The 68500-nt window shown below is 43.4% G+C and overlaps 2 protein-coding genes across 4 annotated transcripts; one reads left to right on the plus strand and one right to left on the minus strand.

Annotated features, from left to right (window-relative positions):
• Window positions 1-912: 912 nt before the first annotated feature.
• Window positions 913-42822, plus strand: NEDD9 (neural precursor cell expressed, developmentally down-regulated 9). Of its 3 annotated transcripts, none has more exons than XM_074575953.1 (7): window positions 913-1039; window positions 17628-18068; window positions 33603-33704; window positions 34909-35010; window positions 35457-36680; window positions 37020-37109; window positions 38502-42822. In XM_074575953.1, exons 1-7 carry the CDS (start codon window positions 1028-1030, stop codon window positions 39009-39011), a joined length of 2481 nt encoding a protein of 826 aa, XP_074432054.1. In that variant the 5' UTR covers window positions 913-1027; the 3' UTR covers window positions 39012-42822. The 3 variants fall into 3 exon arrangements, with proteins under 3 accessions (XP_074432054.1, XP_074432057.1, XP_074432055.1); XM_074575956.1 differs by lacking the exon at window positions 38502-42822 and adding an exon at window positions 37711-38075; XM_074575954.1 differs by lacking the exon at window positions 33603-33704.
• Window positions 42823-53709: 10887 nt separating this feature from the next.
• SMIM13 (small integral membrane protein 13) lies at window positions 53710-66488 on the minus strand. The gene is made up of 2 exons (XM_074575957.1): window positions 66265-66488; window positions 53710-57388 (listed from the first exon to the last, which is right to left on the minus strand). Exons 1-2 carry the CDS (start codon window positions 66338-66340, stop codon window positions 57195-57197), a joined length of 270 nt encoding a protein of 89 aa, XP_074432058.1. The 5' UTR covers window positions 66341-66488; the 3' UTR covers window positions 53710-57194.
• Window positions 66489-68500: the final 2012 nt, after the last annotated feature.

Genomic DNA, 68500 nt, shown 5'->3' on the forward strand with positions numbered 1-68500 from the left:
AAACGGCCTCAGGTTGCAGCAGGGGAGGTTTAGACTGGATAATAGGAAAAATTTTTATACTGAAAGGGTTATTAAGCATTGGAACAGACTGCCCAGGGAAGTGATTGAGGCACCACCCCTGAAGGTATTTAAAAGACGGGTAGGCATAGTGCTTAGAGAGATGTTTTAGTGATGGTTTTTGTCAAGAGTTAGGTTGATGGTTGGACTAGATGATCTGACAGGTCCCTTCCAACGAAGACAATTCTACAATTCCATGATTCTATGATTTTAGCAGCAGCAGGCTGTTTGGCAGCACGCAGGAACCTCTGTGCAGCCCGGCTGGCAGGGCAGGCTCTGGCCCTGCCGGCGCCAGACCAGGCTAGGCTCCGAGGGGCGCTTTTGGTGCCTCTCCACTTTTGTCACTTCAGAGCCACTCTTCCTAGGGCTGCCTCCACCGATAGCCAGGGCGCTTTGAACCTCGACAAGCCCAGAGGAGGAGACAGCAAGCCGGGGCGGGGGCGGACACAAGGCCTTTTGTTCCGGGGGTCCCGTTTCACGTGGGGAGAATTCGAGGTGAGCGCCTTTGAAAAGGTACGGGCGGAGTCGCCGGCTCACAAGGAAGCAGGGCCGTCAGCTCCTCGCTCTATGTGTGTGGAGCTTACCTTCCCTCTTCCGCGATGGACGAGGAGGGAGGGGGGAAACAGATCCCCCCGAAGAGCCCTCACCTCAGCCCTGCCCAGCCCAGCCCAGCCCAGCCCAGCCCAGCCCTCCCCTCTCCCCAGCCCCTCAGCGCTGCCGCGATAACCGCCCCCGCGCGCGGCGCTAACGGCCGGTCGCGCGCGGCAGAAGGGGGGGGGGGGGGTGTGGGCCGCCGAGGCTCCACCTTCTCTCTCCCCGAGCGTGGCCAATGGGGAGGGCGCTATGCAAATGAGCGGGGTAGCCTGGCGGCGGGACGGGCGGCCGAGCGGGGAGAGGCGGCGGCGATGCGATGCGGTGCGTAGCGGCGGTGTGAGTGTCCCGCGCGTTCCCTCATCAGCGCTCCGCAGCCATGAAGTACAAGGTGAGCCGCCGGGGCCGGGGCAGGCACCGTCTCTTGGGGCTGGGGTATGGGCGGGCGTTTAGAGTCTCACGGGCTTGTCAGCGGCTCCCCCCGGGGCGACCCTCGCTGACAGAAGCGGGGGGCGGTGGCCGGCTCGGGAGTCCCCTGGGCACCCCCCGCCTCAGGGCAAGGGGCTACAACCGTTGGCCCGGGGGAACGGCCAAGCCTCCCCTCGCCCGTTGGGCCCCAGGGAGGTGTCGGGGGGAAATGAGAGCGGCGGCAAACCGGAGGAGACCCCCCGCCCCGGGTGCTCTGGTGGCGGGGGAAAGGGGCTTCCCCCCACACACGACGAGCGCCGGGGGTCCCCGGACGGTGTCTCGGCTCCTCTCCGGTTAACGGTATCTCGGGAAAGGCGGGTTCGTACGCGATGCCCGGCATCGGTTTGGGACAGGTATCTATCGGCGCTTCTCCCTGCCAGGTAATTGTAATTCACCCGGTTTTCCAGCCCTTTGGGAATGTCTCGGTCTCGCAGTGCCGTTTTTCAGGGCGGTTTGTTTGGTAGGTGACAAGCAAAGAAAAAAAAAATAATACAACTGTATATTTAAAAAAAAAATAGATAGCCTATCCCCCCCTTTCCCATGCTAAATAAAATAAGTAAGTTAGCTTAACCTTTTAGCAGAGGGTTTTTTTCAGAAGACACAAATGTGGAGACTTTCATTGTAATACTACTCTACTTAAAAAACGTCTGGGCAAGGTACTGAATTGCCCACGAGGCATTAGATTACTGTACAGACATACCGTAATCTTATGTGATTGGAAAAAAGGGGGGAGGGAAGGAAAAAACTTCCCTTCCTCTGCCAAAAATAACTTCAATAAAAGGGTGACTTGGAAATATCACACGTTATATACTTACTTGGAGACTAACTTGCTTTGGAAGTGAAGTCCATCTTCTTACTGAATTTAGGCAGCATAATGTAAAAGAGCCCTGATGCTGTAACATTGTATAAGGCTTATAAACCTGGTCAGAATGAGATATGCGAGTCATACCTAGGTAAATATACACAGATTTTGATGCTTTTCCATATATCTCTGAGCTCAGCCCAAGCTTTCAGGATCTCCCATACCCAAACTTTGGGAAACATCAGAGTTAAGCTTTCAAAGCTGCTGCTGATTTCTCCATCTCATGGTAGTTAATAATAACAAGGAAAAAGAAATGATATAAATATAGATGGACAAAGATATTCCATGCCTTTGAAAATTTTGATCTGGATATGATAGGACTTTTTTTGAGCGTTTGTTTGTTTGGTTGGTTTTTTTAATTCTGTCGCAGGCAACTGACTGATTTGAAGCCTGAGATTAAATTCATCTCCTGTCGCTTTCTACTCTGCTTCATGCTTTATGCCTGCTTAGAAAAGCTGTGACTCTTAGCATAAAATGTCAGATACTTGGGGGTAGAAGAGCAGTGTCACTGTTAGTCGACATCTCATGAACTGCTTTCCAACTGCGCATGGCTAAGCGACACTTGTATCCCAGTGGGAAAATAACGGTCCTGCGTAGTTATACAGCTTCCTGACTTCTGTTGTCACCATCCATCCGTACTCTGCTGCAAGGAGACCATGCTTCATGTGTAGCCCAGTGGCACTGCAAGAACAGGGACTGATAAGGTGGCTCAAAAGGGGGAATTCTTTCCTTCTCTGTAATGTTTCTTTTGCCCTGTCTGGTTGGAATGAGCATTTTGGTTTGTGATTACATAATTCTAGACAAAGAAAGAACAAGATGTTTAAAAAAAAAAAAAAAGACTGAGGGTTTTGGCCTCAAAAACTTTCTTGTCAGACTAGGGTGTTTACTTTCCCTGGGAAATGTGAAGTAGTTACTTACACTGTTTAACTAGGACAAACATCCTTAGATTTATTTCTTATAGGTGGAGTAACATATAAAGAAAATACCTGCTCATTCAGTCTGTTTTATTTGGTTTTTTGTATTTTCTTTCTTTCTTTTATTTTGGTATAGAAAAACAAAATTCCTGTAGTTTTTATTGTATACACAAAATAAAGGAACAGAGCATGTTCATGGCCTACATGGGGACATATGAATGACACACCAATGACACTACATTCAGAGGTGGCTTAACTTCCAGGTGCAGAGTTGGGTCTTTAAATGGAGACACCTGCTCCAGGTGTTATGTTGGGGCCTGCCATTTTTACTTTCATTGTGATAGTCCATAAGATAACACCTCATTTAATGAAATTATTGAGATGCCTGTTATGGTTTAATTGGAGTATTAACAGTTGGACAGAACAGGAACTGACTCATGTGTGAGACCTGGAGTATGTGTCTCTGTCACTCCTGGCTTCACTTTCAGTGTGACTAATCCCAAGGTCACTTCTGATCTAGAAATCCTTTCTGGTACTTGGTCTGCCCCTTTTTTGGGGCTTATAAAGGTTTTGAAAACTTGTTCCCTCTCTTCTTTCACCTGGATTTCTTTTATTGTCTATCCCACTCTTTAAACATTCTTCCAACATAATACTCAAGTCTGAGTCCTCTGAAAGCCATTGGGAAAATCAGTCTGCATTTCAGCAAGTTCAGAATTTTACCTTATATATGTCTCCACATTTCTGCGTATCTTTTGTGTACTGTATATGATTCAGTGAAGATGTGACTGTTTAAAGCAAAGACAAACTTGATCCCAGGTTAGGTCCTGTTCTACTGTTCATGTACTAGTTAAATATTGGAGAATACAAAAGTTACTCTGAGCCATGGTAGTTGTTAAGCATAACAAATACTTGTATGTTGGTTGTGAGCATTTCTTACCCCTACTTGTCTAAAAAGCAACTTTCAGAAACTAATTCCTGTAGGGTGCAGTTGTATTATGGCAATACCCCAGTTCTTCATGTGATGACAACAGCAGCATCCTTTTGCACTAAATCTCCATATACTGCAAAACTGCGTCCCATCAAGTTCTCACAGGATGCCATTTCAGTATTCTGTAATCCGGAAGGTAGGATCAACCCTCTCTGAAAGCAAACCCAGACTGTGATTCCAAGGATGAAGCAGTTACAGCTAAAATGTAGTATGTAGGAACAGAAATACCAGTGGGTTATCATGATCAGAGAAGAACATGGATGGGAGAGGATGTATCTGGCCAGCAATTCCAACACCCTTATCTCAGGCCATAGAAGTGTGACAGAAGCAAAAGGGAGATCACATCATCATAACAAGGCTTTTGTAGCTTGTTGGCTGTTCACAAGCAAGACAAAAAAGAAGGGGGAAAGGAGAAAGGGGGACTTATCTTTTTACTAAAAGATCCAAACTGTTAGTGAAAGAGGAGAGGAAAAGAAAACTACATTCCTTACCTCATTTAAGCCGAAAGGAATGACGTAGATGTAAAGTATGAGGTCTTGATTATCTATTTTTAGACAATTTGTTGGGCAAGGAAGAAACCTAAGTAAATAAGAGTTTGAAATGCCTGCCATTTGTGCTAAGGCACAGTCCTATAATATATAGACTTGATTACAATGCCTGCACGCCAAGATAAACAAAATAGTGTCACTAGGAAGAAATACTATATTCCCAACCAGAAATGCTTGTGAAAAGCTGCTTGTAACCCTGGCAATGAAAGACTTTTAAGTGTCGGGCCATGTCAAGGGAAAAGAACTGCCTGTACTAACCAGATCCTCTCTGTTTCATTTGTTTCTCACACTCCTCTTTGTTTTCCTTTTTTTTTTTTTTCTGGTATCTCAGCAATCACAGGGTGACAGTCAAACTTAGAAGTACATAGGAACTGTAAAACCTTGTCAAAGGTAATACTAGAGGAGCAAACCAACAAAGGGAAAAACTGTCCAAGTTTGTGGTGTCTCTATTACTGTGAATTTGCAGTGGAAGTTCTGTGATTTTTATCTTCTTTGTGTGTGTACGGAGAGAGGTTGCAGAAGTCTATCAGGGTCAGGCCTAAATCAGCAGCAGCACTAGTGAGATGTAGCAGTAGGACTGGCTCCTGGCTGTTACAGCTAACAGCATGTAGGTAATTTGCATGATTTCTAAAACTTTGTGGTTTTATTCTAACAGCTGCTCATGAGTAATGTAGCTGTAAGTCTATTTCATCAAGAAACTGGTAGCGTAATCTGTCTCTGTCAAGTAATTCCTAGTATATGATGGGGAAGCAGAACTGCCACATGAACACTCTTCTTTATATTTTTGGTAGTTCCAATTCAGTTTGACCCTAGATAGTACAAGGGGCATTGAATACTAATCTGCGGCTTTTGCTTGTGCTTTTAAGATCCTACTAGAGGTTGCAGTCACATTAAACTATAACTTTGCCTTAAGGTATCTTGACCCAGCATTAGTTGTTCCAAACAGTGCCATACTATCAAAAGACCCAATTAGTCTTTGGGTCCTACCAGATCAGAGAGCAGAACTGCCGGATAGTAAGACTTCATGGAAACATCTTCTGCAAAGAAAAATCAAAAGACATTACAGGAGAGTTTGGTACCCCCTTCTAAGCGGCTAACCATTTTGCAGAATGCAGGCTAGACTTTAGAGAAGTCTCATGAAGCGTTATTGTAAACTCATTAAGTGTTAGTCTACAGTTAGTGAGACCACGCACAAACTCACCTTTGGAATCTTACAATCTCAAGCAGTGCAATAAGCAGGGTTAGAAAAGATTATGCTTGCACTGATATCTTATCACTGAACATTGAACTCCTGCGTGTGGTGGCACGGGAGAAGTTTTTATTACTGAACTGCTTGTATTCCCTTACAAATACCAGTCATTGCAACAAGGCCAGGTGCATCTAGTGACCTGAGTAAAACTTTGAATGAGGCAATTCTCTTGAGTCACACACACCTCCACGCACCACTATTGGAATGGGTGCACCCAATTGCTGCTTTGGCCAGCTTTAGAAATGGTAGGAGACAAGAAACCTATTTGTCTTCTTGCAAAGAGCCCGCACTCATATTAGTCCTCAGGCAAGCATGGGGCCCTGCTCTTGCACAGCAGTGTGGGAAAAGAGGATGTACCCTCAGTATCTGCAAATAGCAAACAGTCTTGTGTCTCTGTGCATACAAAAAGTACAAAAGCATGACTGGAGCTTAGGGCTTCCTCCTTGTCACATTGCTGTTATCAAAGGTGTTGGGGGCATGGGAATGACATCTGCATTCAGTAGATGGGCCTAGGTCACTTAAAGGCCTAGCTAAAGTCACTTTTGTTTTGTTTATTTTCTTTGGACCAGCTTATCACAGACATTTAAGTACTTAAATCCTATTCGTACCAACAGGAGTTAGGAACCTGCCTGTCTCCAAGATCGAGTTTAATTTCATTTTCAAAGCGACATGAGCACTTAAGAGGAGCATGCACAGGTATCTGCCTGAGCAGCAGTGATTGTTGAGAACCCTTATCTTCTACTGTTCCCATTTCTAGCTGCCCTTGATGGAGACAAGTAGCTGGACTTCTTGAGACACTAAAGTCTGCACACCTCTGTAGGAGCCCACATTCAGTGACACTTGGAATTGTAAATATGCCGGTCACTTCTGAAGATGCTTCTTTATGTAATAAGTGCTCTCTGAGCATCCATGAAAGCAATGGACCTGTTACAACAGTACTCTGACACATGAAAGATGCTTTATGCTAAGTCTTCAGTAGGGTTGATCAGACAGTCCTCTGGGACTGTACCACCAAAGAATATTTATGGCATGCATTTGGCAGTATTTGTTAACTCAGGTTACCATTGAGTAAAGTGGCATTTAGAGGTACTCCTTGCTGCCTGGAAATGGCTGCAGCTCTCAGTATCGGTGAAACTGGGTCACTTTATAGCAGCTAAGAGTACAGCCCTTGAATATTGCTGCCTGTCTATCACAGGCTGCTCTTGGCAAGTGACCTTTTTCTTTTGCCTGTTGGTCTAGACATTACAGTAGTGGAAACTGTCTTAATTTTAAGGAGTTCATTTTTCCACAGCAGATTTGCACGTAGCTTGCATTTGACAAGAAACAGGACTGCTAAAGCTATCGTTTGCAGTCCTAGAAACACAAGTGCATAGCATGACAAAAAATGTGTATTTTTTTTCTCTATAGGGATGAGGCCTGTTCTCGCCTTTCTGTTTTGGTGTTTGTTTTAAAAACACTTCATTCACAGTCAGAGTGGATTAGCCTGCTTGGAAAAGCGTAATAAGAATGGATTTACTCTACAGCAATGCAGTCAGCACATCAGAAGCCCTTTCTTAAGCAGGCCTCAGTCACAGCAAAGTTGAAAATTTTAGCAGGAGCAATACTGTGAATCATTTGGTGGCAACAAATCTTAGAAAATGCTGAAGGATCCTTGGATTAGATCTCAATTCCTTCAACGATTCACTTTCAAAGGAATTTTTTGATCCAAAGGGTTAAGTACAAAACAACTGGAAGCGTGCACTCTGTTTAACGTACAGCCTGCAGTAGGTAGGGTCATGAACACCCTTGTCCTATGGACTTTACATCCAGTTAAAATGCTTAGGATAATAAACGAATTTTTAGTGTTACAGAAGGGCGTAGTTTACAAGCAGATGTCCTCTCTTTTTTTCTCTCTCTGCCTGCTTATATTGCTTTATCTTGTTTGCAGCCCAGAAGCTGCACAAACCAATCTCTCACGCGATCAAGAATACAGTTAAAGTTGTATTTCAATCTGAGACTAAGCACAGTAACTATAAACGGTTAAAACGTGCCCCCACACTCTCCCTCTCCCTTCTCCAGGGCTATGCTTCCCTAGAAAATGTCAGCTTGGCAGAATTGAGCTCTTCTGGGAGGCTTGTTGACTTTTGGCCAGTGCCCTGTGGTATGGAGAAGACCCTGACCGAACGTGGCAAGTGTCATCTGCCAGCCAGGCCCCGCTCCCCTGGAAGCATGTCTGATTCACAGGCAGCTTGCTGCAATCCCCTGCCCCCCAGCCTGCTGAGGACTGGTAGGAGCCTGGAAACATTCATTCCCAAGCTTGTTTTTCATCAGTAAGCTGGACTCTCAGAGCATCCCAAGTTGTGGCTGCTGTGTGGTATCCCAGATAGTAACACTAAACTGACAGAAAAGGGTGACTTTCTCTTCTATGGAGAATTTTTGGAGAGACTTAGGGGAAGAAGACCATGCCCCAGTTTAGCTAAGTTCTAGATTTAAAAAAAAAAAAAATAAAACCCCCATAGTTTCCAAAGCTGAAGATACCAGACAGAAATAAATTGGTGACAATACTGAGGTCCTGTGTCTACACAGCTATGGTTTCTTGACAATTGAGTTGTGATTGTTTCCCCAGAGCTGCACAGAGAAGGGTTAAATTTGGGAGGAGGGGTGGCTTTTTTTTTTTTTTTAAGGAAACTTTGTCTGGGAGAAGTCTGCTCGCAAATGCCAGAAAATGGAAAACTGAGAACTCAAAACACACGTTTCAGGATTCTTTCCTTCCATCCTTTTTTTTTTTTTCCTTCCCCTCCTGCTCTGCTCCTTCAATTCTTAAGCATTCAACATCCGATCTCCTTTCATTAAGTTTTTAATTGCTTGCCTGAGGGAAAGAGGTTAGGTTTTCCATCTGCTTTTTGATTTTGATGTACTGCAGTTTAATCACAGTGAGATCATATTTACTCTAAGGCTATTGTTTGCATGCTTTATTTTTCCCCCCCGTTGATGTCACAGAAGGCACACAGCCCTCAGATTTGAAAAGGCCTTTTAAAGTCATGGAACTAGATCACACCCTTCCTTGGGTGGGGGGAAAGGAAACTGGTTACGAGGGTAAAACATACACAGAAAGCTTTGCGAGTTAGGTGTGGTGGAATTTCCCAAAATATTAATAGGTCTTGAAGGTAAGTCAGGGGACGTGGTTTGTATTCCCAGAAAGACCAAAGAAAATGGTATTTTGGCACTCCTGTAAAACCCCAGAAACTCAGAGGGCAGGAGAATAAGATCAGGATATGTCATCAGTGAATCCCTGCTCTGCTTCACTGTAACTATTACTGTCGCTAACCGCATCTGCCTTCTATGATAGCTCCAAAACAGGGTGGGTGGTCTCACAAGACAGAAGCAGTGTGCATTATTCTCAGGGGTGTTCCCCAGGGCTGAGCGAAAGAGCATTACCTCAGATATGCCCTTTTCTAGCATAGCTATGACCTGTTGTGTCTCACTGCGCAGGCTCCAAACAGAAGGTTGCTATGTAGTAAAAGGGAGTTGCCACTTCCGTTAAACTCCCCCTACAAGTTCACTGAGCACCTCAGAGGTTTTGTGTGATGTAAATAGTGTTTGTGATACAATACATCCATCCTTCACTGCATCAGAAACAGAAGGGGTAAAAAGGGGTAAAAAAACTCCTTATTTAACATCTGACCTCAAATTATATTTCTATAATTACCTTTGTAATGTCCAGGAAATCAGAGCAGCACCTCCATACCTCACATTCCCTCTAACTAAAATAAAATAAAACAAGCCAAGCCAAACACAAAAACTCAAGAGACAAAAGAATATCATCCAAACGAACAAATCGAAGCCTAGATTATTGTCATTCTAGCCAATGTAGAGTTACCATTTTGTTGCTCTTAGAGATAGATCGAGAGACAGAAAGCTTTCTTTTCATCTCGCTTGTCCAGTTTGAAGTGTCAGGCACAGTAACAAGCCGGTGCACTCATTGCAGAGCAGTGAAGTGTTTCATTCACACAGGCCAAAGCTTCAGTTAGGATCTCTTGCTCTAACCTTCACTTTTGCACTTCTCCCTTTTTTTACTTCCCCACCACCTTTTCTACCCTCCTAATTCTTTTGGGTTCCTGCATTTGGATTCCTTCCCAAGAAGGAAGAAAGCAAGAGAGTACTTAAAAAGTGGAATTGTGGACTTTGCCTGTAATAGTCAACTGAAACATTACTATGCTGAGCTTTTGCCACCAGGCTCCCTCTTTTACCATTAGCTGTGAGCCAAGGAAGCTTACAGTCCCCAGGGCCAGCAGGCAGACCCACACTCTGAGCTAGATGCTGACAGCCTTTCAGGGTCCTCTTGCTGAAGTTGTAGTAACTGCAACACCCTGGTAGTGCAGCAAGCACTTTCATATATATTGTGGTGGCACTTCCTGCCTCCTCTATGTAGTTACCGACTTAAGATAAAAAGTACCTGCACACAGCTTGTTGCTGGTGGTTAGCTGTTACAGGTCTGCACACGTGGGGGGGGGCGTTGCAGCCAAGCAGCAAGGTGCCATTTTGCAGTCCATTCCCCATGGCAGTGCCCCCAGGGATATGTCTAAGAACATGCCAGTGCAGCTTCATGTGTACTAAATACTAGCTTTGCTGTTTGCCCTGTCTTCTTCCAGGTTTGAAGAGACCAGCAACAGACATTTTTTCAAGGCTGAATGTCTTACATAGTAACCTCTGTCAACTTGTATTAAGTAGCCTTAATGAAAAGTTGCTTATTATAAATAGACCTGTTACCTGCTCTGCCTCAATAGTTTCTTTCCTTGCCAAGACAGCACAATAAATTCTTTATTTAAGGGGCAGCAACAGTGAGAAACAGAAAAGGAGATGGGAGCTAAAAAGCACCAATGTTAAACTGTCCAATGACTCTCGCACCAAAGCCCTTCTGTCAGAAAGCACAACAGAGCCCGAATTTCTCTCTCTTCTACCAGTACTGCTTGTAGTCAAACTATTTCTCTCAAAATAAAACTCAAATCTTTACTGGATTTTCAGGTCGGTTCTTCAGTCTCATAGGCAAATCATTACTATTAGGCCTGTTACAACCACAAGGGTACATAAATGCTTAAGCTTACTTTGGAACAGCAGCAATTCGTTTTAAAGAAATCTAAAGCAGAAAAAAGCATAGTGAAAATGAAAAGGAGAGAGGGGAATCTTTATTAAAAATATTGTGTGATGGATAATTAAAAGAAATCCAAAGTGAAGCTACTGGTTTGTGCATAGACTCTCCTTTGGGGTGACTCTCCCCACCTTTCCTTTCTTTGTTCCTCTCTTCCTTCCTTCTCCTAAGCTAGCTAAAGATAGAAGAGAAGCCATTTTGCATTTTAAGAAACCCTTTGTCCAGTAATAGAAAGAAGGGATCCCACCCTTTTTCAGTTTAAGGGCAGAGGCGGTTTCCCTGGTTCTATTTTCACATAAACTTTATGCATAGGAAGCGATATTTAAAAACAAGGCAACACAGAACAAAACAACATGCCCCACCAGCCAAGCACAGAGCAAGGATCAGTATCCACAAGCCTGCATGCTCTGGAACATCCTCATATTGCACCTCTGAGGGAAGCGACTGAAATTCTTCAAGCTTATGGTTGGTTGAACCTTTTCCTCGAGTGTTCATTCATTGCAGAGCTGGCTGAGGAGTCCAGTCGGCAGCACTGCCCAGGAGCTTGGCACCGCGACGCTCAGCCCTTAAAGAGTCCATTGTATTTAATCTCATAGCGTGTCATTTATTATTCCTGTGTTTGCTTCCATGGCTGTGGGCACCTCACACGCTCTTGTTACCCACGTCACTGGATGTGTTTACTCTAACAGAAGGAGTAGATGTTTCCACCGCTCTCTTTAACTCTTGCCTCTTCCACCATTCAGCCTCATCAACAAACAGCCTTTTCATCTCCTCCAAGCCACGAATTACAGAATTCAAGTTTCAAATTACAGAAATCAGTTCCCTTAGCTGTGTTAAGGGAGAAGCTGCTGCCCAAGCATTCACACACCATTCAAAGATTCGCACACACACGTACCACCTGGGTCTTTAACCGCTCGGACCAGGGCCCCTTCGCAGTAGGCGACCCCAGTGGGCTGACGGGTGCCCCTTTCGAATCCTCACACACGTGCTTATTCTCAGGTGTGTTCCCTCCTTCTTCAGACCTGACCCTAGGTTTCCTACAGCAGAGTCTCAGGCATCAGATTTTATAAAAATAAGTAATTTAATTGAAAGGTACGGCAGCAAGGTCAGCCTGGGCTGGGTGCCTCCGCAAAGGGAGAGACCTTGAACAAAGAAATGCCTGGATAACTGTACCCTTGCAATCTATACAGCCGCCCCTCATGCGTCTTTTAATCCAGTGGCAATTTTTGGTTTGGGGTCTTCTAACACCTTGTTGGATTCTTTTTTCTGTGTGCAGGCAGGCCATTGACTGCTCTTATCTTGTTGATTTGCAGTCTCTGCTGATGGATGTGGCCTCCTTATCTTCTGGTTTATGCTTCTCGTGCACCTGCACTTACTAGCAGAACATGGGGAACTGAAAAGTCCCAGACTTAGGGAAAACACTACCAAAACATTAGTGTATTATTAACATTTTTCTTATACTAAAAGACTAATCACAGCACTGTACCAGCTGCTAAGGAATGCACTAAGAAAATTAGGTCTATTGCAGCCTAAAGGCTTCAGCAAATCTAGCTACTTATGCTAAGTAAAGCTAAGCAAACAGCATAAATCACACCATATTATAACCCTAAGTAATGTATTCTAACTAAAAATTACTTATTTAAGCTGAACAACTAATACCTCTCAACAGCTGCAGGGAAGGTCAACCAAAACAGATCATATTTTTCAAAGTACTTTCATGCATCTTTATTCAGCTGCAGGCATGTTAACTGTCATTTGCAGTCAGTTAAGGAGAGAGGAGACACTTTTGCCTGTTCTGCAGTAGACCTCATTTATAGCCTGTAATCCCTTCAGCATCTGAGAAGACAAATAGTTTACAGAGTCTTATTTTTTTGCTTCAGGTTCTCCAAGTGGAACAGCTGACAGCTTTCAGGGCAGCTTCTTTTGCTCTTAGTCAGCATTTACTAGGACATGCATCCTGGACACAAAAGAGAGAAAAATCTAAGGTGTGCAGAGAATATGAATTACGCCTTTCCAGGGTTTATCTAATGGACTTGCAGCTGGCATTAAAGGAAAATTCAGGGAGAATTTTTAAATCCCAGGTTCACTTTACCTAGAGAGAGCTTGAAAGTTTTACTTTTGTCTCAACCAATGTAGAAAGTTTGGACCATGGGCACTGTAATCTGCATTCAATCGAGAGAGTATCCATTTCAATTTTAGTTCTTTTAGACAGAGTTTCTGACACAAGGCATCAATGAAGTCTGCTGAGCCCTTTCCTGCAGCACGTTCCAGCTGAAATCCCCAGGCAGCAGTCATTAAGGTCTGGCTCCCTTTCTCTTTAACCTGCCGATGACTGGGGTAGCACTTTATTTAACAGAAGACAGAAAAACTTCCTTTTTTAAAAGGTGATTTTACAGAAGATGCTTTCTACTGCACTGAAGAGTCCAAGGTTAAGAGGAATTTAAGCTTCTTGAGAACAAATGGGTTTTTTTGTTTTGCCTGTACAGAGTGTTAACACTATGGGGACCTGACCCTGGCTTCAACTTCCAAACATACCAGTGTTACTAGCAAGGCTTGAGGATACAAAAGCTGAACTGAATCTTTCCAGTCAACAGGTTATAGAGAAGCACTCATTAATTGAAATATGGCTGCTGTAACACAGGGCTCAGGAGAATGGAGCTGTATATAGATCACGCATACTTTCAGATTTTGAGGAGAGCACCACTGCACCTGTCATGCAGCTAATTTAATTGGACCAAAGGAGAGCAACAGACTCCCATCCTTAATCTTACTGAAAGAACATAGTAGCTGCCAGTAAATTCATTTTATGAAGCACAGCTGATTTCTATGGCAAATGAAATTTTTTTCCCCGTCTAGGATCAGATCATTTCTCCCCTGCCATTACAGAACTTGAATTTGTAGTTCTGAATCTGTTGTCCTCCTTTTTTTCCTCTTTGTATTAGAAATATAAAGGGACTTCTGTGCAACTTGACAGTTGCCAAAACAAGATCCAAGACAAGTTTCACATTAGCCCTTTCTCTGTTGCCAGTTTGTTTAGGAAGTAGACAAGGGGTTTTTATCACTCAGTCATACAAAAAGGTCATTGATGTGTGTCTGCCTTCTCATATGTAATGTTAGTGTTGCTTTCGTGCCTGTTTCACAGACGGATGGGTGACAGAGCCATGCCTCCAAGAGCAAGTCCAATTAATTACAGATAACCCTCCCCAGCTGATGAGACCAATGAGAGGGAGTGTTGCAAGATGCAAGCTATGATGCCCACAGTATTCAAAAGCTATTAGAATTTGACAAATCAATCCAGATAAATCCCACAAGTGTTGGTCTTTGATCGGGAATTCTTTCTATGTGTGGAAAAGTAGAGACTACCATTTTGATCATCACAGCAGGTTAGAGGTACCTCTGTGGCTTTCAAAAAGTTTTCCTGATGACAGTCTGCAGTGACAGTTTCATTTTTCTCAAGACTGACTCAGCTGGCTAATGAAAGCAATGTGACACTGTTCCTGAAACTCATAGTAAGAAATCCTGTGAAGGAAGACTGAAGTCAGGGAAATACTCAAGACACAGAAGGCTTGCTTAGCAAGAACAGTGCTGATGTTGCTGGCAACAAGCAACAGGCTTAGTGTTTCTGGTCCCAGTGCTTATTTGGAGGAATATTTTGCCTGCTTCACTGTGTCATCGGTGACTGATGCTGGTGGCATGGCTGTGGGCTATTTAAAAGGCCTTGGGGGAAATTGCTGTGAAACAAGCAGCAACCAATTAGTGTAATTCACATGCTGGTGCCTGAGTTAACACTGACAATGAGAATCTGAAGCTATTTGCAGCAAAGAAGTTCTTGAAGCGCATCCAGAAAGTATTAACATGCTGCACGCCAGGTGGTGAGAAGGTCACTGGGACAGAGATAATGAGCAACTGGAAAAAAAAAATTCACATGGGAACTTTTATCTGCTCTAATTCTACCACCATTCCAGCTTTGTTGTGAGAATCGCTTTGCTGTAGAAGCCGATCAGGCTTTTCAAATACCTTTAATCACCCAGTATAGAAGAATAAGCATTTATCATTGATTTAACCTGCTTGTTTTGTGATCCCTCCCCGACATCTTCCCCCTTCTTTAAACAACATTCTCTGTAAATGTCTCCTTTAAATAGTCAGTTGCACAGGCTGAGCTACTTATGTTCATAGATTTTGCCTGTGAAAGACACATTACAAAGAATGTAGATAGATAGGAGATTAACTTGAACTTTTATATTGACTAGACAGGAGCTTTTCTTGTCGGAGCTCCTTGGGCTCAGCTGAGCAGCCAGGTCAACGTAGCAAGAGCACAGATGTAGCGTACAAGAAGAGACCACTGGCTTTGACCATGCTAAAGAATAATTTTACAGTTCTGCCATGGCATTGACAAAATTGCTCTCTGCTTTATCTCTATTCGCATTTCTTAGTGTTGTTGACTGATGAGCTGAGTAGACATACAGAGACAATCGTGGGCCCTTGTGCTGCTGTTTACATGGGAGTTCAAGATGGCAGTCCTACTTTTCCAAGCCAAAACTTAATTTATACTGACCTCACTAATGATGCTGATGAAAGTCAAAGCCAGTGTTTCTCATACATTTGAAAGCTGATCCCCTATTCAGAGAAGAGAAAACTGATCTCATACACCCTGTTTCACCACCACATCTTGAGAAAAGAATATTCATCTACCTTTTATGTGACATCTGAGCTTCCCCTTTCTCCATCCACCAGTCAGCGCTTCATACAACCTCCTGTCCAAATGCTAAACTTAAGAAAAGTTGAACTGAGCAAGTTCAAATGGAAGTCTGCTGTCTTGATGAAACACGGAGATGATGGAAAAACGTCAGTGTGTGTCAATGGGAAAAGATATAATAAGTGGGGGATAAAAAAAAAAGATTGATATGTTGAGAAGGAGGATAAATACGGCAGATAAAACTACTAAACTGTACTCGACATTGTCCCTTTAACAGAGGGAAGATAAATCTTCAAGGCAGCTGCATATCCTATCTTATGTTGGATTAGCAACATTTCAGTTTGTGTGCTGCATCCAAATACTTTAGCTGGGTCGCTTCAGATCCAGGGCTCCCTATATTTTTTTCAAGTGTTTATAATTACTTTATAGCCATCTCTGCTGACTGCCTTCACCAAAAAGCAGGCAGGCATGGAACAGTTGTTGCCAACACATTTGGAAACATCACCAGAGCCAAGAAATTAAGCATTCACAGCCTTTGTGTGGGGTCCAAGAATGTCAGTACAGACAGCCTGCCTACTTTCCATCAAATACCTAAGCTCGGCTGATTATTCAGAACTGAATGTGCCATGCAGGCCTGCAAAGAAAGAGGAAAGGGAGCTGGTTCGGTCTGTGAGAGATGGCGGCACTTGTTAGTAACACATCTGTACCTCACAGACCACAATCTTACATTGGCTCAAAGTTGGCCTAAAACTTCTTAGCAGAGGTACTGCTGGTAGCATAGCCACAACAAATGGAGGTCACGGCAAGCTGCAAAGAATGCGTGAAACACTAGGCAAATCCTTGGGAGTAGACCTGTATGAAGTTCCCTGTGTTAGTTTTACTGCTCCGCTTGACATGATCAAGCAAAACACATGTACAAATGCTTAAGCTATGTTGATACAGGTCAAAGACACTTTTTGGCTGCCCTTAGACTCCTCCCAGGTTACACATAGACATATTCTATGGTAATGTTTGGTACCTAAAGTCTTACGCTTTTTGACATAAGGACAGGCCCACATAGATTGGCACAGCTTTCCCAAAGGCAGAGGCATGACTCCATCTGGGGTCACTGAGCACCTTATTTTTTAAATAATGTTCTCTTCAAGATCTTTATACGGAGAGTGGGACGCTGAGGAACCTTGTCCTTTGTGGTTGGTTTGTTGTTGGTGGCGGTGGTTTTGAGGCAATGGGGGAGGAAGCTTTTTACCTATTAAGCTAGTGCTGTGTTGCAGTGTCACCAAGGAAGTTTACAGATAGAATGAGAAGGCACAGAGCTACATACCAACATGAGGATCATAGTTCAAAAACTGTGACATTTTGTCAATTTGTATTTTAGGCTGGTTTTTCTCACCAGGTGGTGAGAAATTTTAATTTAAATAACATTATTTAAATAAAACATTTAAATAACATTATTTAAAAAATAAGGTGCTCAGTGACCCCAGATGGAGTCATGCCTCTGCCTTTGGGAAAGCTGTGCCAATCTATGTGGGCCTGTCCTTATGTCAAATCCCTGCCTTTAAGGAGCCTGCAGGTGGCAACTAAGAAAAGCCAGCCCACTGTCTTTACACTAAAGGGATCTGCACCTCTACTGGAAAGTCTTTTGGGACTCAGCAAACGTAAAAGTGTTTGGAAACAATTGCTCTGGAACACGTCCCTGAGAGTCTGTTTCAAGTTTTACTTTAAATATCAGCTAGCTAGCTGCAGCAGTACACAGAGCACATTGATTTCCCTATTATAATGTCAATAGATCAAGGTACAAGCCCCCAGTCACAGGAACAGCATCTTAGTGCCAAGAGCAGAACTCTCCTGACTCCCGTCCAGGTGAACAGACCATATAAAGAGCTTCTATCTGACCTAGTGTTACCAGAAAAGTTCTCACTAGCAGTGCTGCTAACACATGAGCCTCTCATTTCTCCAAACTGTGACAGAGGAATCCTGTGCTACATTATTTTCTGTGTTATTTTGATTTTCTGCACGCTTCTTTTTCAAATTCAGTTCTTACTTCTCTCCACCTAGAATGTGCTTGAAGTTTTAGAAAATTCTAGTTTGTTTGTTCATTTGTTTTTCTTGCCCTTCTTTCTCCGCAGAATCTTATGGCAAGAGCCCTGTACGATAATGTCCCTGAATGCGCAGAAGAGTTGGCCTTCCGCAAAGGAGACATTTTGACAGTGATAGAACAGAACACCGAAGGTCTTGAAGGATGGTGGCTCTGCTCCTTACATGGCCGGCAAGGCATCGTTCCAGGCAACCGTGTGAAACTCCTGATAGGTCCAGTGGTACAGGACAGTCCTCCTGGCCAAGATATGTCCAATTCAGGATTGATGCATCAGTCCTTCAACCAGCAAAAGATCTACCAAGTGCCAAGTTCACATGCTTCAGCACGGGACCCTGTCTACCAAGTGCCACCTTCCCATCTGAATCAGGGAATTTACCAAATACCCACTGGTCATGGACTAGTGGGACAAGATATTTACCAGGTGCCACCCTCCATGCAGAGATCTATTGATGGTCCAGCTTTGACTAACAAGGTGTGTGCATTTGCTTTCATGTCGTAGCTCCAAAGTAGGACACTTTGCATTGACCACCAATTAAGTGGTTAATGTCTAGTGGTAGCCTGTGGGATATATATATATTTTTATACTTCCTGTATCTTAACTATATAAAGTTACAGCAGTAACTTTACTGCTGGAGGAGGAAAAGAAATGTCTGGTTCGCAAGAGCTTGCTTAATTTTCGATTGATAGACACAGTAGAGCATTTTGGATCTGTGCTACCGCAGCTGCTAAAGGTGTGGGGAAGTATGTGATCTTGTGTCCTCACAGGCTCCCCAGGGAGGCTGAAGCATATCTGGCCTATGGCAGTCTTGCATTATATACTCAAAAGAGAGCTGCTGTGGTAAGATTAACTCTCCCACAAATTAATGAACAGTTACATCATCTGCCCAAGTAATTTTTGTTTAATTAAAAATGATGTACTGCCTTGCGGCAGAAGTCCCAGTGGATCTGAACTACAAAGGGAAAGCAATGATTGATGAGACAAGGGCCATACTTGGAAGAGTGAGGGAACAAGATGATGATGATAATGAGGGATGTTTTGGTACCAAACCTAAAGTTTTTAAGAGTGCACCTGATGTTCATCTACAGCAAAATTTCTTGATTGAAAGTAAGAGCTGCAACGGCTCTATGGTGCAGCCGTTGTTGCAGCAGCTGAGAGCTCCCAAAGCTCCAGTGAGAGGCATTGCATTATGTGGGTCCCCCTTATTCCTGCTGTCCCTCTCAGGCTTTCCCCATCTCCTGTTACTCCCTCATTTTACTTTCACAGGATACCTGCCAGGTAGCCTGATGGCACACAGTGCCTTGATGGCTGAAAATAGTTAGGAAAGGTACCTGAGGTAGGAAGGAGATTCTCCTGGCCTTCCAGACCCCTTGTTGCCAGGCCAAAAAGAAGTTCCTACAGGCCCCCCATTCCCGGCTCAACAGCTCCAGCTATTAGCATTTGCCTTACCTTTAGAGCTTAAAGCATGGTATTTATATCCAAGTTATATGAGCAGATGATGTCTCTTGTCCGGAAGTTCCTGACTGGTTTAAACTTTCATCTCTTAATTTAGATTGGCAAGACGGTCTGTTTCAGGCTTTTCCCCTGCCTCACCCTCAACTTGGCCTTTTTCCATATCAGACCTTTGGAAGGCATCTTCTAATGCTTTGATTTCCTTGTTATAAGTTAATTTTCCTTGATAAGAATAAATGGATTTTTTTTTTCTTTCTGAGCAAGAGAAAAAGATCTGTGAAATCATTCCAAGTCAAGTTATAAAGAGGTTGGTTTGCTCAGCTTTTCCACAATTATGCTTTGTAGGTTGTGCGGGATGATAAAATGAGAAAATTGCACTTGCTGCACAGGTAGAGATAGGATCTTTGTTGGAGCAATTATCTGAGTTTTCTTGAGAAATCTTATGTCTTTTCTCTCCTTTCTTCTTCCCCTATACACTATGTATAGTGAACTTTTCTGGGGCAGTACAGTTTACCTATCCACGGTAGCATTTAAATAGCTTCCAAGGTAGTTAGTGAACACATGGCAAATAGCCTATTTATCTGACAGCACAGAAGACATCACATTTTATTGTATGCTTGCATGAAGCAGTACAGCACTACAGCACTATGTAGAGATGCCTCAGCTAGCCAGCTTGGGCCACAGGAAATGCACCATACTGCAGAGCTGCGCTGAAGTCTGTTGGAAAGCCCAAGATAATAGCTTGGAATAAGTGCTATGTACTTTAATTGTAGGATCTTACCCGCCTAAATGACCATTAGCCTAGTTTCCTTAGCATAATGTGCATGTGTGTGCTCTGCACAGTGTAAGCCCGAAAGGAGAAAAATTCCTCCCGCTGCATGGCGAAGTCTCTTCTCCCTCCCCCCACCTTCCACAGCTCCACTGAAAGTAGTAGGACATTCTGCATAAACCTGGTTGCTACAGGGCCTGTATTAAAACCCTAGTTACACTGAAAAAAATAAAGATTTCAGTTAAATGCAAACTTCTTGATGAGATGCAAAAATCAGAGGCACTAAAGCACCTGTTTTCTCTAAGTTTCTACCTAGAAATTTTTCAGCAAGTTTGAATATGCATTTTTCTGAATTCAAGTCACCTTCTTTAGAAAATTTAGACCATCTATTTGGCTGACTTATAACTTGTTTTATTTAATTCCTTGCAACCTATGAAAGGTCAGCTATGCTGCATAAGAACAAATAGCTACGCTGCCAACTGTAGAATAAACTAAACATGCACATTTATAAAGCATTTTACCCTCAGCAAAGTAGCTACCAACCTGCTTAGCACTAACCAATTCTTGTTACTCAGGACAGGATTGCTTTAATCCTGACTTTATTTTGCCTAAGAGCCCTGAGACTCAGTATTTGCTGTGTATTGGTGGCAGGCCTGCTGGATGGCAAACCTCATGGCAGCGTACTGCTTCCATCAGAGGCAGGCACGTCTCTAATCCCTTGGAATTGCTCAGTTTTACACTAAAAAGAGACCATGGGATTGAAACGGTAATAGAAAAGAGAGTACTGTAGGGTTATTATTAACAGAACAGTCTGAGGTAAAACATACTCCATTCTTTATCATCCTAACCTTGCAAAAAACGATTTCTACTGCTACAGCTACAACTACCTGCTAATGCCTTTGTGTAATAAAAGCCTAATTAAGGGGAAGTACTTTGGCAGTGGTCTCCTTTGTCTGAGGAAAGTGTCCTCCAAATTTTCTTCCTCTAGGGATCAGTAAAAACAATCCTTAGTATTAAGGAAAGTTGGAAATCTTGAAGATTTGATTTTGGGAATATTTGTTTTGACATCCAAAACTATGACTCTCTTCTCAGACATGTGACACCTGTCCCAATGGCTTAAGTGAGCCACTCTGCCTTCTTCCATCAACTGAAATGGCTGGTTAGCAAGCTGTGTGTTTGGCAGTTTTAAGAATCTTGAAGTGTTTTGCAATGCAGTTGTCCTGTACATAAGCCTTCTCCCTTCCCATAGCAGTAGCAAGAGAAGACCATGTCTTATAGACGTCTTTCTAAGCAGGACCGGCAGCAATTTCTATCCATCCCATCCATTTCTGTGCACGTTTGCCTATTGTCTTTCTGCAAATGTGTGGTTTGGCTGCCATACAAGTTTTACAGGCAAAGCTTAGGAACTGCTGTCAGGCAGGAATTGTATAGCCTCAAGCAACAGTAAATCAACAGCGGGCATGTTATAAAGCTGTGCTGAGGTAAGGCATCTCATTAGCCAGAAAGGCAAAGCAAGTCAAAAAGGAGTCCTGAGGCAGGTAATTATAATGATGAATTGATTCTGGCTAAGCCTGTTGTTGACAACAGAGGTGTATCGGCTCCTTCTATCAAATAAAAATACCGCCTTCTAAAACTCACCCTACAAATGACAGAGATAATGAGGGATGGTTTAAGATTAGCTTTGGTTAGCCCCAAGCTTTTATAGCTGTGCTACAAGTTTAGTCACAAAACGGTTACACCCCTAAGTGTGAAGAATGTCCAAGGAGCATAAAGATACAAAAGCTGCATCTTAGAATTTATTCCTTCTTTTTGTGCTCTGCGTTCAAATTTACTCTCGTTTGCTGCAACCAGCAAAGAGAAGGAACCTTCAGACAAATCTGACATTCAGGAAACCTGGGTTTTATCCTTGCCAGAGTTCTGCATAGTCTTGAGTGGTGTTTTTGCACCTCAGCAAGCTCATCTGCAAAATATGCATAGTAATTATGAGGGAACTCATTCTGTACAGACTGCTTTGAGAACATCCTTTGGGAAAGGTGCTGTGAAAGCACAAAGTCTCCTTTGCATCTGTGATGAATCATTCATTCACACATGAGCTTCAAACTAGGGAAAGCTACATGTGAAAAAAGAATCACCATCATCACTTAAACACTCTTTCTGGTTCAGTGTTTCCCATAACTGGTCTGTTGTGCTGTCCCTTCTATCCAGAAAATAACATTTGCCAGAAAACTTAGGGGAAACATTTCCTTGTTGGAAAACAGTTCTGACAAATTTTGAAAGCTTTCTGTAGAAACTAGTAGCTTTCAGGAGAACTTTTGATCAAGGGAAATCAGCACAAAGCAGAATATGAGGCTGATGCAGCACAGCTGTTTGACCAGAGAAGAGGCTGCACTGCAGGGATTACCAGCCCTGAACTACAGCTCCCACAAGGCATGGACTAACTCAGACAAATAGAGATTAATGCCAATTTGGAACACATCAGTTTTTTTGTTTGCTGGTCTGTTTGAACTAGAACTTTACAGTTCAGGAAACACTCAGATTTATCTACCTTTTAGAAGTGGATAAAGCAGAACAGGGAAGGAACTCATATTCACACGCGAACATCCCTGGCCTATTTCCAAGTATAAACATGCCCTTGACAGATGAAGGGTTTTACACCATGCCATCCTGTGACCTCTGCCTTTTTCAGAGTTCACTGCCTTCAGCAGGAGGTTTAGGTAGACCACAGCTAAGGGAACGGAGCTTGTTCCCTCGTCTTTATTTATGTCAGAGTCCTGTTGGTTGAATCCATGAGAAAGTGGAAACACCACCCCACAAGAAGCACCACCCTGACGGTTCTGGCACAGACTTCAGCAGCAGAAGCCAGTTAGCCATGCTATGACGCTTTTCCTTCCAATTAAACAAGTACTGTCTTAGCTGGGAGGAAACAAATGGCTGCATATAACGCTTGTTCCAGAAATAAGCCTGCCTTTACATTATTATCTTTTTTCTTGCCTATTTTCACATTTATGAAGTAAAAAGAGACATAAGCATTAAGCATAGTGAAGAGTTGTGTGGCAGATATATTTTGTCATCAAAAAGAGTGGGAGCATATCTAGTATTTCGTAGTTTGATGGCAAAATGTATTTACATTCTGAGACAGAATGATGTCCCCATTTACCCTCAAGTCTGAAATACGATGGCTTCCTGTGATATGGTTTACTTAAATTGCCCAAACAATCATCTTTTAGTCCCTCTTTTCTTCTGCTTTCACATAACAAATTCTACTTTGGGGATTTGTATCCCCTGTAACAAAATATTGCTTTAGTGTTAGAATTGCTGAACACACAGCAAATTTGCTGAGTGCAGCAGGAATGGTAACACATACCTCAACACTCAGAGCTGTGTTTCACAAAGTGCGCTCTAAAGGATGAAGTTCTCTTCAATTAAATGCAAGCTCAATGGTAAAAACAGCACACATCCTTTTCCTTAGACTCAGGAGTTTCACTTGTCGCTTTCCATGTGACATTAAAAGGAGAAAAGCCATTTTACTGATCAAAAGCCTGTGCACTTAATCTATCCTCAGTGGTCTCCATGAAAACCACTGAGTGAAGAAACCCTCATCCCCAAGTCAGAGTAAGCAGTAGTTGGTCACTGGTGCGATTTGAAGAGAAGCATTTTAAGAAAAAGACTGCATTTTATTAGGCTGAGCAAATATATGAGCTCAACATTATTCCCTGTTTCTCCCTAAGCACAGCGCTCTTTTTAATCAGTTCTATTTGCAGACCAGAAGCATGCATTTTTTTCCCTGTAGTATCAGAAAAAAGGCCGGTCCTGCAGTCTCATACAACAACGAGATTCCCAGGGACACAAATCTGCCTGGCACAGGCACAAGTGCAGGATCAGACTTCAGCTAAAAAGAGAATAATAAAGTGAAAAATGCAAGCTTATGGGCTCTTTCTTGATGGGTAAAAACTCTAGCTGGACCTTTGGTTACATCTGATAACACACTAACCAAACGCTAAGTTTCACTAATCTAGATTTCCCTGTAAGTACTAAAATCCAAGCACAGCAGTGGAGCATTTTACAAAAATGTGAGTGGAAAACTGATTATTCAAAAAGTGAATATCAGCATAAGGAGGAAGTGTGGTTTCTGGAGATAGGATAGATGAAAACAGGTTGCTGACAGTCAGAAAACATAGTTCTATTGAAATCTAAAGGCTTTGCAGGCATTCAGTGATTTTTGTCAATGTTTTCTTTTAGAGGAAGACTAATTAGCACCAGAATATCATCATTCCATGTGTCTGGCATGGAACATTTCCGTTTTTCTTTTTTAAATAGCAGTGGTAATATTGCATCAGTTTTTTTTACAAAAAATGAATTAAATTAAGCTTTCTCCCAAAAAAGATTTATAGAATGGAATCAAAGTGAAATTAATGTAGTTAAGTTCTTAGGAAACAGAAACCTTCCATAAAACAGTCCATTCCTAATCCTTAAAAGACACTAACATATTCCCATTGGGCCTTACCGTCACAACTTCTATATATGCACAATCAGTCCTGACTGAGGTCTGGTATAATTGTCATGTAGATGCAGCAGACAATTAAGGATGGAGTTTATATGTTTAAAAGGTGTCTACACCTTCCATAAACTTGCCAAAGCAAGGTATGCTAATTGAAACACCAGTTAATAGGAGCACTTCTCTGTACAGCTGCCTTGAGAAACCCATACAGAAATGGAACCAGAATATAGCTTGAGCCGGAGGACCTCTACAAATCAATTAAATTGAGCTTCTTCCTGATGGATGATTTTCTTTGCTGACTTATCTCAGAGCAACATAGTTCACAACCTAAATGATTTAGGGATGCTTCCATTGTTTCTGCCCCAGTGTACCTCTGGGAGCACTCTAGAGGAATTGAAACCCTTGGGCAATGCTTCATCTCAGACATTTTTTTGGCCACTGGGAAATGCCGATTCACTAAAACTGAAACTAGTCACAGGGAGGGATCTGTTCTGAGAAATGTCTTAAAGGAAGAAAGAAAATATTTGAAAGGAAACAAGAAGTCATGGAAATACCCTTATTCAACAATGCCCAAATTAAGCTGCTTCACCCCCTTCCCCGCAACTTTCCATCTAGAAATTCAATATAGGAGGGAAGAAATAACAGAAATAAGATGAAGCTCCTCAAAAGAATTAAAAGGAGTTGTTTGGACTGAACCAAACTGGTTTATTGTTTGTGAGCTTTTAAGAATTCACGTCATTTGTAACGGTAAGACCACTCTCTGCCCTACCTGTCCCAGCACCTCATCTTCTCATCCCTTTTCTTCATTTCCACTCCTCCTCCAAACCTTCCCTAAATTTAGGCTTCTATCTTTGAGGAGAGACAGTAATAGTATTACCAGCATAGAAAATAAGTGCATGTTTGCCAAATGATTCTTCATGTGACAACCATTTTAAAATGGGAAGACTAGACAGACTGGGATGGCCAAAGCAAGACGCTGCTTTAAGTATTTATCGTGGGCAAGATACCAAAATGCTGAGGTGCTGAGTTTTGTCACACACTTCTCATTAATCAAAACTCCAGCTCAAATTTAATCACAAGTTTCCAGAGAATGCTTTATCAGATAAACTTATTTCTCCACTAGAAGAACTTATCACACAGTAATGTGGGAATTTTGTTTCTCCGTAAGATCCATCCACAGACATTTATTTCAGAGTGCATGCCTGTTCTATCACCAGTACTGTTAACACGTCAGCTCATTAGCCCTGTTGTCCAACAAATGCAGAAATGGTGATGTCACTGTCTGTCTAAAAATGAATAATTGTCAGGGGATGGTACTGGTAAAACTCTTAGCAAGAGTATTGGACAAGTATCCTCTTTTGCACCTCTCTTAAAAATGCTGATGATAATAACAGCTATGTTTTGGTCATGTCTTTTGTTCTCTTCCTCTCAAAAAACGGGACATCCTCAGAAGCGTGGGTCTGGCTTTTTTATTTAATCACATTTTGTAAGCAAGAATGACTCCACCAGAAGCTAGGAATTACCCCTTCCCAGTCAGCCTTGCAATTCAAGGCCAGCCAGCACCAAGCAGAAATGTTGCTCACAACACAACTGGCAGAAAGTCCTAGAGCTGATGTGAGTGAGAGTAGGATCAGGTCACGAAAGCATCATTAAAAGAAAGAAAGAAAAAAGAAAAGCAGTAAAATCTTGTCAGTGACAAAGTTGTTGAGCTTTTTCTTTGTGCTTTGTACTGCTCATTCAGTAAGATCTGTAGAGGATAGGCCTTTGTATCTGCATTTAGCTCGTGATCACGAACACCAGCAGCAAGCAAAAATTCAACACGGTAATCCAAAGCTACAGCTGATGCAAGTCAGCACCATTCCACTACACTCAATACAGCCCTGTCATTTTATGCTAATTGGAGCTGAGGTCATTTATGTAACTTCATAGATTTAAAAAAAAAAAAAAAGTTGTTGGGAAAGACAATAAACCTGCACTTTAGATACAGGAAAAATACAAAGCTGAAAAACATTGTAATGAACCTGCTTTTGTGTGTTGGTTAATGGAAAGGGTCACACCAGAAATTGAAAAGTCAGGATTAGGCTACTTGCAAAGCAGTTAGCTATAACTTCCATAAATCTGGTTGAAATAGTATGACCTTAAAAGGAGGAAAGTATAAAACCCATTTTCATTACTTGTTGTTATTTGCATTATAATACCATGGGATCACTTTTTAAGACTGGGCATCTACTGGTGAGGCACTTCATAGCCACATTTAAAAGTTTCCATTTAAATCCCTGAGCCTGCAAAGTTACACATTTTTAATTTAACACACTATGAATCACTGACATCTGGACATGCTTTAGCCCTGAGAGCATATACAGTTAGAGCAGAAAAAAAATCAGATCTTCATAGGTATAGGTCCTGGACAACAAATGAATATAAAGCATAGGAGAAAATAAGCAGGTATTTTGAAGGTGGAAATAACATCAACAACTATAAGTCGGTTCCGTATCAGGGTTGTATTTATCATGCGTCCTTATCTTCACACATCTTGAATCTTACTTCTCAGAAAATTCACTGGGGAGCACCCAATCAAAGACAAGTTGCAATGTCACTATATGTGTCGATACCACATTTCTTTCCGCTGCACAGCAGAGCTGATAACTCACTTGGCCCCAGAGAGAAAATACAGTCATTTCTGCTGATTTCTTCTTGCCTTGCAGAAACGTTTGGGTTCATAGCACTAGAAACAACTCATGGTTGCAGGTACAAGCCTGGTGCATTAGAAGGAATACTTCTATAGGCTTCCTCCCCTCTCTTTCAGCTTGTGAGCCTTGATCAAAAGCTCTCCAGCAGTTCAGTCTTCGCAGAAAATACTCCACTACAGCATTTTATAGTGGCCCAATGTTCATACATTACTTAGCTTAAAATAAACTGTTTTGATTTGATAATCCCTAGACCTATAGGAACTTTGAAAAACAAATGTTTATAAGAGCAAGTATCCTTAGCACAAGTGAGAATGAAACCCCAGACCTTTACTCGCTGACAGCTGGGAAACACATTGTATGTCATAGTATGTAGCAAATAACTAAGTCAAGGCTACTGCTTCATAAAAACATTTTTGCTCTTTTTTTACAGCAGACAATACTGAGTGATACAATAGTTGTTATTGTCAGGAAATTCATTATCAGTCACTGGAAATCTCGATGCAGCTTGCAAAAGACAGGAGAGGAAACCCTATATGCTTTCTATAAAAAGGACAGTTTTAGCCAGCTAGCTAGCTTCTTTCAAATACCCAGATTACCTTAGAGACTCTTTTCTTCAACACAACCTTCTTGCAGTTCCGCTTAGCCACAGGACCTTTCCCAGGAAAAAAACATTTAAGGAGGCACACCTAGCTTCCTAAGTACATGCCGCAAAATAGAAAGGAGGGCCAAGAGGTGGCTCACTGCCTGATCCAGCATCATTCTGGATCCTGACACTGTGGCTCCTGACACTGCCTTCCAAAGGACTAGGAGTCCAAGAGAACAGGGATTAAGTTGGTTTTTTTTTTTCCCCTGTCTCTTTTATAATTTCCTCATATTCTCTTTGGCTATTTAATTCTCCTTACAAGCCTTAGAGAGCTCAGGTAGGTGTTATATATCCACAGGAACGGAATTTCAACAACTAGAGTTTTGTATTAAATTTACAGAAATATTTTACAACAAAAAACAAACATGCTTTTTTTCCTTTACTTACATTTTGATTCATTTTTTCCCATGCCCAAGCTTTATAACAGACCCATTTTATGCTGCACCGCCAACCTCCTCCAGGGCAGGACTTTTACCAGGGTAAGCTACAGCTGATTTTAATAGATACCGGACGGGCTGCTGAGATTAGCTCATCAGCTGCTGAGAGTTACCCATGGGGTGAAGAGAATAATATATTTTAATACAATTCTTCATCCAGATTTAAAATAAATATATAAAATTTACCTCACGTGCCTCCTCTTTTCCACCTCCAGAAAGCACTGATCTATTTTAAAAGCAGTCAGCAGGCGTCAGTAGGTTCTTGGGGTTAAGAGGCCCTACTGGGAAATAGCAAGCAGCCCTTTTCAGCTGCCCTGTCTGCCTGTGGTTTGGGGCAAGGTGTTGCAGAGGTGCAGCGTACCTGTGCTTCAGTTCTCTCACCTGTAAAACTCAGTGAAGCTTGTTTGCCATCATTCTGCATATCAGGAATTTCTGTTCATGGGAACAGGCTGAATTCTGCCCTCCACAGTCCTGCTATAAATTCAGAGTAATTCTGTTGGCTTTAGTAGGTTTATTCACTCTTTGTCCTTGTTAAACAATGTAAACTACAATGTTGTGCATCTGCCATAAGCATGACAACTGTCTTGTTGCTGCCTTAGTCAGAAATGTTCTCTACTGCGGCCTAACATCCATTTTAATCCTAGAAGAAATAGAATGGTGTTTTCTTCCTTGTATTTAAGGAAGAGGGATTTAACAAACCGCAGGACTGGATATTTTGCAAAGTACATGCATATTCAGCTCTTTTGCTTGGTTAGGAGCATGCCATTGGCATGGAAAAGACCCAAGTAATTGCTTTGGAAGAGCACAGTCTTCAGCAAGAACAGAACAAACTTTCTGCTCAATTGTCTTTGTTTTGCAGTACTGAAAGTTTGAAGTAGGTTACATGTTTCACCAGAGCCAAACCTGGTCCCCGTTAGTTGCTCGGCGTGGATTAAGTGGTTAACAATGTTTTGAGAATGTTGGGCTAGATAGCTTGTGGGAGCACCATCTATTTCCTTTAACGCGTAAACAAGGAAAATTGCTGGTTTGAAATGCAGGATTATTTAAACTTGGGTGACCACAGGCATTCTTAAATGAGAAGAGGTAAAAGAAAAAAGAATCCTTATGAGGTCTGAAGTTCAGTGACATTTGTTAGGAAATAAATTCCTAAGTACCAGATGGGGCTGCTATCCCTCTTCCAGAAGTGGGAGAAGGGGAATTTTTCTTTCATAGCCACCTCCTTCCTTCTGAGGTCCGTCTTCAAAACTAAATTGCCGTCAAACATTCAAAACCATAAAAAATGGTTCAACAATGCGTTGAAAGGGCTGAGCATCCTGTTCAGAAGCAGCAGTTTCATTTAATATATTTATGGGTGAATATCCAAAATCAAAAGTGACTTCTGAAAATACTGTGTTTGGTACCTTTCTTACTTCACCTACCCAGCTACCTCCCTCTTCCTCATGCAGAAGCAGCAGTGTGACCACATGTCCTGACTTACTGTGTGAGGTCCTGTCTTGGGGCCATAAGGGTCAGAACAAATGCTCCACATTTTCACTTTGTCAAGTAGCGTGGGTATTCTTTTAATTGTTGTTACAAAACGTTCACTCAAGATGTGTTTTGGTGATGAGCTGCTTCTGCTCTGAATTGACTAGGAATGAGCAGTCCAGAGGCACATTTAACCTAATGAAAAGCGTTGGAAGGGAAGAGGAGTGTAGGTACAACAGGAAATGTTCTTGTACTCAGTGCAGACCAGATCAGCATTTGTAGAGGATTTTATGATGAAATCACTCAGAACATGTTGTTACAGGATAGTAATGCTCCACACAGGAAAATATACCTGAGTCACTGGGAGAAAAAAGTTGTCTTTCATGTTATCAACAAACCTTGGTTGTTGCTGGGTTTCTTAAAGTCTTATTTTCTGTCTTTCGTATAGCTTTTTCAGAAGCCTAAAAAGCACCAGACATAAAAGCCTCTGATGCATTTTTATTTGGAAAATAAATGCCATCTTAAGTAGAGTGCACTGCGAAGCGCAGCCCTGCAGACAGCTCAGGTCTTCTGTCCGCAAGCACCCATGTAGGCAGGCTGTATTCATGAATAACCAGAATCAGGCACTTCACGTTTTAACATCTCACTTCCTTTGACAACAGCGGGAAGCACCCAGAGTGACCCTGCTTGATCACTGCATCAGCTTGGTTGACTCTGCAAAAAAGTGAATGTGTCAAGATACATGGTAAAAAAAGTCCTGCAGTGCTGGATCAAACTGGCTTCCTTCATCTGGCCAGTCTAGCTTTAGTGTAGTTATTTAGGATGGTATCACAGCACAGTTAAAAATAGCAGCCTTGCAGTACTTTAAACCTTCATATAGCATCTAGTACGTCAGCCTTTTCTGAAAAATGGGAAACGTCTCCAAGGATGAGCTAGAAGAATAACCGCAGCTGCATGATACTCCTGTATGCAGAGTGAGGAAGGATCTCTCTCTAAATACTGGGCATGAGCACAGCTTCTCTTCCATGTGTGTTCCAGGCTCCACAGTGTAAGGACATCATCTGCTTTGCCACCAGGGCTTCTTTTTACAAAAGCAAAATATCAAGTTTACCTATAACAACAAGAGGAAGTGGTTTTACTTGTGCCTGCTTAGGGATGTAGTTTCATGGTGGAGTTGGCAGTGTTAGCTGTACAGTTGGACTTGATCTTAAAGTTTTTTCCAGCCGTCTGTGATCCTATGCCTTATTATCTGTACTGCTCGATTCAGCTCCCTTTTTTGTATTAGAGGGCTGTGACTTTTCTTTGAGTTTGCTCATGGAAATTAATTCTCTGAGCAAGGAGAGAGTGGTGGTGTCTTGTATCCTGAATGAGTTTAGGCATGAGGTGGGTAGGACAGTTAGTGCTGAGCCTGTGTAAAGGCACTTCTCTAACGTGCTGTGCAAACCTTGGAGAACTGAGGTGTCAAAAAGCTTCTACGTTGCCTCCACAGACAGGACTGTAAGAAACATCGTACCTGTGATGCCTGGAGGAGATATGGTCAAATTTTACTCCTGCTCTGGATCTAGGATAGAGTTCAGCTTCTGGAGTAGACCACAACTGAGCAAGGGTTGTAAAAATTTCAGGCTGAGGGACAAATACCTATCTTTTTGGAGCCTGACGCAGCCTGACTCCTGCCTTGTCCAGATAGGCAACAATCAGCAGGTAAAGCAGAGCCAAACTGCAGCAGTGCACGGGTCCTCCCCACGTCCAGGGCTGGTTTGGGACCTCCAGCTGACAGCCGTGAACAGTCTTGGATTTTTTCTTTGCATGGTCAAGCAGTTTCCCAGCATATTAGAAAGCAGCCTAACGCCACAGTGTTCCAGCAGCAGAAGGGCTCATGGAGATGGTCTACCCAGGAAACAGCCCTTTGTTTTTACTGTGCATTGTCTGTTCTCCCAGAGGATCATTTTTAAACACCCAGTGACTCATTGTTGAAGCAGTGCCATGGTTGTAATTTTGGAGCCCCTGGAAGGAACCTCTGAGTAACTATTGCTTAAAACCAAATCCTTCTGTTCCTGACTTGGGTGGAAAGCATTTGACTGGCAGCACCCAACTGAAAAAAAAAAAAAAAAAAAGGATGCAAAAAATATGGCAAACTATGCTAGTCTGCTCACTAGCCCTCAATTGGCAGAAAAAACACGAGGAAGAGATGTTGATACAAGTTAGAAGTTTCTCAGGCAAATAAAATAATCCCAGTATTACATGTGAGTGGCCTGGGAGGGGGGAATGTCTGGAGTGATCCATTATGGGAAGCTTAAGGGAGAACTTTCTTAAAGGTTTTGTTTGTAAATACCTTTTATAATGCAGTAGTTGACTCTGGGACAGGAATGATCTGTCATAAATTCCATACATTTTTTAGATTCTTTTTTAAAAGCTCTCATGTCTGTAAGCCCTATTAACCCCACACCCAATTCAGCGGGAGTTCTCTCACGGGCGGCGAACTGACACAGCGCTCTGGAGACCGTATGGCTTCCAGTTCCTGTGTCTGATGCGAATTCAAGGAAAAGCAGCTGCAAAAAGTGCTGTCTTCCCCCAGATGTGGATATCCCTCCCTCACTCAAGCCACGTGTAGTCAGTGCAGTGGCTGGCACTAGCAGGCGCGTTGCCTTGGGTTACTCACATTGAATCAGACCTGTACTGTATACTGGTATGGCAGTCACCCCCAGGGGAAAATCCAGTGATCGTTTCATGGTACAGGGCCAGAGATTACACAGCAATATTTGGGCAGCAAGTAAAAAGATGAAAAGCCTGTGTTGTTAACATAGCAGGAAGGAGGTGGCAGGTTAGCATCAGGGACTTTCCCTGCAGATCTCAGTCAAACAAAACTCACTGTGAAATCTGGCCAGGATGTTGCGATTCCTTACAGCAAAAACTGTTACAGGATCTTTACTGAACATTTGGGCAGAAACTCTGTTGTACATCTTGCATACATTTCTAAAGACAGTTAGGTAACTCTGGTAGAGAATTCTCCCTAGCTGAGTACAAAGCCACATCTTGTACAGGGCTATGTAATTTGCCATGTTATGCCTTTGGGTTACAGTATTTATATTTTTTTGTTAGAGCTAAATAGCACCAGCAGAGGTTAAGATGTCAGCATTTCCACTATAAACCCAGCTCTTTCTTGGGGTTAGGTAACATTTCTTTTATACCACACTATACTGAAATTTTGCCGTGCAGATGCTGTCCGAGACATAAGGCATTTATTTTTCACCAAATTTTATTTGAAGTCATTATGGTAGTTAATGGTTTAGAAAATGTCAAAAAATGTAAATTCTAAGATATTTATATTTTTTCAGAGGCTGTTATTGCATTATATACTTCAAGAATGGCTTAACATTTCCTATCTCTTAGCCGCTAAGATAGACAAACCAAATGGAGACAGCAAAATTGAGCATCCCCCTTTGGAAGGTTTAAGCATAGCCTTTCTATGTAAAGAGTTTCCAGAGCCACAGCTCACACTCAGTTATCCAGGATGTTGTGCTATGGAGCACAGTGTGGAACACAAGGCGTCCTGCCAGAGCAGGTGGGAAATACCTTCACAAGCAAAGGGGTGGACTCACAGAGCCTGAACGTAGTATTTTAAGCCTCTGTCAGTAAGTGGGGACACTCAACACCTCGGTAGGATCAGCGTGTATGTAGCCCTGATCTCAGTGAGTGGATGGTGTAATCATCACCTCGTGTGGTCCGTGCTAATGGGTGGTCAATGGGAAGAAGGGACCAAGATTTCTTAGACATGCTGGAGAATCTGTGCTTGACAAAGAGAAGATACTGTAGCGCTAGCTAGCAAGCAGCCATGTCAGAACTGGTCTGGAAGGAAAAGATGGTGCATTTGTAGCTACTAACAGTCATTTTGCTGTGTTAAACTGTCAGAATTATATGTAGACTTGTGTTACTAACATTGCCACATAAAGTGTGAAAGTTAATGGTACTGGATTGTTTATACCCTGTGCAGTTACAGAGAGAACATGCCAAGATCCTCAGAGACTTACGTTTCCTCTTTTTCTTTTATCCCACAGGTAATAACTCCAGTCAGGTCAGGACAAGGTTATGTTTATGAATTCCCTCCCAAATACCAAAAGGATACCTACGATATCCCCCCTGTTCGCCCTCTCCAAGGGGTAGGTACCAATAAAACTGCCAACAGCACTGACAGGGCACAAAAGATGGTGAATTCCTACCAGAAGTTTATGAGCAAAGCAAGTTTTCTCATTTCAGAGAGAAAATACGTTTTAATTAGATGCTGTGGCTTATTCACAGAGTGCAGAAGTATTTCAAAGTATTTGATGTTGACTAAGATTTGGCAGCACACCAAACACAAAAGTCCCATTTGTTTTCTGTGTTTTGATCAAAGAGTATATCTAAACAGAATAAAATAGCTGCCTGGGAACAATTTTTTCCCTTACTTTGTTTTTGCATAGTTGATGGTAATTCACTCAGTAAAATTATTGCTTAGATGAACAGCTACTACGCAGGGAGTTGTTTTCACCACATATCTACTGCACCATGTCACTGAACTTGAAATATATCTTTGTTCTGGGGAACACCCTTAGCATTCAGTCCGCAAGACCACAGACATCTAGAGTGGATGCTTGCAGGACCTTGTAATTCAACAACCCTGCATCTCTCCATAGCTTTTTGACAGAGCAGCTCCTCTAGGGAACAACACTGAAGCCCAATAGTACATAACACAGACTGACACCAAATGGCTGGAACTGTTGGAAAGTCTGGGTTAAGAGACATTCAGACAGTGGCCCTAGACCACACGCAGAACCCACTATAATGCAGGGCATGCCACCAACTGGGACACTTGAAACATCTGGCAGCTGTTTCTCTGATAGTAAGATGACTCACACTGCACCTGATAAAGCAGACAGGTGATGCTGACAGGGGCAGCCTTAGTTTCGGAGAGTTTAGCATGTAGAAGTACAAGCTTATTCCTCAGCCCCTCTAATCTCTATCAGTAAAGTTGTTATCAGTTCTGGTCACATGAATATACTTCTCCCCTGTTCACCCCAACAGGTATCTGTAATAGGCTGGCCTTGATTTAACTCTTGGGATGGGAGTCAGCCATGACTTCATCTCTCTAGCCTGCTGTCCACACAGTTGCCCAGAGGGGACCTAGCAAAGTGCATTTCCTTGTAACTGTCAAAAATACCAGGCAAATCCAAGCAGCTCTCCCATATGAAACAGAGTTGAAGAGCTCCCATCATCTTCAGGCTGTTTGAGAGGAAACATGAAAACTAAGAAAACTCAGAAAACTCATGTGAGATCAAAGCTTTCCTGAGGTGACTTGTTTCTGTAACCAATTTATTCTTTCTTTAGATATATGACATTCCCCCCACATCGGTTAAGGGGCCTGCGCTTCCAGTTCCCATGGGAGAAGCAAAAGCTTTAGGAGTCTATGACATACCACCTGCCAAAGGGGTAGGTATTACGCTGTTTCCACAAGATCCTGTATTTTCACATCTGACCAAAGACACGTTTAAACGAGAGTTCCTATATCATACTGAGGAAAAGGAGATTCAATACTTTAAAGATTTCCTTAGGTTTTTAAACTGTTAAAACTGGTGCAGTGATGCACTGCATCAAAATTACTAATGTTACGGAGTGTGAATTGATAATTAGACCTACATTATCTTTGTGGCAGCATGCTGCCTGTTTGGATTTCGCTGCTTATGAGAATTTGCATCAAGATGAATGTTAACAAGTGAGATATTAAAACTGATGCTCAGTCAAACTCAGGATAAGTATCTGACTCCATGAAAGTCAACGGCAGATCTTCCATCCCAGGATTTTATAGGCCATATAGAAGATGTAAAATATTTTGCTATTCTAGCCAAAGGTTTCATGGTTTGCTTTCTGTGATTCAGGTCTATGCTACACCTCCATCTGCATGCCGAGATGATACAGGCCTGAGGGAAAATTTGCAGGATTTTTCGTTTCCAGTGGGCCACAGTGTAAGACCAGAAGGAGTATATGATATTCCTCCTCCCATCACCAAAGCAACTGTGAAAGAACTTAATAAATTTTCTCCTGAGAGCCTTTTATTACCGGATGGAGTGCCACAGAAACAGAATGTTTATGACATCCCTATGAATCATCAAACCCATTTTCTTGGACAGCAAATTGCACCTCAAAAAGATGTTTATGATACCCCAAGGGGACTTGCATTCCCAGGACAACAGACAGGACTCAGCGAAAATCTCATCCCAGAAGGAAAAGAAGGTGTATATGATGTGCCACCACCAGTCCTCCAAGACACTAAAGGCTTACAGGATGTGACTGATGGGATAAACAGGTTGTCTTTCTCCAGCACAGGAAGCACAAGGAGTAACATGTCCACATCTTCAACAACATCAAAAGACTCTTCTTTCTCAGCATCAACTGCACAGGACAAAAGACTAATCCTCGATCCAGACACTGCTATAGAGAGGCTTTATCGCCTCCAGCAGATGGTGGAGACAGCTGTCAATAACCTCATGGCCTTCATTACAGCAGACTGGCGGTCTTATGGATATATGGAGAAACACATCAATGAAATTCACACTGCTGTGGATAAGGTAGAGCAGTCGCTGTTGGAGTACCTCCAGTTTGCAAAAGGATCAGCAGCCAATGCTTCCTGCCTATCCGAGTTCAGCCTCCTTAACAAAATGAAGAGGGAGGTGCAAAGGCTGGAGGACTCTCACCAGATCCTTACCCAAACCAGTCACGACTTGAGCAGCTACAACTGGTCTTTGAATGTTCTAGCTGTCAACAGGCTGCAGAACAAGTGTGATGACCTGGATCGGTTTGTGATGGTGGCAAGGACAGTCCCAGACGATGCCAAACAACTGACAACTACCATCAGTGTCAACGCAGAGGTGCTCTTCAAACAGGCGTTGAGCAGCTCACGTTTCAAAAACATACCAGAGAATATCATGAACGCTCCTGACTATGTATATGACAATCCTCATATGCAGCGTCATGGAGAAAAAGCACAAAACCACTGCAGTTCCCTTCCTCCACTCCTAAGTAAAGGTCAGCACCCTCACAATACCACCACTGAGAGCTCAGAAAAGAGCTGGATGGATGACTACGATTATGTTCACCTGCAGGTAGGTAAACCCAGCACTTTTTCTGCACAAGGCCAAGTCAGAGTTGTCTGTGGTTTTTGCAGAAGCTGTTTGCAGGGAAGTAGCAATCAGATTGTCACACTAATGTATATTAAAGAGTAATTTCATCAGGGTGATTACTTCCTCTCAAATAGGACTGTTGCATGCATAATAGCGACAGCCTTTTGTTCTGCCACACTATCCTTTGCTTTTCTGTACTCCTAGTGCTGCGCTACCAGTGAAAAAGCCAATACAGAGCAACCTGTTATTTGACCCTATGAGTTGTCATTTAGCTCAGGAGTGGTTTTGATTTAACCCAGTGTCTTGTGTTACGCAAAACAGGGGAAAGAAGAGTTTGAAAGGCAACAGAAAGAGCTGCTGGAAAAAGAAAATATCATCAAGCAGAGCAAAACGGAGCTAGAGCACCATCAGGTATGTTCACTCAGGTGCAACAGTCATACTGAAATGCAGTGTTCCTTGCACGTAAAGACTACTACTCAAATAATGCAGGAGGGGCCCTTCCCTTAGCAGTGTGCAGCTGCTAGCACCATGGCTGCGAGGTGTGCATGAGTGCCAGCACACACAGTTGGAAAGTCCCAGGTGCTAGATGGTGAAGGCAGCAGGTTTTAGGTCTTGGCTAATCAGCAGCTGCAGGCTAGTTTCTCTCCGAGAGGAATTTGAGCCAGTCAGGCTCTACCATTAATGGATTTATCAACGTAAAGAACGAGGACATGCACTGTCATGCTCCAACTGGGAAATGGTGAGCATCAAGATTTTAGCACCTTCTTGGCCCTGCGTATCTGTGTGAGTGATTGCTTATGGAAAGGAAACTTAAGTATTTACTGCAGAGTAGCTATTCTAAGATCAGCATCTCTGCCCTGTTCATTTCCTTGTTGCCACTTTGTAATTGAGTGGAAGCATAGCCACAGCTCGTAGCGTTCAGAACGACATTCTCATGTGGCAGGAATAAGCCTTTCCCTGGGAAACAATTTCCAACCATCTCAATTTAAGAGACTAATAATTTTTTTTATAGAATGCACCATTGCAGTGTGCCCAGTGCATACATATGATAAAAAGCAGTCTCTGTCTCCAAAAATGTACCACAGAGGAGAAACAGACTTCTGCATTGTCTCACAGTGGGTCAGTCACAAAGCCAGCTTGAGAACTTGGCTTTCCTGAGCCGTAATCCAGTGCCTTCATCACCGGACCACACCGAATACGCATGCTGCCTGCACATCTGTTAAGTGAACATCAATACTTAACTTAATGTACTAACCTAAATACCGTGCTTAACATCACTTTAAACGCTAAAAAAAGTAGTCATATAAGATTGAGGGCTCTCACTTTGCCCTCATATTAATTCTTCAATATGTTGTTGCAGAAAATTGTACAAGCAACGTGGAGATGAGAGGTAAAGGTTTCTCATCTCGAAATCCCACAGAGATGACAGCTTTTTAAAGATTGTGTAGGAGTTGTTGCCACTTGGATCCGTCTCTCTCACTTGTGATTTCAGAATATTCCAAATGAGCAACAGCCTGCAAATCCAGGAGAGGTTTTGGTTTTGTTTTGTTTAATGCAAATAAAGTATTTTAGATGTTTTTCTCTTTTGAACTCTGTGCATTTGGATTTATCATAAACAAAGCATTTGATTACCCCTCACTCTCCAAAATGAAAGATCTTAGAAAACATTTATACAGCTTTTTATTTAGCGTAAATTCAATCTAGGATACCCAAGGGTGTCCTGAGGCATAAAGTGAAATTGTAATACCTAACAAAGTCTTACGAGAATATTCTTTGAAGAGAGCTTTTTAATTTGCCTTTCAGATCAATCAGTTTCAACGTCTGGAGCAAGAGATTACAAAGCCAGTAGAGAATGACATCTCAAAATGGAAGCCTCTTCAAGCTCTCCAGGCTGCAAACAGCACCGCCGCCTCCCATGACAGCCAGCTGCTTTTATTCTATTCTGACCAATGCGAGACTCATTTCAACTTCCTCCTAAATGCCATCGACGCCTTTTTCAGTTGCGTCAACGCTTCTCAGCCCCCCCGCATCTTCGTGGCTCACAGCAAATTTGTCATTTTGAGCGCTCACAAACTTGTATTCATTGGGGACATGCTCACAAGGCAAGTGATGACTCAGGACATACGCAACAAAGTGATGAACTCCAGCAACCAGTTGTGCGAACTGCTGAAGAGCGTTGTTCTGGCAACCAAGACGGCTGCCATGCAGTACCCCAACACAGCAGCCCTGCAGAAGATGGTGGACCGAGTAACGGAGCTGTCTCATCACGCGCAGTTGTTCAAACGCTCGCTGGTCCAAATGGCGTCCTTATGAAACCCAGCGGAATCCCACGCGTGAGCAGCAAAACAGAAAAGCAAACAAACTGGAGCTATTTTTATGTAAATGTTATCTTTTTTTTTTTTTAGATATTTTTTATGAAATATTTTTAAATACATTCTTATGCGTTAGAGAATCTAATGAAATCAGGGATTTGGGAATATATCTGGTCTGTATTATGTTTCTAATACACATTTAGATTTGTATACACTGCATATATGTATATGTTGCTACATTCCCTAAAACATCAAGTAAGCACCTTAAAAATTATGCATCGGGTAAGCAGTGCGTATCTTTTGTATATACTGCCTGTTTCCTCAGTATATTTGTTAACTGGATGCTGCACTCTTCTTGTTTCATTCCATCTTGATTTTGGCACATGGACATGGTTGTGAAACCTACTTGTAGCAATCCATGAAGCAAGTGTAATGGTTCTCATAGAACTCCATTCCCTTCTTAGAAATTACTTTCTATTGGTTAATTCCGTGAAATTTAAGTCTCGTCTGGATGTTACTTTGTTATGTACAGCATTCAACTAGCATACGTGCACAACTGCAACAAGCAAGGCGTACACAATTTGGGAGAAATGCATTTTTAGGCCGTACGAGAAACAGAACCTTCTAAGGAGGAAAGCAGAATTGAATATATTTAATATCTGGTGGCATTCAAATCACTATTTCTAATAACTGTGCAACATGGGATTTCAAAACACGGATGGATTCCCAGCCATGTAAATTCCTACGTGTTTACCTTCTATGTCTGTGCATTGGCAATTAAATTTAACAGTCCGCCTCGAAAGCCTATTGTTCAAGGACTCAGAGTTATCCTGAGAGCATCCCAGGATCCATTGGGCTCGTCTTTGAGGCTGCAGATGAGCAGCATCTCAAAATAACAGTCCCCTCCAGAGGGATTAACATATAAATTGTAATTTGTATGGAAAGAAAACAGCTTAATTTGGAATAACAGTTATTTAAACATCTCTGTAGTATATACACAATTTCATAAAGAAATAGCACTTATTTTTCTAGGACATATTCTTGTCAATTAATTGCGTCTATGGCAATTCTGACTTCCATTCAACTATTGGGCTTTTTTTTTGCAAATTCTGTTGCATAGGGGCTGGTCCTTCTGCGCTACAGCGTTGCCAAAAATGACCTCCTGTTTTAACGGGGCCGTTCCATCAGTAAGTACACACGATCCCACCCAGTAATTTTCAATTCACACCCTAAAAAATTGTTAGCAAAGGAGTAGACTCCTTTAGAAATTTCATGTACGCTGGCTGCTCCAAAACACATATCAACTTATTTGTGTTCGTTGCCTTTTTGTGAACCCCCTAAAAATAAGTCACAGAACGCCATTTGCCTGCAGTCCTCAAACTAAAAGCCATGCTTCAGTGTGAGCAATAGTTCAGGTGAATTCCAGGTGATTCTGGCATTTTTAAAGCAGAAACACTACTGTCCTTGCATAATTCAAGGTAGTCCCACATTGATGCGTTCCGAGTGTTTGCATCAGCAAGCAGATCGCTGGTAAATACACGCTCAGATCAGTAGCGCCCAGAAGACGGGCGCTTCTGCCTAACTTTCCGCTTTCCCGGGTTGTATCCGAACATGTGCCTTTTTGAAATGGGCTTTGTTGTCTCGGATAACAAAACCGCTTCAGCAGTGTATGATACCTCGCAGCCTTAATGTATTGTCTCGGAGTGGAGACTGCTCTTAGCTACCGTAATGTCACTTCCAGAGTCTGCAGAGCATTCCTGGAAGGGCAGCCGGAGCCAGCACAACCTCAGCTGGCGCAGGATCGGCTCCAGGGCTTGGCTCCGGCGTAACGTCCAGAAAGGGCAGTTAACGCTGGTGTAACCGATAGCCAGTTGCCAAAAAGCAATCCACGTGAACCTGTTTTGTACTAGTGTTGTTTGGGATCCTTTTGGAGTTCCCTGTCCAATTTTTATTTTTTTTTTCACTGTATATTCTTAGAAAGTGAAGAAGTGTTTTGAAGCTTAGTGGTTTATATGTCGATAGTTTGTGCTTTCCAAAGCAGAACCTTTACTGCAAGCCTGTATTACAGTTTGTTGTCTTGTAGAGAGTCATTTTAAAGTTATTAAATTACTAGCTTTTTTATATAAGAAAAAGCAGCGCTTGGTCTTATTTTTTCTTGTTTTCAGAGTCCTCTAAGCATATTAAAAGGAAGTATTGCTGCTCGCTAATACTATCAAAGCCGTTCTAAAACGAGAAGTTCACTTCCCATCTTTTCACTGAAGTGAAGTGAGAACTCGGGGGTGTGAGAGGAAGGGGCAGACAGCTTCTCTGCCTGTCCAGAAGAAGCAGGTGAAGCAATTATCCAACTCAGCTACACAAGGCATCGAGTCCAAAAGACAGCCAGCAGGGTCTGTAGTTCACCGGGACACGCTCCCGCCCCATTCCTGGTGTCCATTCCTCCTGCGTGAGCTGCATCCCGAACCACCTCAGCACAGCCCAGGCGCTGGTCCCTGGGGTGAACGGGGCAGCTCCTCTCAACACAATCCCACGAGGAGGCGGGGTGGCAGGACACAGACGTGACTGTCCACCCATTCTGGCCTGCTCCAGCACTTCCTGGTGAGGCCACAATCCTCACAGGAACTGGAAGAGCAGCTTTGCTCAGCGTAGCCATCCTTCCTCCCCAGCCCAGCGGTCAGAGCACCCCTATTCTACTACATGCCAAGTCGAGCGTTATCTGGGTGCGGGTTCCATCTGAAACAACCATGTGGCTTTAAGGATTGCGGAGTCTTTCCCATAAGTTACTTCCCCATAAATTACTTTCGCAAAAGTTACTTTCCCATTTCACTGTTGCTGAGGCATTGCCCTACGTCCTGTCAAACACTCTGGGTGTGCAGGGAGGAGAGAAGCAGCCTGGGACTGGCTCTGTGCTTACACCCAGTTCTCGGCTTTTAAAGAAAGACGTTCCTGCTGGGGAGCGTAAGTGCAGAGAAAGCCTTGAGAGCAAAGTGCCTGGTCTGGCTCGGTGCATCCTCGGCAAGGGGACAGCCAGGGATGCAGGGTTGCCTCCCGAGAGCCCTCCGTTTTGCCCCTCTGCTAAATTTAAAAAGGTCAACTAACAACAAAGGAGGAACTGGACAAACAAAATGGTTCAGAACAGAAACCAGAATCCTTGCTCTCCTCCCTGAGCCACAACGTCCCCACCCAGCTGCCAAGAAACTGCTGCTGTTTGGCAACCAAGTTGGTAGCCAGTGTGAAATGACTGTCTGATGGCCAGTGTGGGGGGGGGGGGAGGGAAAAAAAAGTCTGCTTCACTAGTGGCAAATGTGGAACACACTTGGCTCCTTACTCCAGGCATTAATTAAGTACTAATTAGTATTAATTTGAAAAATGCTTCCTTTCTCTTCCAGGACAATGAGCAAGGGAGAGAGAGGAGAGACAAAAGGCAGCCTTGAAGTTTTTTATTCATTTAATTTTTTAAGAGGTTTTAGAGGAATTCTCAGTTCATACTTGTATATGACACAGGACACGCTTCATTGCGCCCCACGCTGCACAAGCCCCTGCTGCTGCCTCTTGCAAGCCAGAGCTGCGCACCTTCTACGTTTCCATTAGCTGTGCATCGCTGCAACCTCGGCAAACCCACCGCCTGCCCTCCCAGCAAGGGCAACAGGGGCGAAGGAAACCAAGTTCCCACGCCGTCACCCGATGCTAGATTGCACCCCAGCATCTCCACGTCCCCCGTAACTTCTACCCCCTGGAGCTTTTGGGGCTCTCCAACACGTACATCTGGGCTACGTTTCAGAAACGTCCCCCCACATCTACTGCCAGCGCTCTTCAGAGTATTGCTACACCGGTGACACCTCCCCCCTGCCCAGGAGCCCCGCACCCATAGCTGTTCTGCTCCTAATCCAGTTTTTCCCCTGTTGAACCCCACTTCCAGGCTGCCTGCTCCATCTTTGCATGCCTTAGTCTCAAACAAAAGGCTTTAGAAACTCGTAGGATTTACTCCAAAGGTCATTCTTAACTCTCCCTTGCCCCTTTCTCCTCTCACAATGTTCACAGCATTAGTCCGTATTTAGACAGGAACATTTCCAGGGCAACAGAGGACGGACACCACAAAGCATTCCTCCCAGCTCTGAAATGTGCCCACTCCTTTCATCTTAACCTGTTACGCTGGCAGTTTCAAAAGCAACACATGCACAACGCTCTTAAATCAAGGGAGCCCTTTTTCTGCCAGAAGATTTTCCCATCTCAAAGATCGACTGTCCAGATAACCTTGATTTTTTATTTCTTTTAATAATTTATTATTTATTTTTTTTTGCCATTTGCACCCAAATTCCACCTAAGACAGCTGCTTTCTCTGTCGGAGGAGCCCTGGATATAGCTGCACGGCTTTTCAACCTCAGAGTTAATCTACAGTTATATCTAGCTCTGCAAAGTCCTCCCAGAAGTTCTTCCGACTCAAAGAGGATGTTGAATCCAAGCTTGACAGTACCTGGATAAAGCGGATGGCAGCAGGAGAAACATCTAATCCAGCCTTAGCGTAAACCCACTGGCTTCAGAGGGAGCAGGAGTGACGGGAAGCTCAGCCTCCAGGGAGCTAGCGTGGGGGCTAGCACAGACTCAGAAATTCGTACCACCTCCAATGAACTGCCCAGAGGCAATTTGATTAAATTAGAGCTAAATTTTGAGCGCGGCTCGCATCTTGATGTGATCATGCTGGACCTGCTGCCAGCCATTGGAAGCACATCGTCCTCCATTCAAAAAACAAATATTTAGTCTTTGGTGCTCCTGAGTTAGACAGGGAATTACACAGTTGGTCAGCAGCCAAATGTCAGAGCAGATGGCTTCCCCGGGCTTCGTGCCTCTGGGGAGCTGCTGGGTTCAGAGCAGGGCGCTCTTCATCCCACCACCTTCCAGGATCAGTGGCTAGGGCCACTGAGGGACAGCCTCCCAAAGTGAAGGGGTGCCAAAGTTTCAGGTCAAAATCATAGAACGGTTTGGGTTGGAAGGGACCTTGTCAGGGCATGGCTGGGCAATGCGCGCTGCTGGGTGTTGAGGAGCCCTTTTCTTCTCTTCAGCTTCGTAGGGCGGCAGAAAATCAGGAGTTGGGAGTTCCATGGCAAGAAGCAAGGAGACAAAAGCTCCTTGTGCCTCCTGATAAGGCCATGTCTCTTCAGCAAGGTGATCTTGGCTCGTGGTTGCTGTGGATTTCTGAGCAGGAGAAGCTGAAATGCTCCAAGGGAGACGCAATGCCAAGCAGAACGTGACTTGCCCATCTCTCCTGGGGTTTCATTTGCAATAGAAGCCTCCTCACAGGAGTTTGTGCTTCAAGGGTGTCTTTTCAGCTAGGCGCAACCCAGAACGGATCTGAAGTTTGCTTTCTTCTTTTTGCATCTCTCTGGGTTTAACTTCTGGCCCTGCAGCCCCACAGGCAAAGTCCATCAAGTCAATGTTCCTCATAGGAGTCCGCCTCGTTGCTATTGACCTCTCCATCTCCATGAGTCCATCGAGTCCGTGCCGAGGGGGAAGCCCAGCACCCGGGAAACCTGTGCCCCAGGGTCACTGCTGCGGCCGCATCGGGCTCAGCGTGCGTACTGCCTGCCTGGCCTGGCAGGGGTTTCTTTTTCTCTGCCGAAAGCCAAGAGACCCGCTATCTTTTTTTTTTTTTTCCCCACTGTACAAGCAGCAACTCGACGCATCGGGCTGACTACAGCAAAAAACGGAACGGGGAGCACAAAGCATGGGGTCTAGGGGAGATCTGTAAAGCTCATCTCATCCGCAACACGCTGCCTCAGCTCTGCGGCGCCCGCGGCAGCCGCCCCCGCACGCGGCGGGCTCACAGAAGGCTACGTGTACCACCAGCCCAAACAACAACAAAAAAAAATAAAAATCATGATTCCCTGGTCCCACGCACGCTCGCGCCCACGGGGTATCAGCTTCTGCCAGCCAAGGGAGGGATGTAAAAATCTTGCTGCTGGGGGTGTATGCGTGTGGAGGGGAGGGTGCGGGGGGCTGTCCCCTGAGATTTTTCTCTTTCCCCCATAATTTCCCTTCGTTACGGAAAAAAATGATCAGAGCTCTTCCCTTGATGCAAAGCTGCAGGAAACCAAATCCAAGGGGCCCTTCGTAGCTGCCGACTCGGCTTTATCTTGCTCAATGCCGCAGCCAGGGCCACCCAAACCACTGCCAACCAGGGAGGCGCAGTAACAACCTTCCCGGGAGCATCTACTATTTGCATGAAGGCAGACTTAAGCGTGGTTAGATGAAGGTTACTGGGAAGGACAAGCAGAAAAAAATCTGAAAGAGGAGCGCAGAGAGGAAGGGGGAAAAAAGGAATTTAAAAAAAAAAAAAAAAAAAAGGGAGCAAGCCTGCTCTGGCTTTAGATTGTCTTACAGAAAGGAATCAAAGTATATCTTAAAACTTTTGGTGCAGGTAGAAGGCTCCAGGGTATTTCCCCACACAGCGATTCAAGCCTGCCTTTATTCCCAGTTAAGCTCAAAGAGAACAAGCCACAGGGGTGAGTGGCCATGAACATGAAAAGGAAAAAAAAAAAAAAAAATGGACTTTTACTGTTGGTTTTTTTTTTTTTCACCCTGCGCTTTGTTTTTATGAAGGATGGTAGGAGCAACCCACCCAAAAGCCTTTTATCTCAGGAGCTGATTTGAGCTGGAGAGAGGTACCTGTAATTAACTTGCATTCCAGAAGGACAAGTTAACTTACTTGGCTTTTCTTCATGCTGCATTTCAAAGGGAAATTAATTTTTGACAAATGAGAATGAGCACGTGCATTCTGCCGTGCTTGACCTGCAGTTATTTTCAGGCCTCACCGCTCAAGACACGGCTCTCAATTGTCTATTCGCCACGCTGGCAACTCATATCACTTCCACAGGAGCTGCTACGATGACCAAAAGGATGTTCCTCAAGCGGGGCTGCCCTGCACGTGACACCAAGTTCTCCTGCATACATACACTGGAGGTGGATGCAGGATCCACCATTTCCATCCTGCAGCAGCAGGAGGCGGAGCTGCCTCTGCACATGGAGAAGTTCAGGTGGAAACCCACACGGCCCATGAACGCAGCAGCACACAGAACCACCAACTTCATCAGAGGATAAAGCTGCTGAAGGCACCGAGATGCACAAATGAGGAAGCCTCTTTCTCGCTCCCTCCTTTCTTCTCCATGGGGATGGTGATGCTCAGAAGTGCCCCAATTTGGATTAGCCCATCTCTGCTCCCAGTGTGAGACACCCCAGATGCACTTCATCTCGCTTACCTGAAAACATTTGCATGCGAGAGATTATCAGGGTCCCCTTTAAACTGAATAGACACCAAGCCATGTGATTAAATCTACTTCAGGATGAGATAAACCCTCTCCAGGCTCCAATGATTAGGTCTCCTTAGGTCTTCAAGGGCAGCTGAGATAAGTAGCTCAGCTGCAAATGACCATATCAAAGGCTCCTACGTTTTGAGGATGATGAATTCTACCCCACAGACTCTACACCTGCCACCTGAAACTTGGTGTGGCCACATACGCAGTTCATCCTGAACACTAAAATACCTTAGAAACTCGTGGACTCCCCCCGGCCCATCAAGCCCGAAGCTGGTATTGGTACCATCAAAGCGTTGGTCCCAAGGGTTCAGCAAGTCAGAGCAGTCCCGGAGCCTGAGCCTCACAACCCACGTCTGAGCTGAATCCCCCCAGTCCTGCCACCTCCCCCTGCGCTCAGGCAGCCTCCAGGCTTTGGGATCAGACCTGACTCTAAAGTCCCATCAACCAAAACATGCACTGTGCCAGATGGCGGAAAAGCCAGACTCACGGGTAGCTCACAACTCTGTGCCTCCACCCTCCCACCGGTTTTCTTGGCAGCTTGGGGCTCGTAGCAGGGTGGAGTCCAGGGAGCTACAGAGAGCTTGCTTAGGAGCTCAGAGAAGCCGGCCTGAAGGCGTTCCTGGGTTGGGTTGCTCTTTCTTATACCAGGGTGGAGAAGAGGAATATGGGGGTCTGGACAGGAAAATTGGGCAGATGTTCTTAAGGGTCACAGAGACGGTGTTTAGGTGACGCTTAGCTCCCCTTCAATAAGCAACCCTGCACACATCCCTGCCTTGCTGGAAAAATGTAATATCATGTTTCAGACCCCAATTTCCAGGGAGAGCATGTGCCAGATGCAGAGTTAAGTAGCCACACATCTGGAGTGAGTGTCCTTTGGCACAGGAAGGGCTGAATCGCCAAGGAAGGCTAAAGGAGCTTCATGCAATTGAACAGCATTTAATTTTCAAAATTATTTTCTGACAGAGTTTGCTTTCTTTTACTAGTTAGAAGCTTTTCATGAAAGTTCTTTTTCATTTACCCTGACTGCCTCTCTGCCACCAGCATGTATGCCTCACCCCACGTTTGATTTTTTTTCCCTCATATGGGGATGAGGATGACACAACTACAAACACGTACCTTACACAGCGAATACGTACATCCAGCTGAACGAGTTTCCACATTTTTGTTTTTCTCTTCACAATATTTAGGAACAAACCCTCCAAGAGCTAATTTGCAATGCTTTACCTGCTGACACGAAGCCAAGCCTTGTATCAAGCAAGGAACTGCCCGGGCAGTGAACCGCAGGGGCAGCTGGCCACACGGGAATAAACAGGCAGGCATTTGGGCACTGTGCTCATTAGCAGTTCACCAGATAGTGAAGCTCCAAGACACTCACAAGCTGCTCCTGTACCACAAACCACGACACTACTACTGGAGGAAACAAAAGCCCCCACTTGGAGGCCAGCATGAGATACCAGACCATCACCATGCCATCCAGACTCCAGCAATTGACTAGTTTTCCAGCAGATGGCCCTGCCTCAGGCTGTGCTAGCAACGTGGGGTGGGGGTGGGTGGAAGTCCCACAACTCAACGTATTTCATACGGAGCCATTACACCTCATCAGCTAATTATCAGAGGGGCTCTGCTAGAGAAGACAACTTCTGCTCAAAGTCCCACAATGGGGGAGCAGCACAGGAGCCTGTGGCACCTCTTCCACGGCAAACCAAAACCTTCGGCGCAACCCATCCAACCCACTTCACAAGGAATAACTTCAGCAGAAAATGCCAACCTCTGCTTCCAGGCAAGGCAACAGAGAATAAAACCTCCGTGCCCTGTGAATATTGCTCAGCTTCCCCTCCTTTAAGAAAAGCAGTCAAGTAGAAAAGAGAAATACAGTGTTTTCTACCTGAATACATCCGTGGCTTCCCAGGAGAAAGTTATATGACAAGCAGCCAGGAGAGCACTTCAGCAAGCTTCCCTTTCCATTCCTCAGCAATGTTGCTTTTCCACAGCCACAAAGACAAAGGCACAAGCCTTATGCAACGAAGAGCCACAGCTGTGGCCCCATCACCAGCTGAGACGCATCTATTTTTGAAGCTCATTCCACGCACGCAGGAGCAAGTCCTCCAGTCCTGATTTGCCTCTAGCCCTTGCACTTTAGGTAAAGAATAAAAATTAAAAGAAAAAAGAGTTTTTAAACCCTACCTTTTGCGCAAGTAGGAACTAATTAGCTTTTCACAGCTTTGTTACGTAGGTGGAAACTACCTGGAGGGTGGGACGGTCTCACACCCGCTGACCGCAGCACAAAGCCCAAAAGCAGAGCCCAGCTCCGAGTTCTGCTGGCCCTGGTCAGCAGGCAGGGCATCTCCAGCCGTGGGGCACAGGTGGGCAGGAAGGGCTGGGATCTCCTCCCTTGTGCTGCACCGAATGCTGGTCATTCGAAGCAGTAAACATGACAGCTATTTGTAAAACAAAGGATTTTTATTTTTATTTTTTTTTCATTCTCAAGCCTTCAGAGACTTCTTCAGTTGAAGGGATGCGTGTGCGCAATATTCCATTGGTTTTGTTCTCCGAGCATCTCTAGCTGTCGGACAATGTTTAAGAAGGTAAGAAGTGCCCTGTTGGGTCAGGCTGTGGTGCACATAGCCCCACGTTCTGCTTTCAGGGGTGGATGGGTATGTTCAGGGTAAACTCACAAACCTGACTCTCCCTAGTGCTTGCACTCGTTGGACCAGGGATGGTAGGAAATACAGCCCCGCCTATACCTCTCGTTACCCTGCAAACTTGGGATTTGCCCATGGAAGTCTCTGTTAGCCTGTGTCTGCAGGTTCACAAACCTATCCTCACGGCGTCCTGTGGCAGCAGGTTGCAGGCTTTCATTACCTACCGTATGAAGTGGATTCTTTTATCTACACGTGGGACATCTCAAGAATGTTGCTGCTTTAGTGTTGCTGCAGCTACCACTAAAGTACTTGCTGTTCCTAGAAAAATCACAGCTTCTGTCACAATACCTGCATCTTGAAACAGTGTCCTCGGTCTCTTGTGTCCCTTCCCAGAGCAGGAAGCGCACACCAAACCCCGCCAGCCCCACACTCTCCTCCTCTCAACACACTTTCTTCCTTTCCCTAGGACAGGCTCACCCCGCTGTCCCTCACAGTTACTTTCAAAGCGCCCTCCAGCCCCGGTTAAAGCGTGGATGATGAGCACATCTCACCTAACGTAAACTGGCAGGAAGGGTAGTGGAGAGGGGAAAAAATCCGGCGTGACTGTTGTGTTCCCTGATGTGATGGATGGATCCTGGCTAGTCAACCTCAGGGTGGAATACGCACAAGAAAAAAAAACAGAAGCACTGTCTGGTTTAGGACCTAAATGACCTTCAGCCATTCTTCCTGCTGACCATAGGGCTGAGGCTTCTTCCCGCTGCCCAAGCCCCCACAGGGCAGGCAGGCGGCCACAGCTGCAGTGGTCCAGGGCATGGGCAAGCAAGTCCTTTCCAGCGGTGGTCCCGTGCCCCCAGGAGCGCTCCTGCTCCCCATGGAGCTGCTTGCCGGCAGGCAGAGCTGCAGTGGAACAGCCAGTGTCAGCCCCAGCCCTGCCAGGCGATTACAGACAGCCCGATTTTTAATCCTAATGCGTTTACTCTCAGTTTTGAGTTAGACGGTCTCGCCAAGTGCTAGGGATCATTAACACAAGAGCAGGAGCCTTCCAAACCCAAACAGCAGACGAAGACGCACACCTGCACAGCTGGGATAAGCCTTGTTTTCCTGGCGAGCCACACAAAAAAGAATTATTGTTTTTAAATGCCAGCTGCTTTCTATGTGTAAATGTTAGATCTGCTAATGGGGACTCGCTGCTACTCGGAGGCAGTAAACGAGAGGCTCAATAAAGGGAAAGCAGCTTTCTCCAAAGCCTTGTGCGACAAAGTGCTCCCTCCACCTCCCTTAGCCTGAATACAGCGATTCATCAGCAGGGTAATTCAACGAGGCTCCCGCTCTGTCGTTCTCTCATTGCTCTTCTCGAGGATTTCTGTCCTTGCTGCAAAGAAAAAGTGACATAGGATCTCTGTCCCCAAGTCTAATATTAATAATGGGGGGAACATATTAAAGTAAACTGATCATGAGGCTTTGTTTTACCTGCTGGGTAAACCAGCAGGATTCAGACCAGCTCTGGTGGGGTGGCGTTTCACCTCACATCTCTGCAGCGCAGCCATGAGAGGCGTGAGGACGCGCAGTTGGGGATTGGTTTTGAAGAGATCTGGATGGTGGGCAACATGCCTTTGCAATTAGACTGCGGGGAAAAAAAAAACCCACCACAAACCCAAACAATTTCTTTAAACGGCTCTTTACAACATTAGAGTATGTTTGTAACCCTGAGACAAGAAGAAATGCTGCTGTGGTGTGTTTGGATTTTGGATATTTTTCTTAAATAAGGTGAGAGGTAAGCAAGTCAGATCTCTCTCTTGGCACTTTGAGACCTCCCCATCTTGGGGGGGATAGGTTACGAGGTCACTTTCCTTTAGAAAGCAAAATCCAAAGTTCCTCCTGTGCCGCAGAGCAACATACAAGCCCCCTAGATGTGGGACTCCACGTGTCCCACAGCTTTTTTGGCATGAAGCACTCGGCCAAACAAGAAGCAGGCTCAGCCCGTGCAAGGAGCTGCCCTTGTAGTTCCCAGCCCCGCTAAACCCCAACAGAATTACTAAAAACAGCGACAGCAAACATGAAGGAGCTCAATGGTGTTGGCCCTGACAGATGCTCAACGTTTCTCCTGCGAGGTGGACCTCTACCCGCAAAGCTTGAAGGCCCATGCCATCTAGTGGTGAAAAGCCAGCCTCAAAGCTCCTTTTCTACCTATCTTGGATACTGAAATCCTCCAGGATTTCAGACTGGATCTGCACTGAGAGCAATTCACCTGTTTAAGCAGCCAGCCCAGGGATAAGCACTTTCCCCTATCCATGCCGTCACTCCAGGATTCAGGTGAAACACAAGGACATCCTGGAAATCAGGACAAGGAAAAGCAAAATCAAGCCTGCCCTCAGTATCTGAAGCCTTTGGAAAGCGTAAAAACTAAGGCTACAATAAGCGCCGTTGCTAGTACTTAAATGTCACAATTGCTAAATAAACCTTGTGATTTTGGAAAATAAAGAGGCTAACACAGGAAGTCAGTAAAAGACCTGCAAATCAGAGGCACAAAGTGAAACTCCCAGATCCTTGCCTTCTGCCTTGGCCTGTCCCCCTCCCCCCCTCCACTGCTCTGGAGGAAGGATGAGCATTTTCGAATGTGGAAATACGTCTGCCGGTTGTTTGCAAACGTGCCCCCACCCCACCAGCACCAGAAGCCAATTCAGACCAGTTCTGTTCCTGGAGAGACAAAGGTCAAAGTTGTGCCAGGATCAGAAGTCGCAGCAGACGCGGTGCCATCCAGCCACAAAACCAAGAAGGCATTAGGGGGTTATCAGCCCTGGAGAACGCAATCGATGCTGCAGATCTGGCATGCCGGAACTGACCATGTCGTCTCTTAGAGACATCAGCGCCCGGCAGCAAGCTCAGCCCTCTCACAACTCCTCAGAGCCCCAGGCAGCATCTCCTGTGTTTTCTAGGACGTTCTCAAAGCCAGGTCTTACAGAACTTGAGGGCAGCCAACTCTTTACGAAAGCCAAAACCACTCATTTTGGAAACAACTGGAACTCAAGAGACCTATTTTGATGCATCTTATCACAGCAAGGGTGTTGCCTGACATTTTTAGACACGGAAAAGGCTAACAGCTGTTCAGCTGGCATTGAAGGGCTGATTTGAGACACAGGAACTGCAATTAACTCAAAACAAGCAAAAAATTCTCAGAAAGACAGAAGTCTCCTGATTAGATCCTTAAATAAGGAGCTGGGCACTGCGCTAGGAAGTTCAAGACCGACTGTAATAAAAATTTAGTGTTAATGTAGCCCCCGTGGTTCAACCTAGCACTCCGTAGCAGGAAAACTTGTTTCGAGTCAGAGCTAGTGTTATTTGTGAAAAAACGCATTTGCTGGTAGGAAGCTTTCAACTCCCCACACAAGATGCTAAAGTACTCCAGCGCAGAAGAGAAGAAATTGATACAACTTATAGCAAGCTACCTCCTCTGCAGCGGTTCTGAGGAGGACGCAGGGCGCACACACCTTCTCATTTCAAAACTCTGCAGTCAGCTGCATAGAAGGCTGGAAGTTTTAATGGGATGGGGGTGGAAGTCAGCAGCATAAATTGCACAGTGCACAGACCCAGCCAGGAGGGATCCGGAGACAAGCACCACTCACGCCACAGCTCCCTGATAGAGGGTACACATCTTCTCACCCTTCCGAGTTCAAGTACAGTGTCAGCATTCAGGACAAGCCCCTGTGGCAGTACACACACAGCAGGCTCACAGAGGCAGAAACACCACAAAGGGTATGTGCAATACTTTGACAATGACTCCAAAGTGACTGCATTACGGCCCCATTCCATCCTCCTGTAGCTACTAGGGCCTCTTTGCTACCAGAGCTAAAGGAATATTTGTATTATCCATTTCCCCTTGTGGAAGCTGAAAAGCCCTGGAAATAGAAATGCAGGAAAATAAAGCCCAAGATGCAGTATTTCACCTCAGCGTCCCCATTTGTAAAACCCAGGGTGTTAAGTCTTGGTTTGAATTCTACTGATGAAAGAGGTCTCCTGCCTTTAAGAGACTTCTCCCCCATATTTCCATAGCAGTACCTCCTCCAAAGGTGACTACACCCCAAAAGCTCTCAGAAATTAGTGCTGGTTAGTCCTGTTCATTCCATGGTGCTCCTCTGCCCAGCCACAGGTCCATCTTGCCATTCCCTTTGCTCAAAGCAGGGTCCAACATCACTACATGTCAACATAAGCACTGGACCAGATGCAAACCCTTCTCATGGGCAGCCTACAAGCGGTGTGAGAAAGCCTCATTCTATCCAGTTTTCAGAGATAACACTTTGTACGCATTTTACTTAACAGAAGCAAATAGGGATGAAATATGTTCTCATTTCCTTCTCCTGTACATCTTCATTTCCAAAAGAACTTCCTACTTTACCAACAAACTTACTTTTAGAAAAACTAAGAAGTCTACAACCAATCTTAAAAGTATCAAGAACAAAGGAGGGAAGAGGTGGTTTCATTTTTGTTGGGTTTGGTGTTTGTTTGGGTTTTTTAACTGCTAAAATGAAATGACAACTTTCAAGGACAAGGCAGACAAAACACCTTTGAAAATGACTGCTCTACAAGATATACCCCAACCTGCCCTTTAAAATGAAGTAATCTGTAGGTATTACACCAGGTAGAATGTGACTTTTGACACGTCTTCTTTTGCAGTGTTGCACACTCAAACAAGAAGTCTTATTCTACAGGCAAAATCCCATTTAAAAAAAAAAAAGTCAGAAATCCACTCAGGTCAAATATTCCTATCAAGTCTGGTTACTTTATTTTTCATCTGTGCAGTCAGTTAAAAGAACAGTTAACGATGAAAACAGACAACCACAGAAGCTTTAGGTACAGTATTGTAACACTGAAGAAGCAAATGACCACACTGAACACATTCTTTATGCTGGTCATTTCCAAACAAAACAGAAGTACACACAGAGGTCTAGTTCAGTGTAAAACCTGATATTAAGCAGCAAGTTGCTCACACATTGCGGCACAGTATATGGCATTTACTGCAAATAGCTACAGCAGCAGTGCTTAGTGGATGAACTGCATAGAATTAGCCTCACGGGCAAACATTAAATCACCACAATAATAACTTCAGTGGCTCCCTAACAGGTCTGAATTATACAATTCAGCATGAACAGAGTTGTTTACACCACTCAACTTTTAGCAACAGCTCTTGTATTTCTTCCACCAGTCTACACTGTTTGTTCCAGCCTTCATTGCAGTAACTGTTTTCAATTAGCTGTCACATACAACATAGGTAATTACTGCTTATTCAAAGTTACACAGCCCCTGCAACAAAGGTGATATGACTATATTTAAAATAAGAACCCAAAATACATTCAAGAGAATAGTTGCAACAATAAGGCAATAAACAGTTTTAAAAATAGATCCTACTAAACAAAACAAGACCAACTGTGTAACTTGTTGCCTTCATAAGGTTTCAGACTTGAATGGGACAATTCAGAGTTAAGCGCTTACCCACCAGTAACGTTTAAGTACATTGGTAAAAATATTCAAAGACATGAGTATATCGGACTGCCAGCAATCACAACCCAGGTCTTATCACAAGTACGCTTTCACACGTATAGCTTTGCATTTACAGGTTTGCATGAAGTACCCTGTACAAAGATTTTTACTACAGACTCCTTCAGGAAAAATTATGCATTGACAGAAGACATCAGCATTCCAAAATTCTTCCAAACCACATAATATAAACCTTTGGCCTGCTACTAATAAGATCATTAAAGTTATGCACTAGGCAGACAGCATTATTGGCAGCTATATCACAGCGACATTAAAAAAAAATAGCATCAGCTGTTTAAAAAAAAAAAAGACTGAAAATAACTTTGGGGAGTGAAATGTACACCTACGTACAGCAAGGAAGCGAGAAGGAAGTTGTTTGGCCAGAGCAGATGAGCTACCCAGAGGTTCCACATCCATCTTATTGCATATTTGATCAGTGTCAGCATTCAAATCCACATGGATTTTTCCTTCATTAACTTGCTCCAGAGTCTTGATTCTTACACCTTTAGAGCTACCCTGACTAGCTATGTATATTGCTGAAACTTCACATTTCTTCACAGCTACTAGAAGCAGAGACTGAGCTATTACTTATCTCAGCCAGGGAGACTACAGACACCAGCCTTTTGCCATCTTCTGTGCAGTAAAGTCTAGGTTAAATTTAAGTGCAGTGGAGTGTCAACATCCTATGTCAGTACAAAAAAAAAAAATAATCTTTATTTGTAAGCCTATATTAGCAAAGCTCGAGACAAAGATGCTAAAGATGTTTCTTAAGAAAAATGTCCCAGTACTTGCTTAGCCCTGATAAAGTGAAAGTCTCATCATGTGAAAAAACAATGTCACAATATCCTTGCGTCTGTATAAGTTGTGCAAGGCAAACAACTGAAAGCAGCAGGGAATAGAATCTGATTGCTTTTGCTCAGTTTGAATAAATGTGAATTTTACTAATTAAAAAACAACATCATTAGGCATTCCCTTGAAAGCAGACAGGATAGAGGAAAGAGACTATCAATATTTCTACATGTGTTTAGAGGATATGTGCATAGCACTGCTTAATCCTTCTTGAAATTGCCACCCTGTAATACAAAGATTGCTTATACATACATGCTAGTAAACAAAACAAAGACTTTTAGACTCCAAAGAACGGTCAGGGCTGATCTTATATATTTTAATACTGAAACATCCAAATCATTTTATGAAATGAATGCTCTCATTAGCTTTTGAACAGTATTCACAGATGACAAATTAAAACATAAAGGCACTAAAAGAGTGCTCTTTTCCCAGATGTAGGCCAACTTCATGAAAAAAGCTGCATTTTGCTGCTTTTAGCCATATAAATGAACCAAACCACCAGTCTGGGAGTCATAGGTTTAAATTTCTTAACAGCTGAAAGTAGAAGACCAATTTTGTAGTCCTGTTTCAAAGTTTTTATACAGGGAACAATGATCCAAACACCACCACATAACCAAGCTTTGAGAGAAAACTGAAACTGTTCATGGCAAGACATGTCAGTAGCGCGCTCTCACACACACATCAGAGGTGGTACATGCATGTTCCTCCTCTTTCCAAAGATCTCATGCATCAATCTTCAGAGTTGCTGGATAAAGAGAAGTGTAGCTCTTCATTCTGTAGTGAAGTGTCAAAATAGCTGCGTAACTCACTCTCAAAGAAAACAGGAGCAACTGCTTATTACTGGTAAAAATCAGTAAGTCCTCCAGCAAACATGAGGTACCAAATTCATTGCCATAACACTATCAAAGTGTTACAGTGACGTCTACCAAATTGGTCAGAATGCCTTAACTGGGTCCAGGAAAGAAGTTATGTCAGGTAACATATACCTGATGTAAAGGTATACAAAGTGAACTAGAGAAGTGCTTAGTATCCAAAAACCAAAGATGACACTTCAGAATACTAAACAGCGAGCACATAACCTAGGCACCCTCCCCTCTCCAACATAAGTTGGACTTAGAGTAAAAGGTTCAGGAAAAACATACAGAACCTAGCAGGACTGTTTAACCTGTAACTTTTCTTACGCCAAAAGCAAGAAAACAGGCCTTACCACCTGGTTCCTTTTTTTGCCTTTTTCATTTTTTAAAAAGGAGATAATAAAAACCTCCAAATCATGTGCATCTAATAGTGATTTTTCATATTTCATTTATACTTTTTATATCTCTAAGAACATAACTAAAAATCTCACTTTAGAATACTTTCTAATGCAGGATATTCTTTCGACCGTTTTCCAAGTTCACATGCATTCTCAAGGTTGAAGAAAAAAATATATATTCATGTATAGCTAAGGAAATAAAACTCAATTTCACTATATGCAGTTACAGTGCTGTAAAGAAAAAATAATTTAGAAACCATTTCAAGTCTGAAATGTTTACTATGTTCAGACTAATGCAAAGGCTAAGCCTATGGTCCAGGACCTGTTTTAAATCTGTGTGTGGAGATAGGAGCTACAGCAGCTCAGCGTTTTTCTGATGGAGATTTCTCTCCACCCCTCCTTTCTTCCAGCATTCTATGACTTGGTGCTAAAGCCCTCCCTGAACCTCTACTGAAGTAGCATACATTGGTAGTTCAGAAGTCAAGGTCCACAGGTATTAGTATTACCTCTTAAGTCAGTTTTCCAGTAAGATCAAACCACTGAACGACACAGTGCAGAGGTGCTTAACCATTCATAATTAGTAAGAAGTTCAATGGAGTACTTTAAGTTGTGTCTTCTGTAGGTGCCCTTCGCTGCCGAGCAGATTTCTGTCTACCTCTCTGAGGCGAGGGTGGAGTCTCCTGTTCAGCTTCAGCCTCTGAAGGTTCGTTGTCTCCCTGTTGGGACCCCGTATCACCTATCAATTCTCTCAGGAATTTGAATTTAGACAAAAACAATTGCCAGACCACGTACCAGCCTGCAGGAGAAAGAAAGAAAGCACTGCTTAGTTTCTTCATACAAATTGCTAGTCAGCTCTTGGGTAAAGCATACCAGTGAAGTGGGGGGTGTGTGTGGAAAGAGTGATCAGCTCCCATACTCTAATTGCCAACTCTCAACCCCAACACCCCTCCACAACACATCCACTCCTTTCAACAGTCCTATAAATACCAATTCAACTTGATAAAGTTTGTCCTCATCCGGAAGCAAACATTTAAGCTGCAGGCAAGGACCTACACACTCCAAATTGTACTGCCACAGCAAGCAGTAGGTGGATGATCACCATTAAACAGACAAAGGTTATACCTGTCAGGAGAAAAGGAACTTCTGTGGTTATACATAAAAAAGGGCTCAGGATTCATTACACAGGCAGTGTAAAAAGGCAGCAATAGGATTTCTACCCTCATTCAGTGAGCACATCATTCTGAAAACCACATTTTAAAAGCTGCACTACATAATTGCTATAACACACTTGTGGAGATCTTGAAATGAATACCATATTTAGAATAAATCCTATACTGAAATGCACAAGGTCTTTCTTATCATGTTCACTAAAAGACCACATCCCCAAAATTCAAAGTGTTCCCTCACCGCATTAAAGCAAAACTAACATTCTCTGGTAAATTTGTGTTCTGCTCCCAAAACTATGCAAGCAGAGAGCTGAGACAGTCACATTTCTAGAATCTCTCTTGAAAAATATTTATGATCCACCTCCTCCTCTCTCTTGTATAAGGTAGCCAAGGAATTTTAAAAAGCAGATATAAGTATATCTAAACCTAAATCAGAATATTCCTTTTAAAAGGTCTCCCTTACCTAAGCGTTTAGGTCAAGGCAGACCGAGTTTTACCCAGCTGAGAACTAGTGATATCCCTTTCCCTCTAACCAACCAGTCAAGTTTCACCATATGTAGAACAAGAGCGCAACATCTCTGTGAAATACACAGTTAAGCAGTACAAAATGTAAAACAGCTATTTGAAAACATATGCTATATAAGGATCATTTGCAACACCAAAAACCATCTGTCTTGCATAAAGCTAAAAATTAATACTCCCATTCTCTGTTCAGAAGGTCTTGCTATCCAAGCCCATACTGCTGACCTATACAAATACTAAGAGCAGTGTTTCACAGACCTAGGGAAACCCATCCTTCCAATTACACAGCTGCCAGCAAACAGACTTCTGAGCATGGACAACAGGGGCATATCAGGGAAGAGGAAGAAATACTAACAAGTAGCAATTGTGTAACCACAGCACCGCTATTTTTCTTCTTCTGTCATCAGAATCATGCTAATAGGAGTAGGCCATTGCTTAGGACGAAACAAGATCCCACCCTTCCCTTCCCTCCTGGAATACTTTTCACATCCTGCAGAGTTTTAATTGCCGTAACTTCTCTGCTGCTGAGGAGATTTGGAGGAAAGCTTTTATATGACAGCCTTTTATGATCTAAATCAATTCCTGAAGTCCACACCAAGCATGTCCTTTTCCATTAATACATAAACCTTTAAATGATTTGTAATTAAATTGAATCTGACGTCCCACAAATGCATTAAATCCCCCTGCACCTAGAAAAAAACCTCAGTGGCAGATGCCTGGTTTTGCTGTCTCTCTCTCTTTCATATCTACAGGTGAAAAATTGAAGTAGCTGCTTTTTGAAAATTTTGTCCATTGAGGGGTATTTCAGGTCTCTGGGACCAACAATGCTTTGTGAATTCTGAAGATCATAAATCAATCCATTCCGAAGATTGTACATCAATCCATTTCTCTCACAGATCTAAACCTCATTAAAGAGTAATCAAATTTCTAAAACACACACTCATTTCTAGTCCACATGGGCAACAAAAGGCATGAAATACTGCAAATGAATATAAGAACCTTGCAAGAAATGAGACCTACACAGAATATTACAAGCTATTTAAAAATGTCTTCTGCTCCCCAATTTGTTGACAAAGTTTAGGACACCAGACTTAGAAGTGCATGAAAAGCATGTGGTAAACGTTTGCTAAGTCCACTGAAGCATTATGTGTGTGGGGAAGAACTCTCAGCTTGTTTGGTTGGGTTTTTGTTTTGGGGGTTTTTGGTTGGTTGTTGTTGTTTTTTTAAATCTTACCTAAAACACCCACAAAGTGAATTACTGTGAAACAGACATTTCTTCCAGACAACAGCGGGGGGGGGAGGGCGGGGGGGGAAGGAACAAAAAAATATTCATGGCCACCCCAAAAAAAAGAATTATAGGGCACTTTACAGAACCATAACTTGAATATATTTAGCACAAATAAATACTCCATTAAGTCAAGTATTTTAACTTAGGCTACATAAAGCCAACCATATGCTTCCCCTATCACTGCAAACAGAATCCATCACTTAACACAGAATTATAATACTAAAGAACATTCACAGTTCATTTGCAGACACTCCAAGAAAAGCAGCATTAATTTTTTTTCTACGTTTGGTTTGAGTTAGAACACAATGATCTGAGTATCCAAAATACTGAGTGCCATAAACAGACTTTAGAGCTCTCTAGCCTAAAAGACAAACAAGACAGTGTGAATAATCAGCCAAGAGGACTGGTTATAGTCAACAAACAACCAGACCAATGATAACAGACAGGTGAAACAAACCACAACACAATGCACTGAAAAGAAAATTACAACAGGCTTAGCCAACGATAATAGTGGGCAGATAACCAGGCTTGAAAACTAGAGTTTCAAAACCTCATAAGGTCTCCCAGCCTGTACCAGAGACATTTAGGTACAAGACAATCAAAGTAGAACGATTTCTTTCTTTCACTTGCTCTAGTTACAGAGCCAGCTTGGATGAAAAGTTAAAAAATAAAAATAATTCCCAAAATAAACACACTTGTCTGAATCAAGTTAAGACTGCCTCTTCAGCTGAGGCTCCCTGTCGCTTCACTGCTACTAAACACTTAAGTAAGAATTTAGAATTTCCTTGGAAATAACCAGACTACTAAAGAACAAATTATTCTGCTTAAGAGAAACTCTCTCCAACAACAATATCAACTAAATACACCATTCAATAAAACTACACACACAGACAAAGCCTGGAGGCAGATTCACAGTACTGAGTTACTTCTGAACCAGACGACAATGCATTTTCCATTAATTTCACAGCCTCTCAAGAACATTGCAAAATGGTAACACCCGACATCATGCCATACTGAAGAATTGTATGCTAAGATACATTAAATAATAACATATTTTTACAAATAAAGTAATTGTGAAGTAATTTAAAATACACAATAGAGGAAAGTGGGCATTTCTGTGCAGTCTTGTCTTTATGCAGCTCAGTTTAGCTTTGCAATGATTTTGCTGTAGAGCTCTTTCTGAACAGGTAACTGATACCACCAGTTTGCACCTTAAATGCTTCCAGTTTGTTCAGGCAAGCCACTCTCAAAGAAGTCCTACTGGTTTAACTTCACCACACACAAAATATTTGATTTAAATCAGTCTTCCAGTGCTTACTTTATTTTCTTTAGCCATTTGATTTTACCTTTTCGAATCATTCTTAGCTCAACTGAACCTGGGGAAGTCAAACACCATACCCATAATAAATCTTCAGCAAACAAGCAGTGACGATATGCAGACTATAATACATATAACATTTCTACATTAATTGATGAAAGAAGTTGCAGAATACAGAGAGTATTTTGCATTTAGGTAAAATAGCAGCTCCCAGCCTTGCAGAGTTTAGTATTCACTAGAAGCTGGGAATCACTGTCTCACTTAAAACGCCACAGCCAGGTGCCATCCAAAGACATTTAAGCCACATTTGGTATTGAGACATCAGTATGTCAACCCCTCATAAATCATGAAGCAATGTGTTTGTGAAGGTGGCATCATGAGTCAAAGCCTCTTTTACTGACTCATACACAGATGTATGTAACACCTATGTAATACCAGGATGTTAAACAGATTTTATGATTTGACTACATTTCATCAAAAGCTACATTTTCTGTTACTTCCCACACCTGTGCTTAGTTCTTTGTAAAGGGGAAAGAAACAAAGTGATTCGACTACAACATCACTCCCCTTCAAAAGGTGAGGTGTACAAGTCTCAGGTCTGTCCATTTCCTTCACCTTATACTGGCTTGTATGCAAAAGTTGAGAAGAGGGAGATTTCTATACTGGAACACATTCTCCTCTTCTATTTAAATCAGGAGGAGGAGCAAACAAAACAACAACAAAAAAAACAGGGCTAACATGATGTGCTGGGGTAAAGCAACCTGATTTTTCTTATGTGAAATACAAATGAAACAAAGAAAGGAAGGAAGGCGACACAGTAACGGTGCAAGACAGTCTGAAAATCTGGCTTCTATTTCTGACGCTACTATGGACTTCCTGGTGCAGTCTTGCAAGATCATTTTACCTCTGCGTCCCTACTGATTTGAAAATAGGATGCTACTACTCCAGCACATGAAGACCAATTTAGAACTGGGTTATTACCAAGGTAAATGTTGCCTGTATTCAAATGCTGAAGTGTCCACCACAGAAAATACTAAGCAGCTATAGCTCGGGGCGGGAAGAGCATGGGGCTCTAAATGTTAACCTGAGATTTGCGAGAACAGGGTTCTACAGAGCTCTGTGTAAGATTTCTTCTGTGACCACGGACAAGTCATTTTAATGCTGTGCTGTTTTTAAGACGTAGATAATATACTGCCTTAGTGGACAGCTTTGCTATGGAGAAGAAGATCAGACTGAAGGAAGCATACACTACTCTGATACTGGAATAAGAGAAGACATCAGGTGATACAGTGCTTGGTTCTGCACAGCTCCTTAAACGTGGTCCCATTTACTGCAACAAGTTTGCTGCTTGCTGACGGATCACAAGGAAACTCACTCTCTTCCGATCTCCCATTTATAACAGTTTCAAAACTCAACTTCAAATTAAAGGGTATCTTCTCTTTATTGCTGGTCTAAGCAAGCATGACTTCCCTCATCTTTTGAAGTATTTTACAAGATCCACTCATTTAAGATAATTACAAAACTATTCAAACGAAGCATTAAAGAGAAGTTACTCAGGTAGAATTTAGGGCTCGAGTGTTTTCTTATCTGCCACTGAATTCCAACTTGTGAAGCAAACCACACGCTTTAAGCACTTTGAGTTCCATGATTTTTGTTTTAAGGTTGCATCTCTCAAGCCACATCTTATTAACCTCACTCGCCAAATGAGCTGAACGCTTCCATCTGTTCCAGTGAAGGCACTTCCGCAGTTTCACATGGCTCCATGCGTTACTACATTGGGAAACTAAAACAAATACACAGCGATAAGCAGTACTTTGACTTTGGCTGGTATTTTATCTTATCCTATATGCATGAATTCCTCCCATCTGCAGAGGAACATGTAATACAGAAAAGCAGCAATGAGACCACCAGAGAGAAACCAGAGGGCGGGGAAAAAATGTATCAGAAAAGGTGTAGGGGGCGGGAAGTGGAAGCAATTTACTTCAGTCCCACTTTTAAAAGAGCAACTGAAAAATTGCTATTTACAGTCCCTCAACGGTTTCTATGTCAGATGTGACCAGTTTACAAATAGAGACGTTGCTAGCTGCAAGCCTTGTGTGCTTCCTAACAAATTCAGATTAACATTGAAAGTAGCAGTTGCAAGCATCCAGAAATGTTTAAAAGAAAATGAAATCAGGTCATTTATTCAAAGTACTTTCATAGACATAAATGCCTAGTTCAGGTATAAACATTTGCTTTTCACATGGCTGAAGAACTGGTCCAAATAACTTCTTATAGTTCATGCCCTGAATTTTGTCTATTACTTTTATCATTTATTCTAAAGTGACATTTTCTCCCCATTATTTAAGTTCTGATAGCACTTATGACAGGGAATTGGTTGAGTCACCATCCCTGGAGGTATTTAAAAGATGGGCAGACATAGTGCTTAGAGATATGGTTTAGTGACGTTTTTTGTCAAGAGTTAGGTTGATGTTTGGAAGAGATGATCTGAAAAGTCCCTTCCAACCAAGGCGATTCTATGTTTGCGATAAGCAGCAGAAATCCACGTGATCCTAGGGTGTCTCCTGGATAATTAAGTCTACTGTACTTTGCAATCAGTCACACCGTGAGTCCTTTTACAAGCCACTCAAAATCCAAGTTACAGCTTTTTAGGCTCTTGACCCTGTAAATCCTCTTCATAAGGTTGTTTCAATATCTCTTATCAGATGGCTGTGAAATATTCTTATCAGATTAACCTTACTCAAGATTATATCCAGCCATTCTTGTGTCAGGTTTGTCCATTAATTTGTATGTCTTACTGGTCGGCATTTACTCATATCCTCTCATACATAGCACTCAGTCTCCCTGGGAGTCTAACAGCCTGTAAAGACTGGAGACCTCTAGGTAAGAAGGCGAGTAAGAAACTGCCTATCACTGGCACAGATAGTTAAATTGGAAGTTGCTTGTACACAGTTTTTTTTCTAGTAGTGTTCTTGACACTGTTTTCCTTTAATATTTTCTATTAATAATCACGGCAAAAGAACTAGGAGTGTACCAATATTAATTATTAAATGCTGTATGATGGGAAAAAATAATTGCGAATACTGCAAATCATTATCAAATCCTATTGAGTCACTTCTAACAGGGTAACAGTTCAATTCCCCCCCCCCAAAAAAATGAACATGTCAGCTTCCTGTGTTCAGTACTTTTGAAATCTAGGTGACTTTTAGCAATCATTGTAAGCTCTGATACTGTTCAAAGTAAAATACAACAAATGATTCAAAGCAAAGTATTCACTGAATCCAAGCTGAATGTATAATACAGAATTCCAAGGTGCTAAGTATTTATAAGCCACCTAAAAATAAAATTTATTAATTACTTTTGCTCTCTTTAAGCAAGAAAGTACTAGAGAGATCTTTAAGTTAGCAGGCAAAGTTAAAGAGATTCCTAGCATCTCAATTCCATTTGTCACATACAGACAAAAGCAGAAAGGCCTGCCTGGAGAAAGTGATCCTTTTTTCTCATTTTGAACAGCATGTTGCAAAATCGTTTTAATCTTTCAGCAAGAGAGTAAGCAAATATTTCATACGCATACTCTAAAAACATAAAAAAGCCTAGCAAGTACCATGTTTCATCTTCTAAAAGATGAAAAGTGGACAGACACAACCTAATGAGCACACAGAAACTTGAATAAAAACCCACTCAGAATAAATATCCACTAAGGTCACCATTAAATAGGTAACAGACAGTACAGGGCACCTAGGAAAAGAGCACAAGACCAGGCAATGTACACAAGGTGCACCCTCATATACCCTTGCAGTCCCAGTTGTCTGTATTTCAGAAATTACCTTACTAATTAGTACTATGGCTTAAAGACGTTTTCCTTTCTTCTGTGAACTTTAAACGATAAAAGTTCCAGCATCCAAAATATTCTTTGTTAATGTTAATGAACTTGTAGTTTATTTCCCCACCGTGTAAAAGAAAACCTTTTGGTTTAAGCCTGATCATTTAACTTTATGTACTCCAATTCCTCTACGATGATGAAATTTCACAACCGTGCTCAGTTCACCTTTTTCATTCTACACAGTTATAACCATCACCATTCCTCTCATCATCTGCTTTCCAAGCTGGACAGATCTAATCTCTTTAGAGTTTCTTCACGCAGAAATCTTTACATAGCTCTCACCATCCTATCTTTCTAAAAAGAAACTGGGATTATTATTTTTTTTAAATAACACTTTAATAAGAAAATACATGGTTTGAGACACAGGCACATGGTAGATTCCTGTAGCAATATAATGTCATTTTCTATTTTATTTTAAACTTCTAATGTTTTATTTGTCTATTTGTTTGCTACAAAGCATTAAGCAGATATTTTGGAGAAATGCTTGCAACTACTGCAGCCAATCCTTTCTTTGGAACAGTAGGAGCTCAGTTTGAAGCCATTATATTTCTCCACATAAATTATACATGCATATATTTCACACTTCTCATGGGCATTACTCCATATACGTTAATACTGGATTTCACCTCCCATTCTACTATCCAGTTCCTTGATATTGCAAAATCTTTTCACAATGCTCAGCTGTTCTGACCACCATTAACAGGGTATTTTTAAGTATTAAATGTCAGCTGAGTCTTCACTTTATTCCCTTAGTTTTCAAAAATCACTTATAAATCCACCAGGCATTTGCTTTTTATCTTGCAAGCCTTTCAGCACAGGCTATGGCATAGTGGGAGTTTGGTGATGGCGTTTTTGGGGTGTGGGTTTTGGGTTTTTTTTAGAGCTCTAAATTCAGTATATTGATCACAACACCCACACACACTACACTGCTGATTCCTTCCAAGAACACTAACAGACCGGCAAGTCGTGCCTCCCATTGAAATAACCCTTGCCTCTTCATTAAAGTAAGTCCAAGTCTTGGATCCTCATAAGAAAAAAAAAAAACAAACCCCCCAAGAGCTGCTCTCAATCTATTCCAGCAAAGGTATGTCAAAAGCTGTCGGGTACCACTTCCATTCACTGGCATTGCAGACCTAGGCAGAGGTGCAGGAAGCGAGTGCTCAGTAGTCTGTTCACCAAAAAGGCTGTCAACTACAGATTAGTCACGGAATTAAGCTCTAGGAAGCATTTCAAGGCTCAAAATTATTTAGAAACAAAGAAAAGGGGGCGCTGCGAACCGCACACGCTCCCCCACACCGCGGGGCACGGCGCCCTTTCATTTCCTTCAGTCAATCTGAGCAAAGAGGAAGCACCAGAGACTGAGAGAGCGGGTGCGGGGGTGAAGCGGGGAAGACAGGGGCACTGCACACCCAAGGCGGCCCGGCCCGGCCCTTCCGCTCCTCCGCGCACCCCCCACCCCCGTCTTCCCCAGCCGAGGGGAGCGGGCGGGACTTACCGCACAGCATGAAGAGCAGCACGCAGGCCAGAGTGGCCACGATCACCAGCAAGGTCAGCCCGATGCTCTGCCACATGGCGCCGGCCGCTCGCCCCCCCGCCGCCGGCGGCAGCAGCGGCGAGGCGGGGGGGGCTCTCCTCGAAGACGCCTCCCCGCCGCTCGGCCGGGCTGGGCCCAGCCCCACTAGCGACCGTCAGGGCCCGCTCAGCCCTGCGGGAGGGGCGCCAGGGGCCGTCGGGGGGCCCGCCCGGCCCCTCGGCGGGTCAGCCCGCGGCGGGGCCCCCTCAGGCGCCGCCGGGGCTGAGGCGAGGGCAAAGGCCCGCCGGCGGCTATGGGGAGGAGGAGGCCGCGCCTCACATCGCTGCCCGCTGACTTCCGGGGAAGGGAGCGGGCAGCTCCACGGCCCAGCCGGGAGGGCGAGAGTAGCAGGGAAGACCCGGGCTGAGCCAGCGGCAGCAGCCCCAGCGTCGTCTCCTCCTCCCGGCGTGAAGAGCGGCGGCGGGGGGCGGGCCCTCAGGCGCGCCGCGGTGACGCGTGGCGGAGCGCTGTGCATGCTGGGAGTTGTAGTTCGCTTCCCGCCGGAGCGAGCGGGCACCCCTGGGACGGCGGACAACAACTCCCGGCGTGCCCCGCGCGCCGCAGCCCCCGCGCGGCGCCAAACGGCCGCCGGCGGCCGGGCGCGGGGGAGGCCGAGGGTAGGTCGGCAGCAGCTCCTCCCCAGCGGGCCCGGCCGCCTGGGGAAGGGATGAACTGCAGCTGGATGAGGCGGCGCTGAGTGAAGGCAGGCTTGGCTGGGCGGGGGGCCGCGGCCTGTCATGGCTGCGTGAGGCAGAGGGGTGCAGCCGGTGTGGTAAAACGGGTGCGGCGGTGGCTGAAGCGCTGAGCAGAAGAGAAGCTGTGTAGGACAGGTTGCTTCCTCTGCAGTGCTTTAGGTCACTCGTAAGGATGGGGCAACCTGGTCTCCGGTTCCTCTTTGTCCCTCTTGTCATTGCTGCCCGTGCTCCCCCCTGTTTGGTCGATAAGGGGACAGCAGGGCTCTACCGGGCCTTAGCCAAGGCAGCCTTTTTACCTCCGTGCCAGCCCAGCGTGGTTCAAATTCCACATGACCTTGGCTCTTGCCCTCTGTTGGCATTGCAGCGATACATCAAAGCTGGTCTTTTCCCCTTAAGAGAAATCTGAGGAAATAATATCTTCCAGGAATTGCGAGATAAGCATGAGATAATCTTGAGCCTGATATGGACTTTGCCTTTAGCACAGGATCCTTTGTAGTGTAAGAAATACTGGTTAATGTTTCTAAAACTAGTGAAAATCCGTGTGTTTAAGTCCACTACTACAGAAGCCTGATTTCCCATGAAGATGTCACCATTGCAGTGAGATGTCAGAGAAAGCTAATCCCATTCTCCTTTGTGTTTCTTTCACAGATTATTTAGCTTTACTTAAAAGAGGAGATTTTAAAAATTCTTACTGTTTTTCCTGCTCATTGAGCATGCCACATGCCGCCTCCTTTCAAGATACCTGTAAACCCAAATTACCCGCACACACAATTCCCAATTCACATTCTTAAGGTTGCTATCACTTCACCAAATCAAATTCTCTCTTTACATTCCTAGCCTTCTCTCCCAGTGTTCCCAGCCCTGTTTAATACCCTGCCTAACCTACTTAGAATGTCATTTTCAAGTATAATTTCACCTGAAACATATTTTTGGTTATTTCTCAATAACTTTATACTTTGACACGTCTCCTGATATTTAAATATCACTCTAATTCTAGCCTAAGCAGTTGCTGCACACACTTAAGCCAAGTTTCTTCTGTATTGCAAGCAAACAGCAAACCAGTAACAGTTAGTACCATATTAACTTTTGAGAAATATTTAAGTTCCCTCCTAGCCACACTGTTCTGCTTCTCTGATTTTTTGTGTATCATCTACAGTTAGAGTAAGTTCTCTGGATATGGGACCACCACTTTCTCTTTGCTGTAAAGTAGCTGCCACATTTTAGGGCTATTAAAATATTTCATATACATCACCCTACAGTTCCAAACTGTTTTACTAATAGCAGTTAATTCACATCACATCCCCAAGCGTGGCAGAGCCACCCAGCATCCATAACTGAAGAAAAAAATATTTTGGAATGAAGTCATTTTGGAGTGATAAATATACGTGGCCCATATACATGGATTATATATACATGATCAAATATACCTGATAGCATCCAAGGCAACATACTAGGAAATAAAG

This window comes from Larus michahellis, chromosome 2 (genome assembly GCF_964199755.1).
Source record: "Larus michahellis chromosome 2, bLarMic1.1, whole genome shotgun sequence".
NCBI lineage: Eukaryota > Metazoa > Chordata > Aves > Charadriiformes > Laridae > Larus > Larus michahellis.

Coding starts and splice junctions, on each gene's coding strand:
- NEDD9 (XM_074575953.1), top strand. Junction 18,069..33,602: donor GTCCAGCTTTGACTAACAAG/GTGTGTGCATTT, acceptor TTTATCCCACAG/GTAATAACTCCAGTCAGGTC. Junction 33,705..34,908: donor CTGTTCGCCCTCTCCAAGGG/GTAGGTACCAAT, acceptor TTCTTTCTTTAG/ATATATGACATTCCCCCCAC.
- SMIM13 (XM_074575957.1), bottom strand. CDS start 66,340: ATGTGGCAGAGCATCGGGCTGACCTTGCTGGTGATCGTGGCCACTCTG. Junction 57,389..66,264: donor GCTGCTCTTCATGCTGTGCG/GTAAGTCCCGCC, acceptor TTTCTCCTGCAG/GCTGGTACGTGGTCTGGCAA.